Below are 72,089 nucleotides of genomic sequence, written 5' to 3' on the forward strand. Positions count from 1 at the left end.
CATGGGCATAGGTCCTGCCCAGCACCGGAGGAGTAAAAATCTCTAGATACCTGATCTAAAGGGCCCAGAGGCAGCATGATTTTAATTCTTTGGGTCAGTAGATGTGATGGTTTGGAAGTTTCGTGCAAGCATTGTTTTTACCTGGAACTGTTTAATCTAGAAGACACAAATTTTACTAAGAAGTTATCCAAGAAAGATCCAAAACTTACTAACAACAAGATAGCTGTCAAAAGGTCTTAGGTAAAAACCAGGTGAGAATTGGGAAGACATTTTGATAGCTGACTGGCTATATTTGGGATCAGTGCCATACTTATGACTATGGTAACTAGGTAGTTTGGTCATAGATCTTTTGAATGCTAATCACACCTTGTCCAGAGTTGTTAATATATATGCAGCAGATTTTGTTAATAACTACACAGACTCCACCATGTTCAGCTAGTAAATAATCCAGTGTAGTATGTTATCAAGAACTACACTTACCAGAGTCTAAAGACTCTTGAATTCCCTCTAATGCCTGACCTGTATTAGTGGCTCAGGCTTCCAGGATTTGAGTCAAGTTCCTTAGGGTTAACTCATGGTAGGCAAAGCTGCCTCAGGGTACTGCTAGTCCTATCACTGCCCAGGTTCCTGACAGAATTAATCCTATTGCTTGCTTACTTCCGGTATTTTTGTGTCTTACGGGATTATAGAGAGTGACCTCTGGAGGGAGCAAGGGTGGCCAACATATTCAGTTCTATTCCAAGTTTTTGATATACAAGGGAAAGCTACTACTGCGAGAACAGGTGATTCTCTATGGAGTTGGGAGGAGTTACGGACTGTGACTTCTTCCCATTTATTGCCACAAACAAAAATGAGCTGAATTGGAACACAAAAGCTCAATGGGTTGTGATGTTTACTCTTTACTGCCAAGTTGAGTCTATAGAGATGTTTTTCTCCCATTCTAATGGGGGTGGTCAGCCAATCTTTGTTTTCTAGAAGGTGTAGTACTCCCACCTTCCCAAACTAGGCAATTGTTTTTTCTTGTATTTTCTGGTCTGGAAGAAGGCACCATATATGATCTCCTAACTGACAAGTGGAACCTCATTTACCTTGCTGCAGCCTTGGGAACTTGGCAACTGAAGTTGGACAAGAGCACTGAAGGGAAGCTTCTACTTTTGTGTCAGTAATGCAATGGTGGGTTAAAAAGGTATAACGATTAGTGCACTGGAGACATAGATATCCAACTTTCCCTGCCCAGGTAATACTGGTAGTGTTGGTGGGGTGTTCAGGTGGAGTCCATTAAGTGGGGAAAAGTTCCATTTAACAAGTACAAGTTTGGGTATTCTGGGATTGCTATGGTTAGTTAGGAGGTCTAGGGGAATGGTCATGATATTTTCCAGATAAACCAGAAGATAAAATTATGGATCCTGGGAATGTTGATGATAAATCCAACAAACATGAAGATGATTCCCTGATGCATAAAGCAATAATTGTTGTAATATTTACTCCAGAGTTATGTCCCCACCCACACTGGATCATGGTAATTGGGAGAATGAAAAAGATGAACAGTGACTACATGGTTTTAAGATGGGCCTTAGTGTGGCCTCTACACCCAACAAGGAAAAAGTAGGTGTTTCCCTGGAGATTAAAGCTACAGAAAAGAATTACTACACTCAGGAAGAAGAGAAAAACTAAAGTTCCTATTCCCACCCACGGTATCACGTTATGACTTCTGGCTGAGTGTTGATGTTTTAAAAATAGGTAGCTGAGGTCTTCCAAAGGCTCACAGCTGTCGGTTGTGGTGCCCTCCTTTTGTGCCTGTGACTCCTAAGAAACAGGTTACATTCTGGACAAATATACCCAACTAGTTATTCCCTGAAATTTTCAATAAAACCTGAAAAGGACCCTTCCATTTTGGTTGTAATTGATCTTTAGGAGATCCTTCTTTCCACATTTTTAGCAAGACTAAGTCTCCTGATGGAACAGAGGAGCTTTTTCTTCCTTTGCAGGGAATGCAGTATTTTATTTTTTTATTGGAAAGCCTTCAGAACCTTGCCTACATTCTAAAGGGGAGGGAAAAGGTTTGTATAGCTAGTTACTACAAGCCAATACCACAGCAGCTAAACCCAGAATCCACAGAGAAGTCAGTTTTAGAACCTCATCTCCTGGCTCCTAGTTTTTGGCTCCCACGCTGCTCAAAATGGGTTCAAGAGTCAATGAGTGTCCACCCACTTCTACTCTTGTCCAGCCCAGAACATCCAACTGGCTGTAATTGCCCTGACTCCAAGTCCCCCAGCCAAAGGTTGCAGGTATTACTGAGGGTCACAATGGACCTAGGGCAGACAGCACACTACCGTAGCATAGGCACAGGACAAACTAAAAGCTTGGCCATCAACACTGCCTCTGGCACACTCTTACTAAAAGGGGGGATATAAAACAAAAAGCATAGGTCAAAAGGAATGGAGTTGGGCAGCTACCCATTAGCCCCCAGAACCCTTTTAAGCAATGTAAGAGTCAAAAACTAAAAGCCAAAATGATGGCACACACCAAGGAAAACAATGAGCACAGAATTAAGCTATGTTAGGAGAAAACGCTGCTCCCATAGACTAAGACAAAACACTTCAGCATCGGACAACAGCAGCAGTCATAATTATAGGAGAAAAGCTCACAGGAGCTGATAAAAATGCTAAAGGAGAGAGTTCCATGAATCTGAGAAGCTGTTAAATAGACAGCGTGATTGAAAAGCAAAATTTTTGGTAATTTAGCAAATTAATATCTTAAGAAAATTTTGTTCTGATATATAGACCAATCTGTAGAATGTCGACAACAATTTTCTTTAATCATAGCAAATTTAATTATGCACAAAATTCCTTTCATAAATTGCCCTTTATGAACTGTATCATAACTTACACAGACCAACTACAACATTCTTGAGCTTCCTGATGTGTCCTATACTACCTCTTTCTTAAGCAGCAATTTTATTCTAGGAGAATAATTTACTACAGAAGATCTCTCCTCGTATTAAATTATTCTTTCTTTAGATACTTCCTTGCAAAACAATACATTTCCTATCCATTACAATCTTCATATCTATTTTCTCTACTTACTGGCTAAGATTTTCAACATCCCTTTTAATAACTTACAAATTAGACAAAAAATATACTCTCATTAAAGAAAAACAGTTCTTTGGCATATTGTATATAAACGTAGGTAGGAAGTAGTTCTGAAGTGTCCATCAGACAGTGGCATTCTATAGATGAGAACCGTTCTACCATTTTAAGATTTTAAACCACACAGTAATTTCACTTTTTATGCATCTATTCCATTCACACATATTTGACTTTTCTATTTTTAACAGTTTTATCTAGACCACCTCTAAGAATCAAGGTACTATGCACAGCCAGTCAACATTTAAAGCCATTTTAAACATTTAAAGCCTATGAAAATATGTGATTTACCTAGGTAAAAATCTTAAGGTTAAATTTCAGAAGAAATAATACTCTCTTCAAACTAATAATCTTTGACTAGTCTTATTTATGAGCGCTCTTCTCTTTATAAGCCCATTTGATAGCACGCTGGATATACCATGTATCACAATACCTGTATATACATCTAAACAAGTACATTAAATAAAACGACCTATACAAGACAAATGGATTCAAATTATTTACATAATTCAGACCTATTTACCTCGTCAAATTTTGTTTGCCACAATAGATATAGAAAACATGAAGAGGCAGGGAAGGGGATCCCATAGCATCGAATAAACAAGGGAGGGGGCAAACTGCATTGCTTAACGGGAGACCCCAGAGTCGCCAAGCCACAGAGAGCTCATCCAGCAGCGGAGATATTGAAGAAAAATATTTGGGCAGCTATTTGCCTGCCACTGTAGGAAGCTGTCTGCTGGGTCAAGGGTCTAAGACTCTCAGTAAGCTTACTTGATCAAGGCAGCTTGTTGGGGCTAGTGGAGGAAGGTTAGCTCTATTATTGATGGGGAGTTATTTTTCCTCTCTCTCACCAGGGACAGTTAGGACATTCTCACTGCCAGTGGCCCTCTTGCTCACAGCAGGCACACTAATTTTGATCCAGGGGTCAGTGAGTTGGTGGCTCTTGTCTGGGCATCCCAGACATCAATTTCATGACATTTTCTTAAGATGGGTAACCTTCAGTGGGGAAGGTGCATAAACAACTGTTATCAATTATATGTTTTGGCTATTTCTTTTTTTTTTCTTTTTCATCTTGTTCCTACTGTTGTGAACTTTTTAAAAATGCAGTGTACATTTAAAAGTTGGCTCACAGGCGTATGAAGTCTCATGGTTGCTTTTTGGAGCTTTCTCCTAATGTCAGGGGCAGATTGAGTAATATATACCCAGGTAAGCCTGTCCTTCTGCAGAGTCAGGGCCTGTGTTAGTGTATTTCCTTAATGCCTCACCCAAATGACCCTGAAAGAAAGTGCGATTTTCATCTTTGTCCTGAGTTATTTCTCTAACTTCATCGTAATTGACTGGCTTAACCACACGCTTTTTCTCTTGCTTTTTTTCCCACAGCATATTAAACAGATAATATTTGTAAGTTATGACTAGTTAAATCAAAGAACATGATCAACTTAATAAACTCCTTGGAAAAGCTTTCTGGATTCTCTGAAAACTCCAAATCTTTTCTTTTGTAAAGCCAAATTAGACATGGGAAGTGGCTCATAGGCTCCAAGTGTTCCCTCTCTTCCATTAGCTACCTCCCACAATGGAAACAGGTTTGACAGGGCTGACATGGGGCTCCAGTCCTGGTGGTACTTGTTGGGCTTACTTTCTTAGACAGCGGGGGTTTGGCTAGGGATGGTTGGATAAGGGGGAGGTGTGCCTGATGACCCTGGGGTGGAATCCTGAATTAAAGAACTGTCAGGAACCCGTCAGAACTGGGGGACTAAGGAGACCCTGGGGAGGGCATGGGAATTCTGCGGGAACAACTAGGAATAGATCCACTGGGAATGGCTTTCTGGTGCCTGCAAGTATTGTGAGCCAGTAAAGGACCATAAAACCCTGCATATGAGGAACCTCTTCCCATTTCTCTTATTTTAAACAAAGTAAGTCTAACTGTAAAATATTATAACATGTAAAACTATGTTTAGGCAAAGTCCGTTGGTTTGCCAATATGTATTGAACCCAGACATTATTGCAATAGTAAATGAGTTTCTTCTTCTTTTAGCCAAATTTGAATTTGCTCCAATAGCCTAAAATTACCTCACTGGTGAGTCCTCTGAGGTTCTCGCTACTGTCCTATGTTAGTAAGGATCCCTATGGAGGGTTTCAGTTAGACTAAGTTTAGCAAATGCCTACTTATTTTCCCTTTTATTTTCCTACTTTCTATAAATAGCAAGATGTTACAAAAGCAGATTATCAGCTTCACATGGGCAGTTGAATGTTAAGCCTAAATTCCACAGACAGCAATGGGTTACGCAGAGAGCGGAGCTAAGCAGATGGTGACTGTGGAAGGGAGGATGGGAAGGGTAAATAGCATTGGCCAAGGGGAGACCTCAGAGGCCCTGACTTGCCAGAGAACTTTCCCAGTAGTGAAGACACTGAAACAAAAATATTCGGGTGACCACCTTTCTACCACTGTAGGTGACCGACTGTCAGGCCAGGGGCCTGGAAACTCCCCATTTCTTTAACCAAGAGAGTCTTGAGCAAGGCATTTGTAAGACGGCACACAGGAAGAGGCTAGCAACTTGGCTATTAGGAAAATAATATTTCTAACCTTGGGACAGAAAAGGCAAGATCAATATTCCCCTGGGGGAGGGGCTATAACCCACAATCCTGGAGGGAATGTCAATACCTAATACCACAGAGCATCTGGTGGGGAGGAGATGACCAAAATACCAGTGCTGAAAACTTGGGAGTGCCCAAGCTTCAGCCAATGAGGATTCCCTCACCAAACACCGAAAACCCTGGGGCACCCAGGGAGCAGCCAACAGTGAATCGAACACCAAGTTGGCGTCACAGAACAATGTGACTCTGGCATTCCAGAGTCAACACAAAGGGGGACCTCATGTAGCCAAGTGTCCTGCTTTAATTGCCTACACACAATTAACAGAAAGTTAAGAGAAAACATAAGACTGCACACATTTTGGGACTGAAAATAAAATGACTGATGGAACTAATATGGTTTAGCTCTGTGTTCCCACCCAAATCTCATCTCAAATTTTAATCCCCATGTATTGGAGGAGGAGGCTGGTGGGAGGTGATTGAATCATGAGGGCAGATGTCCCCTTTGCTGTTCTCATGATAGTGAGTTATCATAAGATCTGGTTGTTTCAAAGTGTGTGGCACTTCCCCCTTCACTCTCTCTCTCCTGCTTCACCATGGCAAGACATGCTTACTTCCCCTTTTCCTCCTACCGTGAGTGTAAGTTTCCTGAGGATTCCAAGTCATGCTTTTGTTTGTGCCTGCAGAACTATGATCAATGAAGCCTCTTTTCTTCATCAATTACCCAGTCTCAAGTAGTTCTTTATAGTAGCGTAAGAAGGGACTAATACCAGGACAATACAATGGAGTCAAAAGAGAAAGGACCAGGAGAAGGGGTGACAAAAACATGATTTGGGACACTCAAACAATCAGGGACGCCTAGCTAATTACCTCGCCAAAGGCTTTTTATTCCCTAGTTGTCCTGATACTATGGAGTGGGGGCAGAAGGGACACTCACGCATTCAGCAGACATAAATGGCATTGACTGATCTTCCATGTGGGAGCCAGGTGAAGATCTCTCCAGGGTACCTCAACTTGGGTGGCCTCAGCACATCTGCCATGGTGGGAAGGGCCTGCACTGGGCAGTAATACACCAGTCTTCTGGTCAGAAAGGCAGGTGTCACATGAGGCAGATGGAACTATGGCCACCCCAGATGTCAGATGGCACTATAGCTACCCTGACCAGCAGCCCACTGGGGCTCAGCTGTCTCAGTTGGAGGGACCTGCATGGATGGTAGCCCACTGGGCTGCTAGTCAGAGAGGCGAGTGTCACACAAGACAGATGGCACTATGGCCGACCTACCAGTGGGCTCAGCTGCTGTGGTGGGAGAGATCTGCACAGGTCTGTAACCCACTGGGCTTCCTGTCAGATAGGTGGGTGTCACAGGACGCAGATGGTACTATGGCTGCTTGCCTGTTTGACTGGCTCCATTGTTTGCCAGGGTAAATGATGGCTCTGAAGAGAGCCTTTGGGTAGTGTTAGAGCTCAGGTGATATAGCCCTGATTCTCTGTCACTCCACTCCTTGCCTTGCCAACTGCTGCCCTGCCAACTGTTATCCTGCTGACTGCAACCCTTGCTGATCACTGACTGCCACTTCCCAGACGGCCATCCTGCACATTGCTGTCCTTACAGGCTGCCACTCCCACATCACCAATCACTGCCTTCTATCTTCACCCTGCATTGAGAGTCAAGCTGGTGCAGGGCAGCTGGGCCCCAAAGTGGAGGGTTCTTGGCCTTACCTAGGGGAGGGTTACCTCCTTGAGGGTTCTTGGCCTTACCTAGGGGAGAATTCAAAGGCAAGCCAGAGACAGAAGAAAACAGCTTTACTAAAGATGCAGTGTTACAGCTCTCGGGGTGTTAACAGCTACGTGACTGTTCTGCAGAGCAGTACTACCCTGTAGGCAGAGTGTAGCACCTCAGGGCAGTTTTGCAGTCATACTTACACTCACTTTTAATTGCATGCAGATTAAGTGGTGGTTTATGCAGAAATTTTTAGGGAAGGGGTAGTTACTTTTGAGTCATTGGATTATTGCTATGGAACAAGGTGGTAACTCCTGGGCATTGCCATGTCAGCGGTAAACTGACATGGCACACTGGTGGGTGTGTCTGAATGAAAGCTGCTTTAGCCCTGGCCCTGTTTTAGCTGGTCCTCGATCTGAACCCCACTTCTGTAGTTGAGTCCTGCCTCCTTCCTCAAAATTGCTCACATGCTTTTTGGAAGGTATCTGCAATTTAAAAATATCATTATGAAAATTTAAAAAAACCCACAAAATCCAACAACATAAAAAAATTCTTATTTTAAATGAAAATCATAGAAATGGCCGAGTGATAAATTATCCATATGTTTTTGTATTGGAAATATACAAATAGTAATGACTTCGTGTGTATGTTAGCAATTTTCATGGTAAAGATGTTAAAATTGTTAGTAGCTATGTAACAAAACTATGCTACAAGTGAGTACACTTTAGGGGTTCCCTGCATTCCTTGTATTTATTGCAACACAAAAGATAAATTCCAAATGACATACTTAAAATTTATGACAAGTGCATTAAGTGGAGATTTAATATCCTTTAGGAACTTACCTATGCTTTCATCTTATACATTCTATTTTCTCTAAAAGAGTAGCAGTTTTTTTTTTAATCATAATTCCCCTCAATTCCTTATTATTATAATGGCATGCATCGGTTTTCTTTTTAGGTTAATTTAAGGACAATGATAACTTTCATTTCTCTAGCAAAATATCCTATAAATAAAGGAAGTAATTTACTCAATAAAAATCGGAGCTTAAACATTTTTACACTGTAACCATAACTTGAAACAGATAACCAAATTTTGACATATTTGACAAAGGCATATTCTACATTTTTTAAGACAACCACAAAGCTGATGATTAAGTAGACTCAATTATATCCACTCACTAAAATCTATATCCCATTTTCTTTTTATTTTTCTTTTCTTTGTAGTTTTACCAAGTATCAGTTTACTACAATGAGGAATGATATGATAATTGCAACATTCTGAAAGTTTATTTCTTTTTGTTTAGCTAAAATCTTGCTTCATTTCTATGCCTACCCTAACTTTGTAGTAGGTGATAATTTCCTATTGAGCAGAAGCCAAATTGTTAATTTACACTGTTTACCTGTTTACAAAGTATTTAACCCGTAAGCCTGTATAAACAGGCGGCTGAAAACTGGTTTATTGGTAAAATATACATATATAAGGCATTCACAAAACATATATATGTTAGTGCCTGCTAAATGCCTTGAAGTCATGTAGACCATGAGGTCAAATCCCAGTACTGCCTCTTACAATACAATGTTTGGAAATTTTGTTTTACCTCTATAAATCTGTTTTCCATCTCTCAAATAGAGATGATATCTACCTCATAGGGTTGCTATGAAGACTAAATAATTTATATAAGGCAAAAATAGAGTGCCTTATGTGTAACTGATAACTGTTACAAGGTCTTACCTGTTCTGGCCCCATACATCCATTGCCTCTAGTATTTAACTTCCTACCATTTTCTCCCTTACTCATACCATGCAGGCCCTGCTGGCCTCCTTCCTGTTGGATCACCACAATCTCCCACCTCTGAAGGCCCTTTCCTCCTTCTGTTTGTTGCCTTGATATCTGCACGACTGGCTTCTTTCTTTCAGTCAGATTTGTGTTTAGATATCACCTTATCAGAGAGGTCTTTTCTGACTTCTATCTAAAATATCTTTCTCTTTCTTACCTTACTTTATTTTTCTTCCTAGTACTGATCTAACACATCTTTATTGATTTTTATTGTCTACATCCTTCCACAGAGTGAAAGTCCATAAAGAACAGGCACTTTATTTTGTTCACGATTGTATCTTAGCACATGGAATATCATTTGTCATATAACAGGAATTATGCTTTTTAATGAACTGCTATTAATGTCTTTGGAAAAGACCAAAAACCTGTATTTGAAAATAGTTGCAGCCTTTATAGATTCGTGATACCTTACCAAGGAAATATCAATTAGGCAGAAAACAGACTATCTTCACCTTCCAGGTTTATATATAGTAGATTGTCTTGGGGATATTGGCAGGATTTTGTCTGTGTGTGTGTGTTTTTAAATGTGATGCTGACTGGCCATGTTATTTTCTAAACAGTAAATGTAGCTAAAATCAGAATATGGTGGTAATTTTGATAAAGCACAGTGAATTTGTGTCTACTGTTAATTTTTTCTCTCCTAGAATTTGTTTGTTTCTATTAAACATAAAAGATGATCAAAAAATTTCAGTTATCTGTATCAAGTTACCTACACTATAAAAATGTTAGAGAGTTTATATAATGTGATTTGAGAATACAGAAATGTGGAAAGCAGTCCAGGGGAAGCTTGAGAGGCAGGTGGAAACCAGTGTGCAAAGTACTTTCTTTTTTTTTTTTTTTTTGGAGATGGAGTTTCACTCCTGTTGCCCAGGCTGGAATGCAATGGCATGACCTTGGCTCACCACAACCTCTGCATCCCGGGTTCAAGTCAATTATCCTGCCTCAGCCTCCCAAGTAGCCAGGATTACAGGCATGCACCACTACGCCTGGCTAATTTTGTATTTTTAGTAGAGATGGGATTTCTCCATGTTGGTCAGGCTGGTCTCGAACTCCCGACCTCACATGATGCACTCACCTCAGCCTCCCACAGTGCTCGGATTACAGGTGTGAGCCACCGTGCCCGGCCAAAGCACTTTCTATGATACATTAAGGGTGGATTTTATTCTACAAATGTTGGGGAAGCCATAGAAGGATTTTTAGTCTGATAAGATTCTACTTGTAAAATGCCATCCTGGCAGCAGTATGGATAGTCCACATGGGAGAGCTAGTTAGGAGTATATTGCAATATTACAGTCTACAGAAGAGGAAGACTTGAAAAAATAACAACATACTAATTATTGACCTCTGCATATGTAACAGGAAGCTTACTATTCTATTAGAATTTAAGTGACAGTTCTACTACCTAAATTGCCATGTGAAGAAATTTGAAAGTTATCTGAATTTTATAATTCGGAATCATTAGTGATGGCAATTACCTTCAAAAGCATCTTATTATGTACTTTATGCAGCTCATGCTGAGAGGTGACATGACCTACTTAACATAATACAGTTGAGTCATGACAGAGGTACTTGTCTTTATGGTCATGTGTGGGGTTTTCCAGAGAAACAGAATCCATAAGATATGTGAAAGGGAATTTATTAGAGGAAATTCACATTGTTAGAGGTGAAGAAAGTATCATGTTAGGCCATCTGCAAGCTGGCAAACCAGAGAAGCAGTAGCATGGCTCAATCCAGAAGCCTCAGAACCAGATAAGCCAATAGTGCAGCCCTTAATCTGAGGCCAACAGCGGGCAGGGAGCTGCTGGTGCAAACCCCAGAGTTCAGAAGCCAAAGAACTTGGAGTCTATGTCCAAGAGCAGGAGGAGAAAAGGCTCTGGAAGAGAGAGAGGGCAAAAAGAGAATTCCCCTTCTGCCTAGCTGTCCCAGCCAGACCACCAGCCAATTATATAGTGCCTGCCCACATCAATGGTAGCTCTTTATTTTAGTAGTCTACTGGCTCATATAGCAATGTTCTCTGGGAACACTGCCACAGAAATATCCAGAAGCAGTACTTCACCAGCATCCCTTACTCCAGTCAAATTGACACATAAAATTATCAATCACGAGTCCACCTCTTGTCAACATGACACCTATAGGCATCTTCGTAAAGCATAGTTAATTCTGAATAAAACCAATGTCAAGGTCATAATTACACCTAACACAATACAACTATCCTCTGTACAACCCAAAACATGCCCATTCTTTTTCCAGAGGAGGTAAAATTCTTGAGTGAGGTTTACTTTTCTATTGACGTCCTATAACTTAAATATTAAGACATTAAGTTGACAATACTTAAGTACTGATACAAAGTCAGTAAGTCTTAAGTTCTTTGTAAATATGTAACACAAATAAATGAAATTTATTTATGTATTATGTGTGTATAGATACACAAACAACAAAACAGGGAGAAAATACTTATTACAATTAGAGTCCTTATTCTTTGTAACTGGTCATGTGATTGCAGCTTGTATTTATAACCACTTTCTACTACCCATTCTATTTCCCCCTTTTCTTCAGCAAGCATCTCATCTGGTCATGGTTCCTTACCTGATGAAGTGGCCCAAATCTTCATTCCTGAAGGGTCTGGGCCATTAGTTCTGCCTGGATTGGAGTATATTGTTGTTTCCCATTGAACTGAGTCACAGGGCATGGTTATATTAAGAAATACTGCAAGGGATCTTCTGTGTTCTAGAGTTACTCTTCCTTATCTCCATTGTAGAGCAATGGTTCGATTTCCCCTTGGTTGCCTGAATCAATCACTCCAGCCAACAACGTTACTTTCTTCTTAGGCTACTGGCTCAGAGACATTGAGCTTGAAGGGGCCAGTGGCAATCTTCCAGTTCAATGGAATAATTGTTGTTTTTCCTAGTAGGAGCTTCCCTCCCTCTGGAAGTAAGATCTCTAGGCTAGCAGAACATATCATAGGGTCAGGAAGCAAAAATTTTACTAGTGAGTCCCTAGGGTTAATGGTGAGAGGTACCATGCCCATCTTCATCCCTTGATTCCTAGATCCTTGAATCCTCGCTATGGGAGAAACAGCACCATATATTGAACTCTGATTCAGAGAATATAGAGTCATCTGGAAAACCTTGCTCCAGTCCTGCAACGTATTGTCACCTATCTGATGCTTTAACTCTGACTTCAAAAGGCCTTTCTATCATTCTGTTAGGCCACCTGCTCAGAGTGCTGGAGATCATGGTAAGATCAGTGAATTCCATGTGCATGGGCCCATTCCTGCACCTTTTTTTGCTGTCAAGTGAGTTCTTTGGCCAGAAACAGTGCTGTGTGGGCTTCTGTGATGGTGGATAAGTGCACAGATAATAGTTTTGACTGAAACATTATTTGCAGGGAAGGAAAATTCATTTATAGAGTAAATGCCTACTCCAGTGAGGGCAAAATGCTTACTCCTTTCATTATGAAATTGGTCCAGTGTATTCAACCTGCCACCAGTTAGTTGGCTGATCACCCTAAGGAATAATGACATAGTCAGGGCTCAATATTGGTCTCTGCTGCTGGCAGATTAGGCATTCAGTGATAGCCAGGTCAGCTTTGGTGACTGGAAGTTCATATTGCTGAGGCTGTGCACAGCTTTCACCCCTGCAACCTTGGTTACTTTGTTCATAAGCTCATTAGGTAATGATTAGTGTGACCAAGGGAAGAGGCGAATTGGTAGCCACAGAAGGGGTTATCCTATCTACTTGATTATTAAAATTATTCTCTACTGAGGTCACCCTTTGGAGAGCTTTCCCATGTGATATAGGTATCTTTTGCCCACTCAGACAGGTCTATCCACGTTACTCTTCCCAAATTTCTGTCACTAATTTCCCAATTATGTTATGTTCAAGTCCTTGACCATCCAAGCCAAACCATTGGCTATAGCTCAGGGATCAGTATTTAATTGTACATATGGCCATTTATTCTTCCAAGCCAAGTGTGAAACCAGGTGCACTGGCCAAAATTTTGCCAGAGTTCTCTTGACCAGTGTCCTTCAGGGATGTCTCAGAATGGGCTGCAGTGCTGGATTTACCCACCTGTAAACCAGGCCCTAGCCTAGTCTTCTCTTCCTTTCTCAACTGTTCCAATGACACCATAGGAACAGGCCGGGAAAAGAAGGCACTGTATTACAGGAAGGAACCATGGGCATTTTGGCCACCTTTCATGTAACTTGTGCCTTCAGGACCTGCTCAGAGTGCTGCTGTGCGTGTCACCTTTATGGCCTGGTGGGTCATATGGCACCCAATTTTTGATGGGCAGCTCAGGTGACATGGTATCTTGGTGGTCCATGGTCAAGTTGTCAGTTTTACAAAGATCTAGTAGCAGGCCAAGAGCTGCCTCTCAAAAGGAAAGTAGTTAACTGTAGATGATGGCAGGGACTTGCTCCAAAATCCTCCGCTGTGATTCACCTACAGTGCCATATGATCTAGCAGATACAATGGTACATGAGGTGTCAGTGACAGGCATGCTGTTTATATCTGTCTGCCACTTACACTACACTTACCATTATATCTGCTAGATCATATGGCCCAAGTGGCAGATCACCTTGTACAGCAGCTTGGACCTACTGCTGAGCCTTTTCTTATTTTGGATCTCACTCAAAACTACCAGCTTTTGGATCACTTGATAAATGGGCTGGAGTAGCACACACAAATAAGGAATTTTTTGCTTCCTAAAAATAGGCCCAGTAGGCATAGTGTCATTTTCTTGGTTGTAGGAGGGGTCAGGTCCAACAACTTTTTTTCACATTAGATGAGCTGTCTGGACATGCCTCATGCCATGAGATTCCTAGAAATTTTACTGAGGTAAAAGACCTCTGAATTGTGTTAGCTGGACTTATTTCTCTACCCTCTGATACACACTTCTTTTAATAACTCCAGAGCAGTTGCTACTTTTTGCTCACTAGGTCTAATCAGTATAATGTCATTAATGTAATGGATCAGTGTGGTCCATTACTTCTTGTGGAAAGGAAAGGCAATCAAGGTCCCTGCAAACTAAATTATGACATAGGGCATAGATATACTCTAAGATAGGACAGTGAAGGTATATTTCTGGCCTTGCTGGCTGAAAGCAAACTGCTTCTGGTGGGACTTATGGACAGCGATGGTGAGAAAGGCATTTGCCAGATCAAGAGCTGCATATCAGGTACCAGGAGATGCGTTAATTTTCCCAAACAATGAAACCACGTCTGGTACAGCAGCTGCCATTGAAGTCATCACTTCACTTGTGGTTTAGCTTACAATAGAGTTAGTGAAGATTTGGTGGGAATCATCATCCCCATGTCATTCTAGTCCTTGATGGTACTAATCTCTGTCATCCCTTCAGGAATGAAGTATTTTCAATTTACTATTTTCTTAGGTAGAGGCTGCTCTAATGACTTCCATTTGGCTTTTCTCATCATAATATCCCTCATCGCCACATGTTAGGGAACCATTGAGGGAATTCTGGCAGCTGATAAATATGTCTACTCTAATTATACATTCTGGAACTGTGGAAATGGCCACAGGATAGTTTTGGAGACCCACTGTTCCCACTGTAAGCCATACTGGAACTAAAACTCCACTGATCACCTTACCTCCAAAAGCCCCTACCCTGATTGGAGGCCACAATGATGTTTTCTGTGTTCTGGAATCAGTGTGAATTCAGAGCCAGTGTCAAGAAGTCCTCAGAATGTCTTATTGTTTCCCCTTTTTCAATGCACAGTTACCATGGTAAAATGCTGGAGGTCCCTTTCGGTGAGGATTTGGACAAAGATTAACGGTATAAATTTTCAGTCCTTCCTTAAGGACCTCCCTTTCATTTAGGGGTCTGTAAGCTGGCTCAAGTCTGGAAATTGATTGAAGGGCCATGGTATCTGTTATCCTTTGAGTTAGACTCTTCTGTTCACTTGACCTGGGAGTTTTCTGCTTGTAACGGATCAACTAAGAATGTAATAGAGTTCCCATCTGTATCACTTCTAGCAACATTCCGTTTATTAACTAATATCATTGGTCTGAATGAGTCAGACTATTTTAACTGTTCCTTTGCCTCTATTGTTTATTATGCTAACTATACCCACCTTGCCTTAGGTGGCTGAGTACTGCCACCTGGGCTCTGCTACCCAGAAATAAAATTACATCCACTAGATGTAAGCTTTCTAATTGAGTGACTGCAGTTCCCGTTGTAAAGTCTAGCATATACAAAAGAGCAGTCACAGGGTGCTTCACGGATGTTGGCAGTCCCCTCATCAATCTATTCCTCAAAGTATTGGTGGAAAGCGTATCTTTTGAACTCTCCCAGTGTGGGTGGGTAGGTTTTATGTGACAGAACTGCTCTAACATTCCAATCTCCGCAAGCCTTTGAATCCTTTTCCTTACATTAAAACGAGAGATCAGGCATCTTCATCTTACCCATGTTGGGCCATCTTTTGATACACATTTTGGCTAAGCAACTAAAGTATTAGCATCTTTTTGAACTCCCTGAGCTACAACATTAAATGCAGAATCTCTGCTTAGTGCGTCCATATCAACAAATTCAGCCTAATCCAATTGTATGTTTCTTCCACCATTACTCACACTCTTAATATCCATTCCCACATAAGCTCTATGGATGTCTGAATGTATACACTGGAAAACTTAAGTAGTTATTTTGGAGTGTAGCGTATCTTCTTAGAATTATACTGTGCACCGCACCTTTGAGTGCTTGCTGGGACTTGAGTATAGTTTATAGGTCTAGAAGCAAAAAGGGGTGGTGGAGGTGGGTCCTGAAGAAAAGAAGCATTGTCTTGCTTGGTGACTGACTTGGGAAGTCATTACCATTTCCTTAGGAAATGCAGGGTTAATTCCCTCAGAAAGAAGTAGAAAGGCCGATACCACCGGGGATGGTATTGGGGTGGGGGGGCTACTTCCTCTGGCAAAAAACACTAATAAAAATTTAGGAGCCCAATGTCTGCAACATCATAATTGTCCTCCCACACATCCTCATCCCAACAGGATCCTCTTGTTTCCCAAAATTCTTGTTTAACAGTAGATACCCTGAGTGGATGAAAGTTTGCCTTTCATGTACATCAGCCAATTAATTGCATAATGAAGGCTTATGTGTGATTTGCAGCAATTTCAACCCTATGAGTACAGGAGAGAAGATTCTTCAGGGCATATTTAGAAGCTTTTAGGCTATTTATGCACGTCTGGAGCCAAGAATTTGAATCCCTGAGCTCATCTTTTTCTTTCATCAATTTGTCCAGCAATGTTAGTAGCAACCAACCAATATAATTATATTCCCTGATTTTCCATAAGTGTTTGAAAGTATCATATACAGCCACCAAATTTCCTGCTTCTAAGTGGTGAATTAGAAGTATCAAACGCATTCATTTTGCATATTTCTATAAACAGTTAATGCTTTGGACCGTCAGTGTTCTCTGTATTATTAGAAATACAGTCTTTAGCAGTCTTAGATCTAATCATACCAGAGAGCCAATTCCAGAAACCCTAAAACCAATTAAGATTTATTCTTAAAATTTTGTTTATCTAGAACCACTCCTAGTACCAAAATTGTGTTGCTATAACAGAATGCCTGAGACTAGGTAACTCATAAAGGAAAGAGGCTTATTTGGCTCAAAATTCTGGTGGCTGGAAAGTCCAAAAGCATGGTGCCAGCATCTGCTTGGCTTCTCTTGAAGGCTGTGTGCTATATCAAGCCATTGCAGAGAAGTGGGTAGCCAAGTAAGCCTGTGCAAAGATAAAAGCAAGAGAAGGAATTTTGCTTTATGAAACCTGGTCTCTCACTAATTCAGCCATAAAAGAATAAAAACTCACTTTCATGAGACTGGATTAACTTATTCATGGGTGCTCTGCCCCTATGACTCAAACACATCCCATTAGGCTTCATTCCTGGAACACTGCCGCAGTGGCAGTCAAATTTCCACATGATGTTTGGAGAGGAAAGCCCATATTCAAGGCATTGCATTCTGCCCCTGAAACTCACCTCCTTCTTACGATACAAAATACAATCGGTCTATTCCAATAGTACTACGAGCCTTCGTTTGTTTCAACACAAACTTAAAAATTCAAAGTTCAAGTCCTATCTGAGAGCCAGTGAAATTAAAACAAACAAACAAACAAAACAAGTTATTTACTTCCAAGACACAGTGATACAGACATTGGGTAAACATTCCCATTCGAAAAGATATAAATAGGCCAAAACAAGGGAGTGACAAGCCCCAGGTAAGTTTGAAATCCAGGAAGGCAGACATTAAATCTTAAAACCTCAAAATAAATTTTCAGTGTGTTTTCTGCACACACTAGTACAAGCATTAGCTTCTCAAGTCCTCAGGTAGCCCTGTCCCAAGGATTGGCTGGGTACAGCCCATAGGGCTGTCCTCACAGGTTGTCCTCCAGAACCTGTAGCTTTCCCAGGCAGGTGTTTCATGCTGCTGGTGGTTTTATGATTCTTGAGTCTCAAGGGCAGACCTGTTCCCATGGCTCTACTAGACATCGCCCTGGAGGGATTCTCTGTGGCAGCTCTGCCCCTGTAGCAGATTTCTGCTTGGGACTTCCAGTTGTTTACTACATCCTTTAATATCTAGGTGGAAGCTCCCAGGACTCCAGAGCCAACACATTCAGTGCACCTGCTTACTGCTTCTCTCTCTAGATTTGTAAAATAGGCCATACCTTGGTCCACATGAGCTATGGCTTCATACTACCCAGGGTTACAGCTTATATTTTATGAAGCAGCAGCTCGAACCTCTCCTGAGACCACTTTTAGGCATGACTGGAGCAACCAGAATGACTGGGATATGGGATACAATGTCCTGGGGTGGCCTTCGACAGTAAGCCCATGAAGAGTGCCTTGGTTCTGTCCCCTGAAATAAATTTTGCTCTCTCAGGCCTCCAGGCCTTTCCAATGTCCTGATTACACAGCACGTGGATCCCTTTGATCTGTGCTAATCTCTTTAACACAAAATGGTCATTGGGCCCACACTTTTGGAACAATCTCCTGAACGTATACATGGTTACATTTTTACTTTGTTTCCCTTTTGGATATAAATTCTGCCTTTAGATAATTCCTTTGCTCCCCTAGCTCCATGCAAGCAGTTAGCAGTAACTATAGAGCTTCTTGAGCACTTTGTTCACTAGAATTTATCCTGCCAGAAATCCTAGTTTGTCACTCTGAAATTTAACTTTTAATAAGTACTAGGGTTTGGTCACACTGCAGCCAAGTTCTTTACAACCGTCTAACAAGGGTGTCGTTTATTTCATTACTCAATAAGATACTCCTCATATTCATCTGTAACCTCATAATGTCTTTACCATCCATATTTCTTTCAGCATTTTGGTCAAAACCACTGAAACAGTCTCTAAGAAGTTCTAATTCTTCGTCTGAGCACCCACCAGAACTGCCTCTAATGCTTCACTGACTGACTGTAATGCAGACGTTTTCTAGCATACTCTTGTAAACCCTTGCAATGTCTGCTCATTATCCAGTTCCAAGCTGCTTCAAAGGTTTTAGGTATTCTTTATAGCAATAATCCCACTCCTGGTTACAAATTTTCTTTGTTTTGCTATAACAGGACACCTGAGAATGAGTAATTCATAAAGAAAAGAGGTTTATTTGGTTTATAATTCTGGTGGCTTGAAAGCCCAAGAATATGGCACCAGCATCTGCTTGGGTTCTGTTGAGTACTATGTGCTGCATACTGCATTAAAACATGGCAGAAAAGCAAACGAGTATGTACAAAGAGAAAATAAACCTAAGGAGGAACCTCACCTTGATCTATAACATCTTGCTCTTATGTTAACTAATCCAGTCCCACAATAGTGAAAACTCACGCTCTTGAGACTAATCGATTCACACGGGATCTGCCCCCATGACCTAAATACCTCCCATTAGGCCCTACCTCCCGACAGTACCAAAATAGAAATCAATATCACATGAGTTTGAGGGCACAAACCATACTCAAACCAAGCAAATGACATGATTAGTTTTTATTTAACTATAGAGGCTAATACTGAACATTAGCAATTTCATTTATTGAAATGTAGCCTCCTTCTGAAGCTACCCAGCTGACATTTTACTAGAAATAGTAAAAAAAGTTATTTTGAAACTTTGACTTATTTCCTTCTTTTCTCTCCTAGGTAAAGCCAGAAATGATCATACAGACAGCTTCAACATGTTACACTATGTTAGAAAAATAATGGTCTAGGATTAGGTCTGGAATCTAGTCCTAGTTGTGACCCTAAGCAAGTAGAGTTTCTTGGTCTCTATTTTAAATTTAAAGAGTAGAGCCTGAATATTGATAGCCTTTCAGCTCCAGCTATATAGAAGGATATAGTTTTTGTCGTGGCTAGAAAAACTCATTGAGACATATTAACCAGAACTTCTCTATATGTTTAAAGTAATCACATATTTGTCTGTGTAGAAATTTAAGCTGATTACATTCAATAGCTAGTAAATTAGGTACTGTGGGTATATTTGTTATTCATTCCTTTTTAAAATATTATTTTCTCCCTATATAAAAAAGACTGTCTTTCTGCAGCACTTAACTTGGAATACGTTTTAGACCAGATTACGCTGGACACAAGCAGAAACTTTCCTAAGTAACCATATTGAACGGACTTAAAGAAAGAACTTCTGTTTTCTGCCACTAGTGAATGTTATAGTATTAGCAAACCACTAATTTGATGTTTGCAGTGGGGCTGCAGAATTCTTAGGTAAGATTTTACCAGATACTGGACATTTTTATTTTAGGAGAAACAGGAAAAAGTTAATTGTTCTCAACACTAACCAAAAATATTTAAGCTGGATATGGATAAAGATTGATTCTTTATATCATTGAACATGCAGTGTTCAAATTTTCTTATTATCTCAAATAATTCTGGCAAGTGTTTTGTTTTTTAAAATAAGGATACAAATAAGGTCTATAAATTGCCATTGGTAAATGCGCTTATTAGGTCTCAGTTTATAGACTTTTTCTCTTTCAAAAATTCTTTTCATTCTTGTATGATTATTAAATAAAACCAGTTGGTTTTCCTTGTGTCTGTCAGTTTTGCATGCTCTGGATTTTGCTGATTGCAAGCCTCTTTATCATATATACCTGTGTCTTGTATTTTTTTGTAAATAGGTCATTAGAGCTAAAGGTTTTAACAACTTCAAAAAAGTTAATTATTATTTTGGAATTATTCCACCCAAGATATATTTAGTAAATAGACAATCGTATAATTTACCGAATTTTATTTGTAAAACAAAGTTGTATTGTAAAATACAGTAAAAATTTACTGTAAGGAGAACATTTCAAACAAGAGACTACATTTTATTTTACTTTTAATGATAGGTGGAGGTCATGTAACTGATGCATCAATATGCTAATACGTCATTATTTGCCATTTTCTAAGATCTTATAACTGATACTGGCTACTCTTCAAATGGAATTTACATTTATAATATTGTCCTTTCTCTTAATGCATCAGGAAATAACTTATATAAAGTTATAAGATGATGAAGCCCTTCTTGGCATAATATAGGTAACAAGGGAAAGCAGCTCTCAATAGTGAGGTAAGATGCTTCATGACTTAAGTGTGAGAAAGTTTTCAGAAATAAGCTAATGAAATTGTGTCGATACAATTTGCAAGAGCACCAGTGTATATATTATTTATTTGTAATGACTGTTTTTCACACAATCAAATAGCATGATTGTTTGGCAAACAATACTGACACCTTCAAATGAGCACAGAACAAACTGCTTAGTTATATTTATGTTCCTAAAAGATGCAACATGATTGTAGGCATGTTAATTTCATGGAAATATCCTAGTAAAAACAGTTTTACTAGAAGTTGTTTATGTTTTCTTAAACATAACTAGTGTCACGTTTAACACCTCCAGTGTTAGCCTGAATGTCTTGGGCAACTCTCTTGTGTTACCCGGAACAGTCATTCACTGTGTGCCCTCATTCATCCCTGTATGACGACTTCTTGGAGAACCTTCCCCACTCATATAATAGAACGCTTGGTTATTTTGAGTTTTGTTACCAAGAGTTAGACCAGGGCTGAGCTCTTGATCCAAGGGCAGCCTACCCACAGGATAATGAGACTGAACTTAGCAAAAACAATCAGGTTAACCAATCACATTTTACGTATGGATAAATTAAATTATGAGGGAGAAGCAACTAAGAAAATAGAGAAAGCAATCTGTTTATAGAGAAAGAAGAATGGAATAGACCACGACAAGATGCGGAGATGTGATGGGAGAAATCCCACAGTAGCTGATCTCTACAGCAGCTGTCAGCTATCTCTTTCCAAGCCTTTGTAGCTGACTTTTACATTTTTAGTTTCAAGTAATTTGTTTCCAGTTCTTGAAGCCATATATCAAAATGTAACATGTGTCCATATGCTTTAATGCATTAAAAAGCAATTTAAAATATATAATATTACGAGCAAATGATTCCAAATAAAATGTCGTATTGTTCTGATGTCCTTTCCAAAAGCAAAAACTGATATTAATCCTCTAAGGGAAGGAATCTTACTTGGGAGGTAGGAAGTTTAAATCTCATGTAGCATAGTGATTCTAGCCTGGTTGCACATTACAATTACCTGCGTAGACTTTAAAAGTCATGTCTGGCTTCAATCCCAGAGCTCTAACATGGTAATTTTAGAACTTACTTCATAGAAGATTCTAAGATATAGAGAGGATTGAAAACCATTAATCTAGAGATGTTCTGGTACATTAGTGTGGACCCAAATGACAAGTGAGTCTTTTACCAGTGGATTTGAACAGTTCCAGTTAGTTCACATGTTAATGCTATTTTAAGTAAAATATTTTAATATGCCAGTTACTAAATGGTTTGAGGGTACTACTGTCTTGTACCTTGCCCTCAGTATTTTAGGAATAACTGCCTACATGTGATCTATTTAGAAGGAGCATTTGAAAGCACCGATTCTACTTAATCTTGTTTTAAAGGCCGCAGGTGGGAGACTTGATTATGACCTTTATCTAACCAAAAACCTTTTATAAATAGACAATACTTTAATGCTTTAATTACATAGATAATAACTTAATGCTATTCAGGGATTATTTCTCTGTTTGAAACACTATTCAGGGATTATTTCTGGATATGAAACATTAAATTAAGGCTTAATAACTGAACGCTTCAAACTCAGAAATAATCGCTGAATAATAGTGTTTCCTTTTAATATTTTGTTTATTCATCTGTATGTTTGTGGATGTTTCCATGGGAATTGGTTGAATGGGAAGGAGAAGGGACTGAATGATGCATAATGCTTTGTATCATATGTGTGTGCCCATCTTCACCTAGCTTTCCTTCACTGAATATTAGACGTTGAACACTAGTTTTAAAAATGTTTAATTGTCTTAGTATTTAAATAGAACATGTTTATTGATACTTTTATAAGCATTTAAGATGATTTCCATTGTTTTAACATAACCTGCTAGATATTTATTATTAATTTATATTTTGGTGCATCTTAAATTACAGCTGTCCCTTGGTGTACTCAGGGGATTGGTCCAAGACTCTCATGTGTACTCAACTGTACACATACTCCAGGTCCTAAAGTTGGCCCTACAGCATCCCCCTATAGGAAAAGTCAGCCCTCTGTATAAATGGGTTTCACACCCCTCGAATGCTGTATTTTCAATCTGTGTTTGGTTGAAAAAAATCTGCATATAATAGGACCTGTGCAGTCCAAACCCATGTTGTTCAAGGATCAACTGTATTGCCTTCTACACAGTCCTGAAACTGGCACATATGTGGTTAAGATTTTTATATGCATGTTTTAGATTGTTTATTAACTATTTTTTAATAATTCTATATGACTGTATAAAACCCTGACGATTCATATTTTAAAAATAAAACAACAGAACTTTTTTATATGCACATAGTTTTCTACTTTTAGACTAAATTAGGAAGCAATATATGTTCAAAATATTGAGATATTGAAGAATAGGTAGTAAACAATAAAGAGAGCATTACAGTATTCCCTAATAGTTGTTTTTATTCTTTTATGTTTCTACTTCAGGATATTTCCATAAATTCTGAATTTTTTCAAGTTTTACTATTTACTTTGTACTGATATTAAAACCATCATTTTTCATGATTTTTTTTCACATCGTAACATGTTTCTGTTTGTAAATTTTGCAGTCACAGATCCAGATACATTCTATTGTTTTTACTTATTTTTCACTGATTTTAGATTTTATACAGACAAAACTATAGTCTGCACATAATTTTGTCTGCAAAAAATTATAATTTTGTCTTATTTCAGCACTAATGTATTTTTACATAATTTTCTATTCTAAATGTTTTGATTTTTCCTTGCACTAAAATCATAATATCAGGTACCCTTTTGATATTTTTATTGCATTAAATCAAAAAATAATGGAAGACATTGTAACGTGATCCCTGAAGCTAAAAGTTATTTCTAGTATTTAGCCTGTTTTTTAAAAGATAAATATTTCTGGATATGTACACTCTGTTACATATTTTCAACCATTCTGCGTAAATCTATTATTTTTTACATTAAACATTAAAACAAAATTTTCTTTGAAATAATGCCAATTAGGCTATACACATAGAATGACTATATGACTTATTTAAGGTTTTCATGAAAGTATCTCATTCTTTCCTTTTAATAATAATGTGAGCTGGCTATTGGGACTTACTACTGATACGCCAAAATATGCCAATCTACCCTTTTTGTTTTGTTTACATATTTTATATATGTATATAATAATACTTACATATCGTATATATTACTTTTACTTTTTTTTACTTAAGTCATGTGGTAGGGAGAATAGATTATTCTTAAAATATCTACAGTTAAATGATGGACTAATCAAAATTTTAAAAGTGCCTGGATATTCTTATCTGCAAAAAATATGATTGCGGTAAATTATGAATTTTGTAATTTTAAATACTTCAAGTCATCAAACATTTTATGGTTATTTGGCACTTTGTAATGCAAAGATCAATAAAATTTATTTCCTCTACATTTTCTATTTTAATTTCTGACATACATTGATTTGTAAAAATCAATTTAATAATGATTATAAATCACCTCCTCCCTGTCTGGGTGTAAGCTATTGCTGAGTTTAAGATAGAACATGCGCCTTCTAAGGACTACAGAAAAAGTAATTTTTTAATTGAACCACTTGTTTATGGCAAGTATTCTATGTACCAAAAATTATTTAAATATTCAAAATATGGAAGCCTTGGCCTTATTATATATTCCACTTATGCAGCTCCACTTATGTGAGTTCTGTGGCACCTTTGTACTGTCTGCAACTTCCCAGAGAGATTCTAGTCATTTTGTGAACACATTCAATTAGCTTTGCAGTGCCTCAGGTAATGTTGTTGCTACTTACTCCCTTTTGCAGGTGAACTTGGCATTCTGCTTAAACTGACTTTCTGATATATGCTTTAAAATATAGAGTTACATATTTAGTATTCAGGTCTCTTACTCTTAACTGTTTAGGTATACTATACAATAATATTTATAGATTTGTATTATTTGTCTCTACATAGTTTCTGAGAATCATTGTATAGCAACCACTGTCTAGGGAAATCTTTTGAATCAGGTAATTTTCTTCTAGTAGCATTTATATCATGATGCCTGGATTCAGGTAGTTTACTTCTTCACTGTCTTAATACACTGGTTTCAATGATTTAGAGCACAGGTGAATTTCATTTTGTCAGTTAATTCCATTGATTGTCTTGCCTCTGAAATGCCTTTAATATGAAATATTACATATTCCTCATTTCTATTATCACTTTCTTTCCAATATTAATCCCAAGACAGCATTTATTCTTTGTACTCCACGAGAGAAAGAAAAGTAGGGAAAAATGAAAACTAGCAAAAGCGTGATTTTAACACTTAGAAAATACTGGTAAAATTATATGGCCATGAGGTCAAGTGATTGGAGACAGACATGAAAAGCCTATAAAATTTTCCTTAGCATTTAAACTTGCTTTATTCCTAGAAAAATACCATGTCTAAAATAAAATTTTATCAATAAAATTAGAGTAATAGAATGTTAAATGGTTTGCAACATCCATGATTATAATTGTCCTGGGCATATAATAAGTACTCAGGCATTAGTTTATAAATTTAAATGTTAGAATAAAAAAGTAAACTGTTTTCCAATGGGATTGTCTCATTGCAAAGGCAAAAATTTGGACTAAAATGTCAGTAAACTGAAAACTGCTATATATTCCTGGGCATGGTATGATTTACATTAGAATTCTGATTGTGTCTCATTTGTTTACTTTTTCCTTTGAGTTTCTAAATTGCTGTAATTTAGAGTGGGTGTAATTTAGGAGAATTTTGTTAAATTCTATGATGAACCTTTGCTTGAGATTTAAATAAATATACATATAAAATATTACAAAATGGTTTAAAATACCTTCGGTTTATTATTGTAACCCTTGTGTTTATTATTGTAATTACTAACACTTGTACAAATTACAAAATAAATGCACTACTATTCTAAGAAGAAAAGATCCTTTGATGTCAACCAATCAAGTTAAAGGAATTGAATGTTTCAAGATACTCAGAACCATTGTATGAAGGGATTCTTCATCTAAAGATTTTGAGTGTTTAGTTAATAGTAAGGTTTTGAGATGTTTCAGATGGTGAGTGTGCATTTTGGTGTCTTTGAAATGCTACCTGTTTGCCTGCCCCAATACCCCAGTAGCTGGAAAGACAGAGTGGGTACTGTAAATGACAGAATATTTCTAAATAAGATCTTGACTGCTTTTCTGCTTCTGGACTACATTACATACCCATATGAATACCTGCATACATGTGTCTACATCTACACAATATTAATATAAAGGCAAACAAGCAGCAATAACAATTTTGATATGATGAAGAAACTCAATCCAATTCTATTGACATTAGCCTTCATCTATTTGACCTGAATACAGGAAACACAAGAAAACCAATTATTGAGCACTTACAAGAAAGTGGTAAAATATAACACTCAAATTATACAGTGCATGGGCCCATAGCAATGACATCTACATGTTAATGCTCAGCAGGGACAAAATTTATTTTCTGCTCTTTGAAAACATTCTTCTTTCTAGTAGCTAAACATCCAATGGAGTTACTGATTCTCCTCTTCAAAGTTACATTAGGAGGATGTGATTTATGTAGAAAAGAACCAAATTCTTTCACCGTGCACTGCACCAGGAATGCCATTACTGTGGAATAAAACAAAACAAAAAAAAACACCTTGAATCTATATTTTGCAAGCTAAATTATTAGGATGTAAATAAATGCAATACTTTTAAATTTCAAAAATGTAATTCAGTAGCCTCAATTTCATCTTTGAATCCTCAAGCCTGAGGCTTTTGTTAAAACACAAGTTACAAATGAAAATATTTGGGATTTAATTGTGTTATTAATTTCAATTTCTCAAATAATGAAATATACTATAAAATGCTTATTATGTAATGATAATAAAAAGATTCTAAGACCCAGTGGCTTAAAACAATAAGCATTTATTACTGCTCATGATTATAAGACTCAAGATGTTCTGTTCTCAACTAAACCCAGTCACGTGTCTGCATTTTGCTATATGTTGTGCATGAACAGACTCTTGATCTGGCTGAATTTTCTCCCATGTTTGCAAGTTAGCTGGCTGGTGAGCTGATCTAGGATGGCACTGGCTGGGGCATTTGGGCTTTCTATCATGTGGCTTCTTAACCACTAGTGGGCTACCTCAAGCTTAAACACATAGCACTGACCAATTAAAAAAAAAAAGAGAGAGAGAGAGAGAGAGAGAGAGAGGGAGAGAGAGAGGGAGGGAGGGAGAGAGGGAGAGAGAGAGGGAGGGAGAGAGAGAGGGAGAGAGAGAGAGAGGGAGGGAGAGAGAGAGAGAGAGAGGGAAGGACAGAGAGAAGTGCTCAGGGACTCTTGAGGCCTGACTTTGAAACTGTCAAACCATCTTTCTACTGAGAGACTGAATACATAACAGACAATGGCCAGACTGTATATAAAACAAAACTCTGAACTACTTTCTGCAATAATCAGTCCAGGAGGTGAAACTACTATCTCTAGGAGCCAGCCCAGGAAAACAATAATGCCTGTAACAATTGGTCACAAATGGCCAGAATTTGATTAATAGCTGGCAGCTTCTTTTAATTTTTGTCCCTACTTTCAACTTAGGACCAACTAAAGACAGTCAATTTTGCACCCCTAATTAGTCACATAGGATGCCTTGTTTTTAGGCAGCCTGCCTAGAGTTTCCCCATGCCAATAATCTCCAATCAAGGCATACCTGAAACCTTCCATGTTTTTCCATGACAAAGCTTTCTCACTTCTCTGCCTGCATTTGAGTCTTGGCCACAATGCAAGTTAATAGTGGTTGACTTTCTTGTGGTAGCAAGCTCTGAATAAATGGCCTATGCTTGTACTCATTTGAGTGGTCTGGATTTACTTCACACCACCTAGCTCTCTTGATCAAATGCAGTCATAAAACCAGCAAGATTCAAGGAGTGGAAGAAGAAGTTTTGTCCTTGATGGGAATAGACGCAAAGTCACATTTTAGAGAAGATATACTTAGAAAGGATGTTTTGCAATTAGTCTACCATACCTACTTCTATGAGTAAAAACTTGTGTTCAAGTAATATTGAATTCTTGGTGTTCAATTTCAACAAGGTTCTACCAGTTAAAGGAAGACAGGGGAAGAAAAATCCCTGTAATTTTTAATATTTTAAGAATTTTCAAATTAATGACTCAGTAAATTTCATAGCAGTGCTCCTCTCTTTTGCCTTACAAAGTCCCTCAAATATTTTTACTAACTTTGGGAAGATAGTGATTCTCTGCAAAACTTGTTCTCATTGGGGGCAGTTAAAGCAGTCAAGGGAATGCATTAAAAAGTAATTTCAGGATATTGTTGGTTCTTACTCAGGAGACTTCACCTCAGTCAAACTTCATTTCATGGACTTCTAAACTATTCTCTAATAGGCTATGCTTTCTGTTTGTAACACAAGTTTTTTTATACCACAGAACTGACAGTATGTTATAATGAACTTTGATTCTGAGCTTTGAGGGAAAAAAAAAAAAAAACAACAACAAAACAAACAAACAAACAAAAAACAAGAACTAAAACCTTCACTGAGCAATTTTGTTACTGGGTAACATACAGCACTTACTGCCAGAAACAGGGAGACAATTTTCTCACTGATTTGAAGCTATGAGAAAGAAAAAATCTGAAGAAACAGCACATCTGCCCAAATTCTTCCTTAATTGTCTATGTACAGCTAAACTTCAATAAAATAATTGTGAATCTTTCAAAGTTCTCTGCCTCAGTGGAGACATTAGTCCATTTCTCTCTGGCAAAATGAGATGCCATTTGCCCAAACACATCAAACAACATTGTTTTGTTATACATGGGCACACTAGATTCACACAAGACTCATATGGTTTCTGGTAATTTAGCTAAAATAATAATTAAAAGACAACATTTTAAGTACTATTTTCGGGGGGGGCATCAGAACAAAAATCTGCAAGCAGAAGGTAAATTAAAAATACAAAATTGCTTAACTATAAATTCTAAGAATCAGGCAAGACATAATATGTGTGATGCATTATGCTCTCAGAAAATGTGAAGTTTAGTATGAAGAAAAAGCAATTACCTCAATTGCTTATCACTTTATAAGTTTTTCAATTGTTCTGAAAATTTAACAAGTTAATAGTTAAAAATCCTATGTGAATTTTAACATATCTTATTTCTGTCAAGTGTAATATGTTCTTTTAAGGAAAATATAGTATATGGAAAATAAGAACACATAAATTCAATTGAAAAATCATCTGAACTAAGGCTACTGAAGGAGAAACATTTCAAAATTTTGCTAGTTAATATTTCATACTTGTTAAATATGTACCTTTGTAAAAGCATGGCTCTATTTCACAAAAATTGACCATATAATTTGTAGCATGTTTTATGTTTTTACTAAAGTATATCATGCCAAACATTTTTAAGGCTAAATTTGCATGTGTATGTGTGTGTGCGCACGTGTATATATGTATACACATATATACATACACACACACACATATATATTTTTATTTTTGTGCACTGGTATTTCAATATATATTATTTTCCAAATAAACATTTGGTTTCTATCTTTTTAAAAATATTATTAATCACATTTGTGAAAAATGATGTTACATATATGTAATTCTTTTCTAATTTTTTCATGGAAAATTCTACAATTGCCATATTTTGTTTACATTATTACGTACAAATTCTAGCTGGTTTCCTTCCACCATTAATTACGGATTGTTTTATATTCTCCATACGCTTGCCAATTAAATAGAAAAACAGTTGAATTATTTTTGTATTTCATATGTATGATTGGTGAACTGGAAGATCGCTAAACATGGAGATTTTCAATTCTGTTTTTTAAATTGATTTATATGGACCACTTATATATGAATTATATTTAACTTTTGTCATAATAGTAATGTTGTTTTGATGTGCATTTGTACCCAGTTTTTAGAGAATAATTAAATCTAACAATTCCCATAGGTTTCCTCCTTTGTAGGATCTTACAGTAGCACACACAAAAATTGTGTACTGCCGTTTATCTTTCTAATTTTAAAATTTACTGTTTTAACATATTGAAATGCCTAACACTGCAGAATGTATTACTCAGACTTATTTTTCTCAAATGTCATATGCTAAATAATTTTTTAATTACCCCTGGGTAACTTGCTATTATTAATAATATATTAAATATTAAGCAGCACAAATTTTGGCTATATTCATTTGTGATTAGTTGATACAAGTTAATACACATCCAAATAATACAATGAATAATATTCACCTTTCCCCAGGCAATACTAAGATATATTCCTCTCAGCAAAGAAAGAACTGGGCTTAGAATGTGTGAAGCATAAACTATTATGTCATTAACAGTTAAAATACTGAATTACTTCTAATGAAATACATTGCAAATTTATTACACCAACTCAATGAAGCTTCTATATAAAATGAACCTAGAAACAGGTGGGGAACAGTGGCTCACGCCTGTAATTCCAGCATTTTGGGAGGTTGAGGTGGGAAGATTGCTTGAGCACAGGACTTCAAGACACGCCTGGGCAACATAGTGAAACCTCGTTTGTACAGAAAATTAAAGCAGTTAGGCGGGGATGGTGCCTCGTGCCTGTAGTCCCAGCTACTTAGGAGGATACAAAGATTGAATTTAGAAGAGTCAGAACTATGTTTATTTTCTTCAAATCTTATGAGGATTGGAATGATGGGGATGTTATGTCTATTAATCATTTCAAATATGTCCAAAGCCCTAGTCAGCTGGCATACTAGCATATTACACTTCTCTAAATGTTCACCAATACTACATAGCATTATGTCACTTAAAAAAAAAAAGCAAACAAGGAATAGTAATAAAAAACCATCTTCTGTGTGGGGTTACTTCACTATCAATGCTTAAATATTAAAAATATATCATACCATAATATTGTACTTGGCTTTTATTCCTATTATCTGGTTCATTCTTTCGGTCCTACATGGATTCTACATGACAGATAAATTTCAGCATTTTCCAAGTTTATGGCTCCCATCTACCAGCTCAGTAAGTAAAGTCAATTGACTTACTATGCATAGGAAATGTAAATTAACTACATATTAAATTTTAAAACAATTTTAAAACAATTAAATTAAATACAAATAAAAGTTTTGGAGGACTGCATGATCTGTGCCATGAAGAGTCTTGTGCTGAATTCCATCTTTTCAAAGCACCACCAACTAAATTGAACAAATACATTGAAAATCTGAGGAAACTCCAGAATCCAATCTGCTCTAACCTCTACAAAACTGAACATTAGAAATCAGTGAATGCCCCAGGTTTGGACCTTGACGATAAGTAATTGTTTCGCATTTTTAATTTCTCTTTTGTTTGCAGTTAAAACACAAACCTACCATCAAAATAAAGTTTCAAGTCTCACTGTGCTCTGGGGAATGTGCTCCTTGGTATATATAAACACAAAATATTTGAATGAGATGGGAAATCTTAAACAACTGTAACTGTTGCACTCTTTCCCTATAGATAGGATCCCCTCACATCTGAGCAACTATATTTGTGAACTACAGAAGTTTACATTAAGTGTGAATAGTCAATTATTTTCAGATTTATATGGAAAATAAAAGTAACACTGTCTGGAATTACTTCTTTCTGCCACCAACTGTGAATTAATATTATCCTGCTAAAATTCCCTTTGCATATGCCAAGATATGCATTCTCCAAGTCCTTAAAATTCTGGATGTCTGTATCCCGAGAAAGTAGAGAGATGACCACTGTGTAGTTCTTTATCATGCAGTCCTCTATGACTCTATGAGTGTCCCTCAAATTGCTCGTGATTCAAGGGACATGAATGAATTGCATCCGATGAAATTACTTCCCTATAAACACCACGATTTTCAGTATTTACTTTCCCAATTTCTATGAAACTGATCTCAATCTATTTCCCAGAATTCTTTGAGACACCTGGATATTTGAGAAAAATAAAATGTACTTCAATTTCATTGGAGACTGTGTAAAAGAGAGGAGAGGGTCCAGGATTTGGGTGGTCAATCAGCACTAAATCCAAATCTCACAGGATGATTTTCCTTTGGAGGATCATCAAATTTCTTTGGAACAGTTTTCTTATTGGTAAGTGATGACCATATAATCTATACTGTCATGTGTCTTGATAATAGCATAGATGAAAACTCCAGACACAGTGTAGGTCCTCAATAAACAGTAGTTTTTGAGAGACAGTTCTACAAGCCCAATGAATAATCTGGTAAAAAACAAAAGCAGCAGTGTAACAGTGCTGACTCCATGTTAGAGAAAAGTTTGCTCACTTGAATTATTGCTTTACTTGAGTATGCAGATTATTTACTAAAATCAGCCTTGGGAATACAGGACCTTCAGCAGAGATAAAAGAAAATACACAGACCAACAACCTTGGAATGGGCTGACCAGCCTGATAAGAATAGGCTAAGGGTATCTGCATAGAGTCACAAAATACTGACCAAGAAAGCAATCACTGCCTGCCTGCCTGAGACTATGCATGTTGCACAGGAATGATCTGATCATAATTTTTCCTAATTGCCCTTAAAATCCCCTGATCCAGAGGCACAACTTGGAATGATGGTGTTTGAGCAGTAGTTGATTGACTTACCTAGGTTGCTGACTTTTCAAATAAAGCTAACTTTCCTTTCACCAAAGCTCATCTCTGGAGTTCTTTGGCCTTCAGACCTGAGTTCAGTTACAGCAGGGTGGCTTTATGGTGGAAGAAACCCTGAAGGAACTGCCCACCTCAGAAAGGGTCACTTTCAGCAAGATTATTTTCCTTTTAGGGACATTGCACTATGGTTCCCTGTGTCTGGAAAGCTTTTCTCTGGTATTGATTGTTTCAGGTCTCTGTTCAAATGTCACTTTCAAAGAGAAGCCCTACCATCGCTCTTAGTTCTCTTATTCTGCTTTATTTTATCATTACTAGATGTCAAATGTTTGTGCGTTATTTGATAGACTATTCATCTGTAATCACAGAAATCGACTTTTCTGTTTGTAAACTGAGAATAACACAATCTCTCTTTAGCTTTATAAAACAGACCTTCTATAATCCTACTGTTAAGCTTAGCCTAAAGCTGCCTCCTTAAATATTTTAAGTTCAGCCTAAAGATTTCTCCCTACATAGAAAACTGAAAACTAACTGGATATGTAGACAGAGTAACCTACTTTTGTGCCAGTCGCCAAGTTTTCAACAATTAAAGGTGGCCAACTGTTCAAACTGTGTTCAAATAAAGCACAAGCTAAGCTGTAACCAATCTGGCTGTTTTTGTACTTCACTTCCATTTTCTGTATGTCACTTTTATTTTTCTGTCCATAAATCATCTTCCACCATGTGGCTACACTGGAGTCTCTCTGAGCCTACTCTAGCTCAGGAGGCTGCCCGATTCACGAGTTGTTCTTTGCTCAATTAAACTCTGTTAAATTTAATTTGTCTAAGGTTTTTCTTTTAACACTACATTTGCCTTGAATTTCCTTCACTTTACCAGCTACAATAATACATAGAACAAATGTTACTGGGACACACAGCTATATCCACACATTCTTTTAATAACCTTAACTAAAAAGTGTTGCTTCTCCTTGGAGTATTCTTTCAACACATGTATATCCAGATAATTCTTATTCTAGCAAATTTTTTTTTAATGTGGTGAAAATATCAATATACCAAGAGAACATTGGAGAAAAATTGAAATGATGAATATTAACAATAAAAACAAAGCCTTTTACCAAGATGACCTTGTCACCAATTCTCTTCTGATATTCCTTAAGATTAGACTTTTGCTTGTACTTATTCCCTTGAATGATCTAAAAATATGTTTCTCCAAAACGTATTTTTTGGCATATTTTGAAATGGCTGCCTTAGGGTTAACAGACTGAGGTGGGGGAAATTAGCATCAGCAGAGAATCTTCATTAATGCAGCCATGTCTCCCCTTTCTATGCCTTTCCCAGATCTAGGAGAGATTGAGAATCTGACACCTTTAAAAGTCTGAAAAGAAACATTCACCATCTATTCCCTCTGACAGAGACTTCATCTACATAGCAAGGCAAGTTTTCTTGGCGAACTCGCTTCCTTTCTCTCTCTCATAACCTGTCTTGCTGCTAAATCTGTTGCATAAGGATCCAAGCCCCCATTTATTCTGTAACTTCAACATGGTATATAAGCTTCTGTTACTCATTGAAAAATGGAGCCTCCATTCTGGAGGCTCCCATGTACACACCTTAAATAAATTTTTATGCATTTTCTCTTATTGATCAATCATGTCAGTAACCTTTAGGGGCCCAAGAGCCTATGACCCTTGTATTAGGGTTCTCTAGAGGGATAGAACAGAATAAATACATATATGAAGGGGAGCTTATTAAGGAGTACTGATTCCCACAGTCACAAGGTGACGTCCCACAATAGGCTGTCTGCAAGTTGAGGAGCAAGGAAGCCAGCCGGAGTCCCAAAACCTCAAAATTAGGGGAGTCAATAGTGCAACTTTCAGTCTGTGGCTAAAAGACTGAGAGTTGCTAGCAAATCACTGGTGTAAGTCTAAGAGTCCAAAAGCTGAAGAACTTGGAGTTTGATTTTCAAGGTCAGGAAGCATCTAGCATGAAAGAAAAATGAAGGCCATAAGACTCAGCAAGTCTGCTTTTTCCAAATTCTTCTGCCTGATTTATTCTAGCCATGCTAGCAGCTGATTAGATGGTACCCACCCAGATTGAGGTTGGGTCTGCCTCTCCCAGTCCGCTGACACAAATGTTAATCTCCTTTGGCAACACCATCACAGACACACCCAGGAACAATACTTTGCATCCTTCAGTCCAATCAAGTTGACACTCAGTATTAACCATCACACCCCCACACCTTCAAGTTACTTTTTATCTTCTCTATATTACACAAATTCAAGTGTGCATCTTATCTGCTTATGGGGCTACAAGTACCTTGAAGGCAAAATTTAAGTCAGATTATAAAAAAAAAAATTATAGTTTCAAAGACAGTGTCATTTACAGAGAGAAGCCATTCAAAATGTACTGAATGATTAATGAATGAATGAATGAACATGCAATCATATTTTAATCAGAAAAGGCTATATTATCTGATTGTTACAGGCCAACTTACCCCAATCATGTGGCTCAGCCAGGGAAGCCAAGTGAGTTCAGGAGAGAATTCAAGAGGAAGTTATCTAAGTGACAGTGAACTTATTAAGAAAGTAAAGGAATAAAAGTGTGGCTACCTCATAGGGAGAGTAGCCCTGTTGGGCTGCTAACTGGCTGTGTTTATGATTGCTTCTTGACTATATGCTAAATAAGGCATGGATTATTCCGGAGTTTTTCTGGGAAAAGGGTAGAGAGTTGCTGGAATTGAGTGTTCTTCCCCTATTTAGACCATAGAGGGTAACTTCTGGGAATTTCCATGGCATTCTTCATGGTATGAATGGGACTTTCTTTTACCACGATAATGTATTATAATTAGCCTATAATGAGGAGCAAGTGTAACAAGATATTGCTTCAGTTGCCATCTTGGTTTTGGCAGATTTTGGCCACTTTCTCCACCGCATCCTATTTTATCAGCATAGTTTTGTGACCTATGTGTTGAGAAACTAGTCCTGCCCAACTCCTATCTCATGATGACATAACAATAGCTTAAATACTGCCTCCATAACTTATCCTTGTTAATTTTAGCAAGGCACTTCAACTTTTTGTGCCTTATTAGATTACTTTTCTCTAGGTAGGGACTGAGTTTGTTTTGAAACAATTGTTTTGAGGACTAACAAAAAGGTACACTCAACAGATATGAAATAAATGTTGGTTTATTTTTCTGTCTAGTCTCAGAATATTCTCTCTTGGAGATCGTCCCTTTCCCACTATCTTTTTGACCAACACTGAAAGTATACACAAGATCTATTCATTCACTGGGGACTGCATAGCTTTCTCAGTTCTTTTCTTTCCAGATATGATAGAAAGCTCAAGAGTCATCTTAAGACTTTACCCATCATCATATCTTTTAAGCCATTTTTGTTGTTTCTTTTTGACAGCATGTTTCTGAGAACCTTGCATATTGCTTATGTATAACAGTCAGCCCTATATACCAGTAGCCACTCCCAGATGTTTTTGAAAAACATGGTTCCTAGAGTTACATACTTGCTTTCTAACCATTATCTCTCATTTCTCTAAATCAGTGGTTCTCATACTTTTTGACCTTAAGAACCACTTTTCTTTTTAAAAATCTTTGAAAAGTTCAAAGAATCTCTGTTCATCTGGGTTATATCTGTCTATATTATATAAAAATTTAAACATGAATATTACAAATTTTTTAAAAACAGTATAAAAAATCTGTTGTATATTAATAGAAATAGCATCTTTTCATAAAATATAACTATTTTTTCAAAACAACATAGTGAAAAAAGTCTTTTATTTCATAGTTAAGTGCAAATCTCTTGAATGCCTAGCTTAAGGGAACACAGCTGGTTTTTCATTTTTGCTTTGTCTTTCGTCTCTTGCAATATGTTGTCTTGGTTGAAGTATATAAAGAAAATTCAGCCTCACATTGAAAGCTGGAAAAAACTGGAGAATTTCGATGGTAGTATATTCAGATAATTGTGGATATTGTTTGTTTACACTGTGCTAATACTGAACAAGTGGTAGTTTCTCAAAGTTTTGTGTAATACAGAATTTACAACTATATTTAAAAAGCTGGATTCTGTCATTTTAAAATCCATTGATGTATCTTGCACTATGAATGGATTGTTTACCCATGCATGACTTTATAACAATATATTGGATATTTGGAAAGCATGGCTTCACTAGTTTAGTAGTTCTTTTCAATGTTGACATATTTCATTCAGCAATATTTTAAAAATTACATATGTTATTACTACTGATGTCATCAAGAAAACATTTGAATAGAATGTCAAGCACATGAAAGCAGATAAGTTTTTTAATTTTAATATTGATTGAAAGCTTTAATTGTATCATTGGCAACAAATACTATCAGTTGTTTTTCCTACAGTGACTGGTTCACTTCATTCATCTTGGAACATTCGCCAAATGCTTAAATGTGCGTAACCATTGCTTATCTGTTAGTTGGACATTGTAGTAAAAATGTTATTCCATAAAAACAAGCTTCTAGTTTCCCTTGTGACTCAAACAATTGTACAAATGCTTTTCTTTGAACCATTGTTCTTCAGTGTGGATAACAGCAAATGCAAATTAAAAATAAAGAGACAATTCTTTTGATCAATAGCGGAAAGACTTCTTCCTCCCTCCCTTTTCTTAGAGGATTTACTTTAGAAAACTTTGCAATTCCTTCTCAATCTTTTTGAAATGAATTTAAATCTCTTTAAACGATAACAAGTCTTAAGACAGCTCTACAATTCAGAAAAGTCTCAAGCACCTGAAAAACATCCCTTGGGAATGTAAATATCCAAGGAAGATAGAACTTTCATCTCTTTGTATCTGTGGATGAGTCTGTGAGAAGGTAGAAACTTAACTGGTAGATGCTTTATTCCATGACAAAACTTCTTCTCAAAAAATAAGTTTATTTTTACATTGTCTGAAACAAATTAACTAACAGAGGTGGTCACTCCAATTACTAGATGAATTTAGGATGAACATTGTGTAATAAATGGTGCTGCCAAGTCCCCTTACTTTGTCACAGGTAGTTAGAAAGGCATGAGCAGGGGTTGGAGAGGGCTCTCCCCCAACCCACTAGGAATGACTTCATTAAATTCTTGAAGTAGCCTAGGTATGCTGATGTTTTCCCAGACTCAGCTTGTAATTAAACTGAAAGTGTTTTAATCCCATCAGGTTAGGTGGGAGAGTCTCAAGATTCAAATCTTTTTTCCTGAGCCTTGTGGTCTAAAGAACCACACCTTTGATTTGATCCTTAGGTAGAGGCCATTTAGTCCTTTCCCACATTTTCACAATAAGGTGAAGGCCATACCCTTAATTTGGTCCTTACCTCAAGGACAAATTTTTAGGGGCCTTTTAATTCTAAAATATTCTTAGTTTCATAATTTACTATTTGGAACTGAGAACAATCTGCCTCCTCCAAGGCCTCAAAATTTCTAGACTTCCTCTATTTCTGTACATTTCTGTTTGCACAGCTATTTTTTTTTTTCCCTGAGGTCATCTGTTTCTTTTAATACCTTGCAAAAAGCGACCTCCAGTAGTCAACATGCACTATTCATGTTTTTACAATAATTACAGATTCCAGTTTATTAGGTATATTATCTACCTCTCAAGTGCCACAGGTGATAGAAGATTTTATCAAACATTTAGAAACTATATAACATATGTTATTGTGTTAACGTCCTATTTCAACAAGTGCCACAGGTGACAGATGATTTTATCAAACATTTAGAAACTACACAACATATAATGTTACTGTGTTAATGTCCTATTTCAACTTATTCAACATCTAAAGGCTAAACTAATCTCACATTTTTGGGGCTTGAGTTATAGTAATGAAACTCTTTTGACATTAATTTCTGTAATAGGGAGGATAGGATTGTGCTACAGAGTAATCATCAATCCACTGTGTTTCTGGCACCACCACCATTTTTTTTTCACCATCAACTTCTAGCATGACAATCTGAAGCACATCTTTGATAAATGTGGTAGACCAAGAGATACTTGAGATTTTAACACTTACATGTAAATGCTCTAGAGCAGAGGTGATCCTTACTGCTTCAGTACATGACCCACTGCCCAGAAGGAGTCAAAGAGCCCTACCCAAGTATAAGGATTATCAAAAAATTTGGCAGCTAAAAGTCTAGTTTAAAAGTTGTTAAACATCTCATTTTTAAATAATAAAAAAAAATAAGCAGTAGTTGATATAACCTTTGTGAACTGTTTTTTACTTAATACTACTTTAAAACATTTATACAAGATGCATAAATTATAAAGCACATGATGAAGTACATTATAACAATTGCAAGTTATTGTAATAATCATTACCATATTACTATTAATAATTAATAATAGTAATTATCATTCCCTAGACTCTGAGAATGTTTTCATTTAAATAAAATTAATAGAGGTTTTCCCCCGACCTTAAAGAATATATAATTAAATAATCCGAGATAAAGACAGTATGTCAAATTTAGAACACTTCTATTATTCTAAAGAGATATGTACTATACTAGTTTAGTATCAGTCTTAAATAACTTTATATACCTAAATGAGTTTTAAAAAAATCACTGTAGTAGTTTAGTCTGAAAGCCAATGTTTTAGAAGTGTATGTCATGATTTATTCAAATAGATAGTTTATGGAGACTTTCAAATTTAATTAAATATTTACTCTTGTAGTTAAATTTGTGAAACAGAGCTGTGAATGCACACATTATAGATTTATCCCTGAGTCCTAGAAAATTTCCAATTGTTTAACAGAAGTACTAGCCCGAGGACAACAATTACATAGAATAGATTACTTGATAAGAATGTGCTGGCCATTCATAAACTGACTAATTATAAAAATAAACCTCCTCATGACTTACCAGTAATCAAGACGATTTTTCAGAGTTTGAGTTGATTATTGCATTAGCAATCTCCAGATAAATATCTCATGAAGACAAAGAGAGAATTTGTTCTTCCTGCATCTTTTTGTTCTAGTCAGGCCCTGGAAAGGAGGTGTGAGGTGTGACCACATTAGTGAAGATGATCGTCTTCACTTAGTTTATTGATTCAAATGCTCACTGTTGGCCTGGCACAATGGCTCATGTCTCTAATCCCAGCACCTTGGGAGGCCAAGGCAGGCGGATCACGAGCTCAGGAGTTTGAGACAAGCCTGGCCAAGTAGTGAAACCCCATCTCTACTAAAAATACAAAAATTAACAGGGCATGGTGGCGTGCACCTGTAGCCCAGCTACTTGGGAGGCTGAGGCAGAAGAATTGCTTGAACACAGGAGGCAGAGGTTGCAGTGAGCCGAGATAGCTCCATTGCACTCCAGCCTGGTGACAGAGCGAGACTCCATCTCAAAAAAAAAAAAGTGCTCACTGTTTGTAGAAATACCTCACAGACACACTCAAGTTGTCATTCATTTGCCCAGTCAAGTTGACACATAAAATTAACTATCACAGTTGTATTTAACATTAGAAACCAATTGAGCTAATTGTGTGTGTGTGTGTGTGTGTGTGTGTGTGTGTGTGTGTGTGTATGGAGGTCAAGGCAGGTGGATCACGAGGTCAGGAGTTCGAGATCAGCCTGGCCAACGGAGTGAAACCCATTTCTGGGCATGGTGGCAGGTGCCTGTAATCCCAGCTACTCAGGAGGCTGAGGCAGGAGAATCACTTGAACCCAGGAGGCGAAGGTTGCAGTGAGCCAAGATGGCACCACTGCACTCCAGCCTGGCGACAGAGCTAGACTCTAAATATACATGTACATATAAATATATATGTACATATACATATGTACAATATATTTACAATAGTTTACCTATGTGAATATTAAAAGTAATGGCAAAAACTGCAATTACTTTTGCACCAATCTAATATTAAATACAAATTTCATGTGTTTTTATTTAAGGGGATTTAAGAGCTTGGAAGATAATGGTAGGAAAATATGCTATGGATGTTAAGAAAGTTGAATTTGTATAGTTTCCCATTATGGTATCTACCAGCTTCAAATGCTAAGAACATGAAATAAGTAATAGAAGTACTATATTTACTGAACTCTTCATTAATAGTAGGATATACTTTAAAATACCTGCTGTTTCTGAGAGATTGCCCATCAAATATGCACTTAATTATAGCTAAAATTGCATTATGAACCTCAAGATTGGCATTCTTGAAAAGAATGTAGAAACAAAATCATTGTCAAGTTGACTGAAACTAGAACTCTTTCCTCATATGCACTAACACTGTGCCATCTAGGATCTATAACTTAAAAGTTTACTACATATGGCTTGATAATTCTGAAACCACTTGGCATGTATACTGGTATTGAACAAATAATGACAAGGATAGCAGGAGGAGGAAACCAGGTTATTTTTAAAAGGGTGAAGCTACAGACATACAAGGGAAGAAGGTTAGAATAAATCCTATGTTACTGGATTAGAGTTGTAGGCATCAGTATGAACTCATGTATAATGTAATATAAATACTGATGCTAGAGAAATAACTATAAATATTGTTGTGTGTAAGCTTGGTATACTTACACATATTCCATAGTTCTGTTCACAGAACCAACAATGCACCAGTAACAACAAGCAGATCCAACACTTGGTCTCTAATACTACTCTCCAATAAAAAGAACTAGGGCTACTTGGAGAAATGGCTGATGCTAGGGCAGGGATATGAAATATAAAAGATGAACCTTGAATATCTTATAGGACCAGAAACTAAGGACATAGTAAATTTAAATGCAATGATGTAGGTGTGTCAAAGGGGAACAGTAAACAACTGAAAGAGCTCTCACTGGCTAAAGCTGGGGAAGTTTGAGCAATAAAAATAGTGTATTATAACTCAGATATAAAATGCATACCCATGAGTTCATACTGATATAAATAAATCACTGGACATATAAATGGGATAGTGGAGGCAAATTTTCTTTATAGGGTTTCATATAATTTATGTAGATACTCTCCCCACTGAAGGAGGGGAGACATAATTTTTTATCCCTTAAGAATGGGATTTGCATAGTGACTTTCTTCCAAAGATTGCAGTAAAAAAGTGAGAGTCGTTATTTTATGGTACAGAAACCTGGCAAGCCTCTTTCAGCCAAGTGATTAAGGTTAACAGTGAAGTCATGTTAATAGCACAAACCCTTGATATGATGTGGTGATAATGGCTTTTCACTTCTGTGGTCATCCGCCAAAAACCCATAACCGCCATCTTACCATGCAAAAAAACTTTAGACAAATTTTAACTGAGGTACATTTTACAAAACATCTGACCAGTTCTCCTCAAAAATGTCAAGGTCATCAAATGCAGGGAAAGCCTGAGAAACTGTTACGGCCTTGAATAGCTTAAAAAAATATGATGACAATGCAATGTGGTGTCTTGGATGTGACTCTAAAATGGGAAAAAACAAAGGAAATTAGGGGAAAACTAATAACAAAATTAAAATAAAGTATGGTCTTTAATTAAAAAAATCAAAAGCCTACCCAACACCCAACCGTTTCTTGACATTTCCATAAATGGTATGGCTCTTTAAGAGTTAAGAGAAATTCACATGTCAGAGACCCCTTTATTTGATGAAATACACCGCGCAGCTCAAATCATTGAAGGGTCTAAAAATCCTGAAAACTAAGAAAACACACACATGTTGTGCTGGGACAGCTTTACTAAGACTTGGAAATGACTTTGCAGTTACCTTCAATAGTTATTCCTCTTTCTGAAATCACAATAAATTCAGTTTAAATTTCAGAAGTATGTTCCTTCATTCCTCTTCTTAATATGCATGTTTGTGAAGGCGGGCTGTGTTTGACTTGCCTATCATCTACTGTAGTGTTTGGCACACCAGGAGTAGAAAAATACCAAAAACAGAACATAAGGTACAACTTGAAATACTGGAAAAGATTATTGCCAAATGTAAACACTGCAGTGTTGTACTTGAAGCATGTTTGTGATCGACAAATCTGGCAAAGAAAATTCTTTCTAGTATTATGACCTATTTTGGGACTCTGTCTTTTGGCTTCTAAAAATTTGGAATTCTCAGGCTCAACTGGTAGATTTTTTTCACATTGTCTATATATCATTCTTTTAAAATGGTGAACTATAGCTTCTTAAAGGATTTTAACATTATTTTCAGATTCTACATTTTATCCTTTGGCAGTATATCACTCAGGAAGAATAGATTAAATGTGCTGAAAAGAAAGGCAATGAAAACTAAAAAAGTTTCTTAATATGAAAGAATAAGATTATTATCAAGTGCCTATCATATTCAAGGCTACATTATGTAGTTTATGAACCATTCTTTGGCTCAATTTTTTTTCAGGTATATACCTGATCATAAACTCTGTACTACCAAAATGAGTAGGAAAATTATGTCCTTAAATTCAAATATGTATTTTATTTCTCTTACATTGGCTTTTGAATAACTTACCCTTCAAACCATATTACCAGCCCATTTAAGTTTTCTTTGTATTACAGTGTTAAGGATGTCACCTTATTCCTTATTTTTATCCCATCTTATACTCCACAGTAATAAAAATGCTTTTGAGTGTCATGCTTTTAAATCACTTTGCAAGCACTTATTTCAATAGCGTAGATAGAATAAATACATACAATTTAGTCAGTTATATGAATTGTAATTTTATTTATTATTTTGGGGGGGGGCAGGGTGTCACTCTGCTACCTGACAGTGGCATGATTTCGGCTCACTGCAGCCTCCACCTCCTGGGCTCAAGTGATCCTCCCACCTCAGCCTCCTGAGTAGTTGGGAGTACAGGTGCATACCAGCACACCCTGCTAATTTTTGTACTTTTTGTAGAGTCAGGGTCACCTCATGTTGCCAAGGCTGTTCTCAAACTTCTGAGCACAAGCCATCCATCTACCTCGGCCTCCCAAACTGCTGGGATTACAGGCAGGAGCCATCGTGCCCGGCCTATAAATTGTAATTTTTTAAAGAAATGCCATCCGCATGTTCTCACTCATAGGTGGGAACTGAACAATGAGATCACTTGGACTCAGGAAGGGGAACATCACACACCGGGGCCTATCATGGGGAGGGGGGAGGGGGGAGGGGGGAGGGATAGCATTGGGAGTTATACCTGATGTAAATGACGAGTTGATGGGTGCAGCACACCAACAAGGCACAAGTATACATATGTAACAAACCTGCACGTTATGCACATGTACCCTACAACTTAAAGTATAATAATAATAAATAAATAAAAAAAAAAAGAAATGCCATCCATTAATGTCGAATTTAGACATTTGCTTATTTTGTCAGATGGAGAGTTCTAATCATTTTTAAAATAATTCTATTAAGCAGTTAAAGGAAAAGTATAAATTTTGACCTCACGAAATCACTATCATATATCTCACCATAGCCTGAAACTACTGGGCACAAGTGATCCTCCTGGCCTCAGCCTCCAGAGTAGCTAGGACTATAAGTACAAGCCACTATGCCCAGCTAATTTTCATTTCTAGTTATTACAGGAACTGGCTTTCCCTATGTTGCTCAGGCTTGTTTTGAACCCCTGGCCTCTCAGAATCCTACACAGATTATTTTAAAGGGAGTTCAAAATTATGAGAATTTTATCTATTCATTAACATTAAAAACACACCCCAATATAGCTAATTTTAAGTTACAGAAACATCATATAAACATACCTTTCCATTTTATATCACTGGATAATATGTTTCAAACCCAGTATTTCATATAAAAATGTGAGAAGATTGAGCCCTAATGAGTTCAAACTTTGAGCTCAAAGAGTTCAAATGTCTTTGCAACTCTTCTTCTAAATTCCAATCAAAGGCTGAAACCTTGTTGGGGCCCAACCCTTTTAGGTGCTTGAGAGTGTCATCCACAGTTGAGGGTGTCTGAGTTGTACACACTGATTATTACATAAACTCCTAATTTTCTAAAGGAGGAATTGGAGGGAGACTTATTGTAAGCCAGCCCAAAAGAATTCTGTGAATTGGCAGAGGTGCAGTGGTATTATTATAGCTAAATCTAATTCATAGAGTGGAAAGGAGGAACCAGGCCTGCAAAGATGTTCCCTCGATCTTGGGAGCAGGACATAATCTCTGTCAAGATTTGTTACAGAGGAGACCTAGGGAGGGGCTGTCATAGAAAGACTGCTATACTTTTTAATGTACTTTTTAATATGATTGGGTTTGAGTCCAAAGTCTCTGTTTTCCACTTGTCTCATCTACTTTAAAAAAAAAAAATCTTTCCATGTTTTCTTTTGGAATAATATTATATTCTAGTGTTTCACTTTACTTTCACTATTTTTTCATTAACTATGCCTCTTTTATTTACATTTTCATTATTCTAAAGCAGTGATTTTCAACTACAGGTGACATTGTCCTCAAGATATATTTGTCAGAGTCTGGGATTTTTTTTGTTTTCATATTGGACAGGAAGTGTGTGCACTAATGACATTCAATGGGTAGACGTCAGAGATTCTGCTCAACATCCTAGAATGCACAGGAGAGCCCTCCATAGTAAAGAATTATCTAAGCCAAAGTGTCAGTAGTGTCAAGATTGAGAAATTCTTAAACTGCATAACATCAAGAAATATTAAATATTAGATTCAAACAACTAGTTTAAATAGTATTTAGTGTGAAATATTATCTAATGCTATTTAAACAACATTAAGCAGTTGTTAAAGTGTAAGAATCTTAAATAAGTGTACTGTACTTCATTTATCTCCTTATCTGTACTATTAGCCTGCACTTTACTTCTGTACTTATTTATGTATCATATGCTTATAAGGCTCATGAAACATCAGTTGTAATTTCCTTTCAATCAATTGACTTTAAAGTGATTACAATGAGAAGAAAGATTTCTATTCAGCCACATAACTTTCTGTAAGTCTTCATTCCTTTGTATAGATCCAAATTTCCTTAAAATATTTTACTTCACCCTGAAGAATTTCCTTCAGCTTTTCTTATATTCATGTCTGTTGGTAATACATTAATTCTAAAAAGGTTTTATTTTGCCTACATTTTAAAGTATACTTTCATTGTGAATAGGATTCTAAATTAGACAGATTTTTCTTTTGTTCTTCTGTGGTAGTGTTCTGGTTTTCTCAATATTGAATAGCTTCTGACACAAAGTTGGCTATGTCATGATATACCATTTTCCCTCTCTGTTATTAGTCTTTTTTTTCCTGCTGCTTTTATTTTTTTTATGACTTATATTCAACAATTTTATTATTATGTGCCTTGATATCATTTTCTGTATGTTTACTATGCTTGCAGATAATGAAACTTCTTAGATCTGTGGATTTAGTTTTGATCACATTTAGATAATTCTCTGTCAGTGTCTCTTCAAATATTATTTTCTGCCTTATCCTAGACTTTTTTTCAATATTCCAATTGCATATCTATTAGACTAGTAAATTTTATTCCTCAAATACTGATTGATATGGTTGCTTGTGTCCCCACCCCAATCTCATCTTGAATAATAGCTTTCATAATCCCCATGTGTCATGGGAGAGACCCGTTGGGATGTAACTGAATCCCAGAATGGTCACCTCCATGCTGTTCTCACCATGGTGAGTTTTCACGAGATCTGATGTTTTTATAAGGGATTTTCCCCCCTCACTTCGCTCCGCACATCTCCTTGCTGCCACCATGTGGAGAAGGATGTGTCTGCTCCCCCTTCCACCATGATAATTGGCTGGGTCCCCACCCAAATCTCATCTTGAACTATAGCTCCCATAATCCCCACATGTCATGGAAGGGATGGTTGCGAGGTAATTGAATCACGAGGGCAGGTTTTTCTCATGCTGTTCTCATGATAGCAAATAAGTCTCATGAGATCTGGTGATTTTAAAAAAGAGCAGGTCCCCTGCACACTCTCTATTTCCTGCCACCATATAAGACGTGCCTTTGCCCCTCCTTTGCCTTCTGCCATGATTGTGTAGTCTGCCCAGTCATGTGAAACTGTGAGTCCATTAAATTGCCCAGTCTTGAGTATTTCTTCACAGCAGTATGAAAATACACTGATACACTGATGCTCTGCTAATTTTTAAAAAACCTTTTATTTCAAGTTCAAAGGTATATGTGCAGTTTTGATATAGGCAAACTCCTGTCATGCAGGTGTTTTGTGCAGATTGTTTTGTATCCCAGGTACTAAGCCTAGTATTCAACAGTTACTTTTTTCCACTCCTCTACTTCCTCTCCCACCCTTCAACCTCAGGTAGGCCCCAGCAACTGTTTTTCCCCTCTTTGTGTCCTTGTGTTATCATTTAGCTCCCACTTATAAGTGAGAGCATGCAGTATTTGCTTTGCTTTTCCTGTGTTAGTTTGCTAAAGATAATGGCTCCAGCTCCCATTCTATAGGTTTTCTATTCACTCTGATGATGGTTTATTTTGCTGTGCAGAAGTGCTTTAGTTTAATTAGATCTCATTTGTCAATTTTTACCTTTGCTGCAATTGCTTTTGACATCTTTGTCATGAAATCTTTGCCCAATTCTGTCTCTAGAATGGCATTGCCTAAGTTGTCTTTCAGGGTTTTTATAGTTTGGGGTTTTAAATTTAGGTCTTCAATCCATCTTGAGTTAATTATTTTATATGGTAAAAGAAGGGGCCTAGTTCCAATGTTCTGCATATGGCTAGCCAGTTATCCCAGAACCATTTATTGAATAAGGAATCTTTTCCCCATTGCTTTTTTTTTTTTTTCCAGTTTTGTCAAAGATCAGATGCCCACAGGTTCGCAGACTTATCAATGAGCTTTTTATTCTATTTCATTGGTCCACGTGTCCGCTTTTGTCCCAATACCATGCTGTTTTTAATACTGTAGCCCTGTAGTGTAGTTTGAAGTTAACACTGATGCAAAAATTTTCAACCAACATACTAGCAAGCCTAATCCAACAGCACATTAAAAAGCTAATCCCCCATGATCAAGTAGGCTTTATACACAGAATGCAAGGTGGGTTCAACATATGCAAATTAATAATTGTAATTCATCACATAAGTAGAGCCAAAGACAAAAACCACATGATTATCTTCATGGATGCAGAAAAGGCTTTCAATACAATTCAGCATCCCTTTATGTTAAAAACTTTCCAAAAACCAGGCATTGAAGGAACATAGCTCAAAATAAATAGAGCCATCTATGACAAACACACAGGCCAACGTCATCTGAAATGGTCCCTTTGAAAACTGGCCCAAGACAAGGATTCCCTTCAATAGTATTGAAGGAATAATATTGATTCCTTTCAATAGTATTGAAAGTCCTGGCCAGAGCAATCAGACAAGAAAAGAAATAAAGGCATCCAAATAGGAAGACAGGAAGTCAAAGTATCCCTCTTTGCAGATGATAAGCTAGGGAGGGCAACCATCTCTACAGTAAGAATTACAAAACACTGCTCAACGAAATCAGAGATGATACAAACAAATGAAAAACCATTCCATGCTTATGGATTGGAAGACTCAATACTGTTAAAATGGCCATAATGCCTAAAATTTTACAGATTCAATACTATTCCTACCAAACTACCAAAAACATTCTTCAATGAACTAGAAAAAGCTATTTTAAAATTCATACGGAACCAAAAAGGAGCTGAAATAGCTAAGGAAATACTAAGCAAAAAGAACAAAGCAGGAAACATCTACCTACTAATTTAATAGTGTCTCTATCCCTTACTCTGTTTCCTTTTTGATAGTTGCTGTTAGTATGTCTTCAAGTTCACTTATCTTTTTTTCTGTAGTAAATAATCTACTGTTAATCTCATAAAATATTTTAAATATTTTTATTTTTAGTTTATCATATAGTAACCTACTATTACATATGAATAATATTAATGAAAAAATTTGTTACACTGTTAGGTAAATTACTTGGGATTCATTTGCTTCTGAGTTTTTGTAATGACAAATATGGAGCAGCCCCTACTTTTACACATTTATAGCTGTACTATTAAACACAGTTGTTCTGTAGATTCTACTTAATATCCTATGGAGTATGAGATCTCTGCTTTCTGTCTAGTAAAAATTGTTTACTTGCATGCCAGTGGTGCTTTCTTTGGTCTTGAAACTTTACCCATGCATACAGAGATTGATACTCTACCAAAAGATATGGGGAGGTTTCCCTGGGTAGTTTTTCATGATCTGTTTTTGTTTATGCAGCTTCTTTATCTCCAGTATTCTGCTATACAAATAATAGCCATCTTAACCTTTCCTTTCTATACCCTAATATCTGCATCCTCATCTCAGCAAGATCACTAGACTAGTTTCATATACCTTTGCTCAGGTTTAGAGACTGATTTCTGCAGCAATCTAGGAAAGTTGTAGGACTTATCCCATTTTTTTTCTTTCTTTCAGGTATCCCAGGCCTTCGAGGTCCATTGTCCAATATCTCAAAACATTATTTGTCCGGTTTTTCAGGTATGTATGGTAAGATTACAATTCTTGAATCAGTTAAGTTTTTCTGGGCAATTCTATAAACTTCAAACTGCAATATTTTCTGAGCTTTTAGAGAACTAGCTGAATTCTATATTTCCGGATATTTGTTAATGAACATGAATGTGGTTCTTTACATTTTGTTAATAGAAGTTATTGTTCTCTCTCTAATGTGAAAGAATGTATTTAATAAATGACTTGTCCCTTGAATCCTGATTACTTCCTGCTTCAAACACACAACTCCCCCAACACACACTCACACATACGCATGCTCACAAAATGCACACAGAAAATGAGGTACCTCCTCCTGAGTTCACAGATGACATCTCTATTGCCAAATTCTCATCTCATCAGCATTTGACATCATTAATTACTTCTTCAAAGACCTTGTTCACTTCTGCTTTCAGAACAGCACCATCTCTTGTTTTTTCTTCTTATTTAGCAGGCTGCTTAACTCAGATTTGTTATTCCTTGTGTATCCTCAAAGCTGTTCATGTTGAAGTGCTCTGGGGCTTAGCAGTTGGTGCTCTAATCTTCTGTAGCTGCACTTTCTCCTCTGATGATGTCATCCAGTTTCATGTGTGTAAGTGCCATTTCTAAGCCAGTAACTACAATATCTCCAGCCAGACCATTTGTCTGAACTCTAACTTCATATATCCAAATATTTGCAGAACAATTCTACTTGAATCTTTCTAAAAATCAAAATTATAACGTGTGAAACTCAACTTTTTTCGTTCTTCCATTCCAAAACCAACTGTACCTTCTACTTTCTTATCTAATTAAATAGCATTAATATTCTCCCTGCTGCTTTTCCTTGGATCTTCACATCTTTGGCAGCTGATATTCACTGTGCCAGGAATTAATCATGGCATTGCCTTCAAAATATGTCCAGGGTCCAGTGACCTCTCTCCCTCTGCTGCTACCACCTGATGTTGCACAACTACTATAATTTCTTTACTACAGCACATGTTTACTAAGTGTATACATATGTTATTATAAACATAGGTACTTAAATAATATTTATGGAATAATATTTTTGGAATGTTTGGTCACATACATACATAATAATCCTATACATTTAGTGTCATTACTTGATTACTCATAGTTTTGTTACAAGGGAAAATAAAGCCTTCAAAGAAGGTTAAGGCCCAAAATGATAATATACATATTAAAAAGTTTTGAATGTATCTCATGGAACATAAAGATAGGAAATGTAGAGTGAACACATATAGGACTAAATAAGAAAGTGGCTAATCAGAAATTGGCCCTCGACTCTAGATGTACATGATCGCTCCGGTCCAGACAACTTAATAACTCACTGTTAAATTTAATATTGTCATTGCTCAAGACCTGTATAAACTACTCCTTGTTGAGTATATTCATGCTTATCCAGCCAACTGGTTTAGGGTTCTTATGTAAAGTCACAGAATATATAAAGATGTGCCTTCCAGGGCTGATAAAGTCACTCTAAAAAGGTAGTAAGGGTTCATACAAATTTGAAGGAAATTTTAATACAATCATTTTTACATAATTTATTGCTAACAAAATTGAAGCTTCAAGAGTCCAAATAATTTGCCCAAGATCATTCAGCTATTAAAAATCTGACTTATGTCTCTGTAAACAATGATATCAAAATTATGTATTTGGTTGTTAGAATAAAACACATTACTCTGCACTTAAAAAAATCACTGTCTTCATCTATGTTTGGTACCGAGGACATGCTAGTCTCATAGAATGAGTTGAGTAGTTTTCTATATTTTATATATGTATTAGTGTTATGTGTAGTTATTACAAAAAAATCCTGAAGTTTTTGTCAAGTTCATGCCAGAATGATCAAGAAAATGTATGTAATGTATTTATATCTACACATCTGTGCCCCCATATCCATGTAAATATGTTTGTATTGGTTTAGATAATTTGACACGATTTTATTAAGGCTTCACTAATACAAAAATCACACCTTAATAAAGGACTTTGCTACAGCTCTTCCAGAAATTAGAACAAGAGGACAATGAGCAAGTTAACGAAATTCATAGAATTTTAACCCTGACAATATAAATTTTAAGTTGGAAGATTGTGTCAGAAAACCATAAGTTAACAAAATTGGCTTAAATATGAAGTCTTTTAGCTCAATTTTTAGAAAATAAATTGAATAGTAAATACAATTCTATACCTGAAAAAGCACAAGGGTTTGTTGCACAAACCAATAATTTTATATGTATAGACCTATGTCCAGATTACTTTTCTAATAAAAAATGTTTCAGAGAAATAAAACATTTTTAAGGTGCTTTAAAAAATATACTAATGAGGCCGGGCGCAGTGGCTCAAGCCTGTAATTCCAGCACTTTGGGATGCCGAGGCGGGCAAATCACAATGTCAGGAGATGGAGCTCATCCTGACCAACATGGTGAAACCCCATCTCTACTAAAATACAAAAAATTAGCCAGCCGTGGTGGTGAGCACCTGTATTCCCAAGTACTTGGGAGGCTGAGTCAGGAGGATTGCGTGCATCAGGGAGGTGGAGATTGCAATGAGCCGAGATCATGCCACTCACTGCACTCCAGCCTGGTGACACTGTGAGATTCTACCTCAAAAAATATATATACATATAATATATATAACATATGATATGTAACATATGTCATATATTTATGTAATGTCATGTTATATATTTGTTATATATGTTGTATATGTTGCATGTTATATATGTTATATATAATATATAATGCTATACATATATATAGTATGTTATATATATGTTACATGTAATAAACATATAGTAAATGTTATATATAATAAATATATGTATTATATATGTTATATATACACTAATGAATATATACACTAATGAATTCGGAAATGGAGAAAACTATACAGAGCAAAAATAAAGTCAGAATATTAATTCAAGATGGTAAGAGTATGCTAAAATTAACAAGTAACCTATAAGTGGTGTACACTCATATATGAGTATATAATATTTATAACGTAAGATAAATGTTAGCCAACATTATTGATGAGAGTATTTTAATTTCAACTCAAAAAGTTAAACAGTAGGTGTATACTTTCTAAAACACGACCAAAACTTAGCAAGTTTTCAATTTTACTAATGCCCATGTGCTGTCACCTCTAAAATTGTATGAAATTGAGACTTTGGTCTTATATTTGTTTCATTTTACATATCAGCAAATTATATCCTGTTATCTATTAGACCATTTCATTTCTTTCGTATTTCTCTTACTTTACTTTCTTGAACACATTCTTAAATAATTATTCCAGAGTTGATCAGTGGGTGGTATTTACCTTTTGATTCTTAGTTTCTTTCCTAGATGTCTCTATATTGTGTTTCTATTTGACAGTTTCTATTACCAGAAGTATTTTCTTTAACAAAGCAAAAATTTCAGTATAGATCTTTCCTCCAATTTTCATACTTACTCATTTAATTTGCTGCTAGGCTTTTCTTCCTGGGTCACTCACTCTCAAGATCATTACTTTTTCCATCTTCCTCCGACACTCAGTATTCCTCCCTTAAGTGTCCCTGTTTTAGTTCACAACACCACAGTCTAACTAATGTCACCAGGAACTTGGTGGTCATCCTGGATAGCTTGTTTTCCCTTAATGTCTTTATCTAAGCTCCCAGCAAGCTCTAGTACTTCCTCCAAATATGAATCTTGAATATCTATCTTAAAACCTTGTGTACAGGTCTATTATAATTTGAATCCCAGATACAACATTTTATATTCAAGGTGCTGAAATGGCCACCTGCAAGATCTTCCTGCCTTCCCTCTTGCTCTTACACAATTTGCCATAAAATATCTAAGTAACGCCTAAAAAAACGTAATTTACATCATGTGCACCCTGCAATTTCCATTTTATTTAAAATATAGTCAAACCTCCTTGCCATGTTCTCCATGTTCTTTTGTGATTTATCACTTTTGCAGTTTACCACTGCAACCTTATCTAGAACTTCTCTCCTACTCTTGGCTTCTTTTGGTTGTTTGCAAAACCCATGTATTTTCTGTCTCCAGGCCTTTTCACTTTGTTTCTTTTTTTTTTTTTTTTTTTTTTTTTTTTTTTTTTTTGAGATGGGCTCTTGCTTTCTCACCCAGGCTACAGTGCAGTGGTACAATCTTGGCTCACTGCAACCTCTTACTCCCGGATTTGAGTGATTCTCTTGCCTCAGCCTCCTGAGTAGCTGGGATTACAGGTATACACCACCACACCTGGCTACTTTTTGTATTTTTAGTACAGACAGGGTTTCACCATATTGGGCAGGTGGGTCTCGAACTCCTGATCTCATGATCCACGTGCCTCGGCCTCCCAAAGTGCTGGGATTACTGGTGTGAGCCACTGTGCCTGGCCTATGTTCCCTCTTTCAAAAAACTTTAACCTTTGGTTCAGGGCCACCTCCTTTATTTGGTTCAATTCTCAAATTTAATGTTTTTTCTTTTAATCCAGAGAAAACTTATCTAATAATCATGTCTAATATGCCTCCAAGTTGGACTTTCTTTCACTGTATACTATTGATTTTCTTATGGATCTATTTTAGTCCCTAGCTATTTTTTTATTTGCTTTTTCTGTTTATATCTATCTATTTATATCTATTTACTTCTATTTATACTTACTTTCTGTTTCTATCTACGTATGTCTGTATTTTTCTGTTACAAGATATACTATCTCTGAAGACCAGGAATATATATATCAATCTTAGTTTACTACCATATAATCAGAGTCTATCATATACTAATGAGTTAAATATTTTCAGAATATCTCTAAATGGGTATCATTTGGTGAGTAAATATTTTAAATACAATATGACCTATGAGTTTGAGCACTTTTAAGTATTTCTGCCTTAAGGAAAAGCATCATGGAGAATAGAAGTAGTTTCAATAGGTTATAGAAAACTAGGTTACAAATTCATTTAGATTTTTGTGTGTTATCAACTAAAAACTTTACAAGGCATATTCGATATTTGTCTTTTCTCCATTAAAAAGAAAAATAATGGCCGGGCGCGGTGGCTCAAGCCTGTAATCCCAGCACTTTGGGAGGCCGAGGCGGGCGGATCACGAGGTCAGGAGATCGAGACCATCCTGGCTAACACGGTGAAACCCCGTCTCTACTAAAAATACAAAAAACTAGCCGGGCGCGGTGGCGGGCGCCTGTAGTCCCAGCTACTCGGGAGGCTGAGGCAGGAGAATGGCGTAAACCCGGGAGGCGGAGCTTGCAGTGAGCTGAGATCCGGCCACTGCACTCCAGCCTGGGTGACAGAGCAAGACTCCGTCTCAAAAAAAAAAAAAAAAAAAAAAAAAAAGAAAAATAATGCTATCTGTAGCCAATGATGCATTCATAAGATCAATGTGAATCTATAATAGTTGATTTTCTCTATTTTTGTTGTCATATCTTAACATTTTGTTATTTGAAAGAGACTGGAGATTCATGGTCAAAATATTCATATTCTACTCAAATTGTTTTAGTTGCAAGTCAGAGAAATATCAGAATATAATTAAAGGCAAAACTATGAAATACAGAAAAATCACACAAATAATTGCATCTAATCTAAGTTATCAAGAATAAAATTCACTTTCCCTCTCAGTATCTTCATGGAATTCATTATTCCTGTATCTTTCTGTATCTTCTCTTCCTACTTTGTGTCTTCTTTTGTTCACAAATCCGTATTAGCTAGAAGGCACGCACTGCAAATCTTTACAAGAAACAACTTCCCCTTTGTGTCCATGTGCAACTTTCCCCGTGAAGCACCTCTCACTGCTTGGGCTGCCTTGGTTCAATCAGTTATGAGGTGCCTGATATGCATACCCACCCATTAATATGGTTTGACTCTGTGTCCCCACCCAAATCTCATCTTGTAGCTCCCATAATTCCCACCTGTTGTGGAAGGGACCCAGTGGGAGATGACTGAACCATGGGGGTGGGTCATTCCTGTGCTTTTCTCTTGCTAGTGAATGAGTCTCGTGAGATCTGATCATTTAAAAAAAAAATGGGAGTTTCTCTGCACAAGTTTTTCTTTTGCCTACTCGTGTCTACGTAAGATATGACTTTCCCCTCCTTGCCTTCCACTATGATTGTGAGGCTTCCCAAGCCATGTGGAACTGTAAGTCCAATTAAAACTCTTTCTTTTGTAAATTACCCAGGCTTGTGTATGTCTTTATCAGCAGGGTGGAAATGGACTAATACATCCACCCACCCACCTACACACACACACAATTTGTTTTCTTTATTGAGGTATAATCAATACACAAAATGTTGCACATATATGACTTTGGCTATATGTGGCTACTTGTGATGTAATCACAATCAATGTGCTATGTATTAGTAAGAATTCTTTTGCTTACACTTTGCACTAATCTAATTCTAATATAATACAAATGTAAACTAGTCTGTATTCTAAAACAACATTTAATAACTCATACAGCATGAATGCGTCATGGCTAGCTGCTTATGACTACATGCAGAGACTCATTTCTATTCAAACTTTGTCTTCGAATCTATACTATTATTTCCCTTATAGACCAATTTCTCCACAAGTGAGTTGCTGAATCTTAGGCAATTACCAGGCTTCTGTCTTTACATTTGTACCACTTAAGACAAACAAAAAGAACTTTTACAGACCAGTTTGAAAAATTTTTGTGAAGAATTCTGGTTGGCAAGGATTGGGTTGCATGATTATTCTTTGAAACCCTCCCTGTGCTGATGAGGGTAAAATGAAATAATTGCTAGTGCCCTCTAAAGGCATATATTTGGAATCAGGAAGGAGCAGTTGCCCAAAAGAAGAATGTGGATTCTAAGAGACAAAAGAGAAAAAGTCATGGTTTAATAACAAAGTATTTCCATTATAAGACGTTAAGTGCTATCTCTTCCAAGTAATAAAGTTATTTGTAGTATAGGTGCAGCAACCAATGGTGTGTCTGTATTTTGACAAAGCATTTGTCAAAATCTCTTATTATATCTTCACAGAAAGCTGAAGCAGCATTGAGCAGAAAATAATATGGTTACATGTATTCACATCTGGCAAGAACTCCTAATTAAAAATTGTTAATTAATAAAAATTACTAGTGATGTGTCATAGGGCTATGTCTTTGGCTCTTAAGCATTCTGTATTTTTAACAATGACTTGAGGAAATAATTAAATGCGCAAGTGAAGTTAAAGATTTTGTGGCATGGTTATTCATAGAAGAACACGTTGAAGTTACTCTATATTTGAAGTCCAGCGGCTTACAAGAATTTTTGGAATACAATTTTATCTCCTTGATTTATCTCAACAGATTTTCATAACCTTAGCATTTCTTAACAGGTATCCCTTAAGCCTAACCATTTAAAATTACTGGCAGTTCCGTGATCATGTTATGTTCACCCATTGTCCTATCTGGGTCTCCTTTTTCCTCTTACTAACTTCCTTTCATCTAGTTGACTTTTACTCATTTCACAAGGCTTAATTTTTATAAGAACCCAGTTGAATTTAGTTATAAGTGTTTGGCATTGCTGTAGCATCCTGTGTAAAATTTGAACATAGCACACTTTTACAATGCATTGTATTAATTGGTTTACGTTTTGGTTTTTGTTTATTTGTTTCCCTTTTCTCCGTAAGTCAGAAAGCCACTGAGAAGGGCTTGAGATAAGTCTTAAATGCCTGTGTGTTCTTCAGTACCAAGAACAGTGCCTAATAGTAAAAACAGAAAATAGTAAATGTCAGCTTAATCACGTTGAGAAAGAGACGCAACATGATCTGGAAAGGGAGAATGTAAATTGTAACGTGTATGTGTGTGTGCGCATGCACCCACTTGCATGTATTTCTAAGGATCAATTGAAGGAGAACTTGCGTTTTGGCGATAATTGGTGTGGCAGCAGTCTGTGTAAAGAGGAGGAGAATGTGTTAGTGGTAGTTCACAATCAATACGAAATAATAGCATGCTTAGTTTCCTCATAGACTCCTTTAGAATGTGTAATTAAATTGATGGAAAAGCAATAGCACATTTTCTTCCGTACTTATTCATTTATTTAGTAGATCGTGTCAGGCTTGAGAAGATATTGCTCCATACCCTTGAGATTCAAGTTGGACCTGACAAATCTCCATCCTCAAATCTTAGTCCATTATTGTTCAGTATGATAAGTGCTAAGATACAGAAAATTACAAAACGATGTGGGAGCACAGAGGAGATACCTGCTGCATCCCTTAAAGGTCTGAGTAGGAAATGTTATTTTAAGTTAAAACTATTCAAATAAACAATAGTGTTCTGCAGTAGTATAAAGGAACTAGAGTTCCAAGAATAGGAATAGCTTGTGTGGGATCTTGGAGGTGAAAATACGGCCCATTCAGGTAATGAAGTGTTCAGTCCAACTACAACAGAGATGATAATATAGGAAGGTGAAATGTGTGCTCCATTTTGCAAGGAAAATTACCTCTCTGCTGGAGTTGGAACACTGGGAAATCAGGTATCACTTTCACAATTTATTATTTTAACATAGCATTGAATTTAAAATTGAGTTTTATAATGGATATCCTCTTACATCACACTGTAAAAAGAGTCATTTTGGATTGCACTATACAGAGACCAAAGCCATTGATTGACTTCTATGTAGAGAAGAGAGTAACACACAAGCAATGCACTTCCTGAATTTATTTCAGACTTACTCTCTGTCCCTCCTTTCCTCTTTTTTTCCTTTCTGCCTTCCTTCCTTCTTTGCTTCTTTCTTTTCTTCCTGACAGCCTTCCTGCTTTCCTTCATTTTGCCAGTACAGTGATCCATTTCTTTTCATTTTAATGGAAATTATTTTTCATTGGGAGTATGATTTCTCATGAGCCATGTTCCTACCACTGCCGGACGTCTCATATATTGTCACTGTCATTGATATTGCTCTTTAAGACTAACTTTGTGCCCTATCTCTAAGTAGAAATAATACATCATGAAACTTTTTGGGCGCTTGTCCCAGCTAATTAACTGCATTGACTAGTTTCGCTTTATATGGTTCCTGTCATCATATAGAAAACTTAAAATATTAATTTAGCATGACAGTAGAGTTGCATCTTTAGGTGGGTCCTGCCCTAAGTGGAAGTCTTCACAGGCCTTCAATTAAAATGATTGAAATAACTGTTGATGATTTAAAATCTTTAATTTGTTAAACTCCAGGGACATTGAAATATCTTCAATTATTAAACAATCCAATTACATAAAACTTTTTAAAAAGTGTTACGCTTTTAATAAAAGCCAAAAGTATAATTATTACAAATAAAGTATGTACTTCAGCTGATACTTTACATGCAAATTGAGTTAACATTTTTAAGGCAAATTCTGTCTTCAGACAGATGATTGTAGGTTAAAATTCAATATGAATGAATAGCCAACATTATGATTTTTTCTGGTGAAAAGGAACCACAGATATATAAAAAATCTTTTAATGTATATATAGTAATTCATTTTGTATGTATTTAAATTCTGAACAACACATCTTAAGAAGTATGATGATAAGCTGTATTGTATTCAGGGGTAAGCAAAGATAATTGTGATATGTTCTAGAGATTCACCTATAATGAACAAAATTATTATCCTAGACAATGGAAGGTTTCAGGATATGTATCAGCTCTATGATATCAAAAATTATTTCATGTGGAAAAGGCAATTGGTTCTAACCAGAATCTTAATTGTTGAAAACAGTGCAAGTTTATGTGAGGTGGAAAAAGATATATTTCTATCCTTAAAGGCATATATATATATACACACACACACATACACACACACACACATGCACAAATTAGAACAGTAAAGAAGTGACAATTACTCTGACAAGAGGTGATTTCTGTTCCAGCAACATTTAACTGTTGATTTGGTGGAAATTGTAGATGTCCTTTATTATTACTCTACAATTCTACGAATACTCTTGCTGGAAAAATGCAAATAAAACAAAAAACATAATTGTTTAAAAATCAGTTATTTTAGCTAGCCACTATATATGTTTTTGATTAAAGCTTTCTTCTGTCACCATCCGGAACCCATTTCAAATGACCATTGAATGTTACTCACCCTAGCTTATTTCTACATGCTCTGTAAGAATGCTCATTATTGACCTCTCCTTAACACCCTTGGACTTAATAATCTCTACTATAATACTATGGATATAAGTGTTAGCTCTGGAGAATTCTGGCTCATTCCACTTATTATTTGAGTAATCTCAGATAAGGTACTTTATATCACCAAGCTCAATATCCTCTCTACAAAATAGAAACAATGATTTATAATCTCAGGATTTTTGTGATAATGAATGAGCTATACATGGTTGTAAAGAGTTTATCACAGTGCTCAACAAAGAGAAAATTCTTTACAACATGGTTATTATTCCAAATGGGGTTAATGTAGCATCTAGACAATCCAGTAAACTTGTATCTGTTAATAAGTTGCACTTACTAATGTTGCCATACTAATCTGGTTAAATACATATAATACATATTTTAAGTAAAGCATCATCTTCCTCTGAATTCTTATAAAGTGATTATTTCAAATAATTTCAGAGTGTGAACAAGTGCTGAAGAAATCAGATAGTACCATAGATTCTCAATTTTGGAGGGGAAACTTTTGATATCATTGGAAGAAAAATGACTTTACCTTTTTGAGTTTGCACCATGCTTATAATATTACTAGTAATATATAAATTTGGCTAGGTTCAGTTTATAGTCCTAAAATCAGTTTTGAAATCATTCCAGTTGATTCATGGTATAAATTACACTAAAATATTTGCTTTGGTCTGGCTGAATATTTGCTTCATAAATGTTATATAAATATATACATAATGTCTATGTATTTATTACTGGTACAGTAATACTCTTTTTGTAATATAAATCTGAAGCAAGGCAACAAATATGAAAAAAATCATTGTTATCCATTTTCTGTATAAAAACATTCAAATATATTTCCTTGGTCTTATAAGCTTTCAAAAGTAGTCTAGTTTTGTCATCTACATCTACTTAGTGATATAACCTATCTTCTAGACCACATTAATGACCATTATTACCCTGATATGTCATTCTTTTCATATGTCATCTGTTGGAATTAGTAGAGAATGAACTAATATATATTGAGCTTCTACTTGTGTAGCTTCCATGCTATTTAATTTGCTAGTTACAAAATTTCAAAATACATTTTTTTGTTCCTCAACTAATTCTGAGAAATGAATGTTATTATCATTTTACAGATGAAGAAAGTGATACTCAGAGAAAAACAGTATCCTTAAATTAACGTTAGGAAGGATCAAAGATGGGTTTTGAGGCAGTCTTTTGGATGTAATTTCTTCCCCACCACTTTCCTGTAGTGCCCTATATTGCTCACATTTCTTCTATTATCACCAGTGTATCACGTGTATAAGTCAAATACTACCCCCACACAGATATAAGTAATGCTAAATATATAAATCCTCTTTAAGTGAACACCTCATAACTTTGTAACAGAACTCCAATGGAGTATTCTCCTAAAGTACTTTAAGAGTATTACTCTTTAAGAGTATTAAGAGTATTACTCTTTAAGAGTATTACTCTTAAATCCTAATGAATACTGCTTACATCACAAACATTTGAGCTTCTTACTCTGCATGTTATGCTATAGTTATATGTGTTCATTACCAACTTTCATTGTAAAAAACAAATTAGGAACCATACCTTTACATGTATATATATCATGAGATCAACTAAAATTTCCTCAAATATAATGTTTGATTATTATTGTTTTGCTGCTGCTGCTACTATTTGTTCTGTTTTGTTTTTAGACTGAGTCTCGCTCTGTCTCCCAGGTTGGAGTGCAGTAGCTCAAACTCAGCTCACTGCAACCTCCGCCTCCCAGGTTCAAGTGATTCTCCTGTCTCAGCCTCCCCAGTACTTGGGACTACAGGTGCCCACCACCATGCCTGGCTAAATTTTGTATTTTTTTAGTAGAGATGGGCTTTCGCCATGTTGACCAGGCTGGTCTCAAACTCTTGACTTCAAATAATTCACCTGCTTTGGCCTCCCCCAGGGTGCTGGGATTACATGTGTGAAACACCACATCCAGGCCTATTATTTTTTATTCATAGAAATGAAAGCATAGACTTCAAAACTTAATTAGTAATTCATATTTCCATCCCATTTTGGGGTCAACCATTATTACCAGACTGATGAAAAGCAAAATATAAGTTCAGATATAAATGTAATAAGAAAAAATTTATTTTTATGCAAAACGTGCCTCTTATTCATGAAAACATATCGTGATAAGAAAAGTTCATAGAGTTACTTCAATCCCAAAATAACCAAATTATTTCTGAAAATATTGAGCATGCCCTATATTACCAAAGGCAAAGAGCTGACATTGCCAATTATTTGTGCGTATTTTCTTACACAGAGATTAGAATGGATGGAGGGTCACTGTCTACAAAAATAGGAAACAGATATTTGGCAGAAAGAGAATGAGTTTCCAGATGGTTTGTATGTACATCTTCCCAATTGTATGCTCTACATCATTAAAAAAAAAAAACAACAACAGATCTTCCTAAATTTAGTTGTGTACTTTAAGGAGTAGCCAATGTAGCCAAGGAAGAAAGAGATTTCTGATGGATATAATTTTTACTTTAATTGCTTTAAGCATTTTTCTCTCCAAATATTGATGAATTAATGATTTAATTTGAACTGATGCCAAAGCAAAAGTTGCACTGGATAAACTTACAGAGATTAGGAAGATGTGCTATAAACTCAACTCCACTTAAACAAAGGTTGGGAAGGCTTAGTTTTAAGAGCTTGGAGAGTGGGGAATCTTAAGCCATCTGTGAGAACTGGCCTTACCCAAAGGAAAAGGAAATTTTATTGTAACTTCATGACAGGAGGTAGTTTTACAACTTGAAGATAGTGACTACCAAAGTTAAGCTCCTACTCTCCCACAGAGAAGAGGAGGAATGGTATATTCCTTGATTACATTTCAAAAGGATGGCTCCCAGGTCTCTGAGAAAGACAGTCACGGATTTTAACTTATGAGAGGCTTATAAAACAATTTACAACTTAATGGGGCAGAGAAGGAATCTACAAATAAAAATTTTCAAAGGTAAATAAGCTAAGAAAATGTAGAGGAGAGATCTCCGTGTTTAGAAAATCTGTATTCTGTAAGGAACAGGGTAAGAGGGAGGTCAAGGATAGAGAGGCAATGGGAAGCTTGTCTATAGTTTAGTCAAGCTGAGGGCCATGTTATGCCTGCATTGGTCACTAGAATAATATTCCCTGACATTCAGTGAACGAGCCATCCTGGCACACATTTGTTTTTAGTTTCTCAGGCTGTGCCACACTTTGTGTGAATCTGTTCATTCCATGATATAATCATATGATGTTTCTGAATGGTACCAGGAAAAATAAATGTCATAATTCGGGTCAAGATGATGGACTGGGCATGTATATCTACATCCTCCCTTGGCCCCAGTCATTGACAATTCTGTGCATAAAAAAAGACATATTGGTATTTACCAATTTTTGAACCAACTTTCTCCCCTCTTGGCCCCCAACATGCTCCACAACTGTCCAATATAAGGAAGTACAAATCAAGAGTATGTAAAATTACTTAAAATCAGGAAGCAGATGTTTCTAGATTGAAGGAGAAACAAGATTAGTAGAAACAAACACAATACATGTGCAGATGAGCATTATTTTCAAAGAGGATAGAATTCCAGTTCTCCAAACTCCAAATAAATAAATACCAGAGTGATGTAAAGCTCAGGTGTAACTGACCATGAAAGGTGCAATGAGGAATTTGCATCTGAGGCAGGTTAGTTAGTTGACAGATTTTACCTTCAACATTTAACAATCTGTCAATTTGTTGAGAAATTTACCTTCAGCAATGGTGAGGACCAATGTGTGGGCTAATATTAGCATTTTTATTTGGTATTATGAAAGGAAGATAAAGAAGTGAATACCAGCAAAGACAGGGAGGAGTGACAAAAGCAAACAAGCTACCTCATCCTCATTCCACTACAATCACATGTTTAATTAACCATGTAACTCACTCAAAAAGCTGCTATAATCAGGGCTAGCATTTACCAAGAGATTAGGAGGGAATAAAAAATACAAAATAAGCAGGCAACTGAGAATTACCAAATACTGTTTCAAGGAGATAAAAGGACACTAAACAAAAAGAATAATTAATACTTCAGGAAGTAGAATTAAAATAATGCACACAAAAAAATTAAAAAGTATATTATATCAAATATTGTTAGAAAATTCATAGAGATGGATAGGAAACCATTAACCAAAGACAGACCATAAAATGAATGGGAATACTACAGATATTTGATATTTAAAAGTATGTTCTTAAAAGAACAGCTGGAATGATTAGCTTAATGTTTTCATCTCAAGAGCAAATTAATGATCTACTGGATAATTTAATTATTAATTTAATAATTAAATTAATGATTCTCCTAGATCCCATGGCAAGAGAGGCAGACAAAAAGATGTATTGAATTGAACATATGGGAATGAGATAAAGGATATTTTTTGGTAGCTCTACTGTCCTTTTCAAGAAATTCAGAAGGAAGCAGAGGGAATGAAGTAAAGAAAAAACAATAAAATACTCAATAAAGGGGAAAACTGTGCTGAAGAAGATCATAAATCTTCACCTGACAATCCCCAAGTGAATTTTGAGGAGAATAAATTTAAAAAAAGATATAAAGCTAGGCGGAATATGATGGCACTTCACAGAAAGAGAAAATTCTAAAGGTTTACAGAAAAAAAGTACCAAATTAACTACAAGAGAAAAATAAGGAACACGACACTAGATTCCTTATGCTTAATTGAAAGATAGCTGGGAAGATAAGTTCATGGGTTTTTTATGATTGTATTGTATTTAATTCCCTGGAATTTAGGGAGAAAGGGTGAACCAAGGAGAGACATGACCAAGATCTGATGAAATTTCACATCTGTTATTGAGAGAAGGACTCAGTAAAGTAGACTGAAATGAAACAGCCAATGGGATAGCAAGGAATTTGAGTGGATCGTATCACAAGTGTTTTAAGAAGGCAAATCGATTCAGTTGTGCTAAGCCATATGGATAAATCAAGAAAGATGCAGATAGAAGTAGGCAAATTACATCTCAAAATGTAGTGTTTTGGTGGCTTTGGCAAAAATTCCACTGGAATGATTGGAAATAAAAAATTCACAGAAGTTAAAAATAACTGAGGTTAAGGAAATGGAGATATTTTATATACAGTTTGGTAGATTTTAATGGCAAGAGGATCAAGTAGGATGTGAAATCACTGAAAGATATATGGAAAAAAGAGACTCTCACAGAAAGAAAACATGGTTGTATGCTTCTGGAATTGTGAGGAGGCATATGAGTGAGGTAGTCAAGTCTGCACAGGAAGTGGAGAGAATGATTTGAGAAGGGGTATGGTCTGTTTTACAATGAGTTGTAAAGCAGAAATAATACTGAAAATAGATTTGATAATAGATTTACAGATTAATTGAGGGGAAGATACATGTATTTTATTCTGATTAAATCTATTTTATCTGTGAAGTATGAGCCTATACATTATCATAAAAATGTGTTTGTAAGAAGATACAGAAGTTTTAAAAAGCACAAAGAAAAACTTGAAATGACCCTCGTAAAAATAGAAAAATGAATCTATCAGTGTTGAGTGGTTGGGTGGGATTCATCATCACACATTTAGAGCAAATTTATGTGAATGACTCTACTATTCTTCAGCTATCTGGATGTCAATATGGAAATCATGGACTACAGTTTTATGCAGACTTGGGCTTTTGCCTGGGTGAAAGGATTGGGCCATCTTTTTAGTACTTTAAGTCTAAGGAAGATCTTTGGATAACAGCTTGACCAATAGAGAAGTGAAGCCACAAGAGACTGTTTTGCACAGTGAAAATATTATACATATAATAAATGTTGGCACGATACTCAGACTCGCTTTGGCAGGAATACTTGAGTAAGCCGGCTGGTGAGTTAGAAAGTTGTGATGAGTGACATGTTTGTGAGGCAAGACAAATATTACATTGAGTTTATCTGTAAATATATTCCTCTGATTTCTAAATGTAGACAGATTGTCCAAGTTTTCAATTCAAGGACTTTTTAAAGGTAAACATTAGAAGCAGCCTAATGCTAATTTCTTTCCCTGTCTTTTCTAAAAGTATAAATAATGGGATATATGATGTAATGGGTCTATAGTTAGGAGGAGAGAGAGAAATTGCAGCAAGGCAAGACAGACAATTTTTGGAGATTATGAAGGTGAATATCTTTAGTGACCTAATGCTAAATTTTACATGAGCGCTGTACTCCTGTAAAACTGTGAAGGCTAAAAAATACCCTAATCCTTTGTGTCTCCTAAAATGGCTACTGAAGAGAACCACACTTCCCTGTATGACTTAGATAAGACTCATGAATGCCTCACTTGTTTATGACAATGCCAGACATAGATCCTCCAAATTCCCATTTGCCTCATCAGTGATTAGCTAAACTGCTTGTCCTCGCTGATCAATGTGAACAAAATGTTTGTCAAGTAAACTTTGGTTAAGATTCTTTCCTTCTTCCAGGACCTTGCATGGTGGCCGACTCTCTGCCTGAGCCAGACTGCAACCTCTTGTGAGAACAGGCTGGCTTCCATTGACATTTTCCGATTTACTGGGCCAAACTGATCTACTCTCCTCATTGGGATCTTCCTCCTAGCCTTATTTACTCCTCTCTTTAAAAAATGAAAACAAAAAGAAACAGCAAAAGCAATCGCCTGTGTGTCTGACATTTGTCAAACAGTTGTCCCTCGGTATCTGTTGGGGATTCGTTTCAGGACTCCCTGCAAATACCAAAATCCACGGATGTTCAAGCCTCTGATACAAAATGGTATAGTATTTGTAAATAACTTATGTTCATTCTCCCATAAACATTAAATAATCTTTACTTGTTGTATTGTTTCTATTTACTTATATTTTATTTTTGATCCAGGGTGGTTGAATCTGTGGATGTGGAACCTGCAGATATGGAGATTGCACGTGTAGATCTTAGGGTTACAGCTGTCTCCCAACTGTGAGGTCCCTATTCTTCCTTGCAATAATCCTTTCGCATAAACGTCTTCTTATGTAAGTCCTGCTTTATTTCATTTATTTTAAAATTTAACTGCAAAACCACACTGATAAGGTGGTCTTTTTGATTGAATGAATGAATGAACGAAATGTGTTGGTGGATTTTCAGGTGCAGGAAAGAGAGTTTATCAGACTGATTACCTCATAGTGTGTAATCAGCAGCAGCATACCCAAGGTTCTTACTTTATGGTTTTCTTTATCCCTTATTCCCACACAAATCTATCCTAAATGCAACTGCATTTGCATGTCTTGATATAGGTTTTTTGTGACTCTATATGGCTTTACATAATTTAGTTAAAATATATTTGATTTACATCTCATCCTAATTCTTAATTTTTTTCAGTACTGATTTATGACCTATGGCTTCTGTCATACCGACTTAATCCACTGTTTACAAATACTGCATTGTATTTTTATCATGAATCTGTAGCATCTTATTTAGCTATTCCCTATATATACATGTAGACTGTGAAAGCTGCCAAGTCAATATATTTGTATGGAACTTTGTACATACTTTACTAAAAAATTATCTGGCACATATAAAACCAAGGATAGTATAAATGTTTAGTTGAACAACTTTATTTTATGAAAGTTTACTAAATGAGCTTGAAAATTTTACACAATAGTTGAAATAACCTCCAGCCTCACCACAAGTGAGTAAGAGTTTCTTTCTCATGAAATCCCTTCTAATTCATTATATTATATGTATCTTTTCAATACATTGGGCTTAGAATAGTAATAAAACTGTTATATTAATTCTTATCTGTGATTTTAAGCATCTCTTTATATACACATAGCTAATGGGATTTTTTCTGCAAAATTTTTTATTTATATATTTTTTCTTGCTTTGCAGATTTCTTTTTATACTATAGAAGTAAATTTTTGGTGTATTAAGATGTGGCAAATATATTTTCTAATTTATTACCCAGTCTACATCATCTTTTGGTTAATTTAATCTTTAATCTTGACGTAATCAAATCTAACAAAAATCACTCATCCTTCGTACTTTGGAAAAGAAGTTTGTTCTGATGAAAATACATGTTTACGTTATTGTCTATTAAGTTTACATTACATTCTTTTACATGTGGATCTTTAATTAACCTATGGCTCACTTGTATGTGTGGCAAAAGCAGGATCTTGCCTTATTTTTGGACATGTTTGAGACAGTCTTCTCAATGCTAACTAATTTATATCTTATATCTCATTAATTTTTCTAATTTTCCACATATGTATTTTCTTGAGCTCTCTATTTTGTTCAGGAGTTTGTTTATATCTAAGCCAAGACTAAAATGTTTTCATAGCAATGACTCTTTGAATGTCACAGTATCTGGTGGGTTCAAATCTTTTTTCTTTGCCTTGTTTCTGAAAATTCACACAGCTATTCCTTGGTGTTTATTTTTAGGTATAGATTTTAGAAATTGTTAAGATTGTAAAATAAATAACCAAATTAAAACATCATGAGGATATTTTGTAAATGCATTAGGAATTGACAAAAGAGCAAAATAAATTCATTAGAATATAATAGAGTATTAAAATTTCCCTTTTCATTTTTGATACATTCTTTTTACTTTTCCTCCCTAAGGAAGCAATATTTAAATCCCAGGATAGAATAAAATATTATATAGTGTTTCTCTAAAATGCAAACCTTTTCACATCAATATTCTTAGATTCTTCTTCTTACTTTATTGTCACTTACTGATTTTGCTTCTCAAAAAATTTAAAATTATACATGATTCCTCCTACCAAATAATAGTGGTCATCAGAGAAACTACAGATATTAGAAACAAACTAAAAGCATAATCTATATTCTACTACCACAGGACAATCATCTTTAACTTTTAAATTTTATTTCAGTTATTATTTCGACTCCTACAGATTTCTCCAGTGATTTACAAGGTATATTTCATTTTGTTTATTTTTTCTTAAGTTTTACAACTCAAAAATTTTGGAAATATTTTTGCAATCTCTATTTTTTAAATTCCTAAGATAAATAAATATATGTATATATGTAAACACTGTCATATATCTAAATTACAGTAAGTGGTACTCAGGTAAAAAATACATGAAATTTTAGCTATGGTCTTTATTATATTTTCTGAAATTTGCAGTTCTTCTTAGGAACAAGAGTAACAACCTAAGATTAGGTTAAAGGAAATGTTTAAAATACTATAAACATTCAAAGTCACTTACCTTAGGCCCAATTTATCATACTTTCTACGAAAATAATGTGGAAAATGGAAACCATTAGAACTTATTTTTGTGTATTTCTTGCATCCATGTAAGCATTCAGTGCAAATCCTCTCATACAGATAAAAGATTATCTGATTATGTTATTTGCAGTGGATCAAACAGCATTAAAGAAAAGTAATTCATCTCCACAATCTTACTGGGCAAATTATATTTACTCAAGGATATATAACAAAACTGATAAGGGAGAATTACAAGAGATTTCTATCACAAAAAAAAATCTTTATCAGTCAGTAAACTTAAACATCACTATCTGTCCATAATAAACAGCTTTATTTACTCTGTTAATGTAATGAAAATCCTATTATAGAGCGCTGTACTTTGTCATGTTTCTTTATTTTGTAATATGGTTGCATGTTAGTTTTTATGCATATAATTACACATTGAAAGTAAAATCTGAAGACATACTGCCAATAACCTGAAAAAAACTTGTAATTTAATTTAAAATGAACCTCTTAGGCTTGGCACACTTTGTGAAACTAACCTGTGGTTTCCAAGAAATCAATAATGTTCAATCAGAATCTTTAAGCATACAAACTACTATAATTTGTTGTTTGTTATTTCAGTCAAAGAGAATTAATACAAGCATAGCCTTAAAACATTTTGCTTCTTTCCAGCTCTCATTATGCAATATTTATGTCAAAACAAAAGAAATAGTCTCCAGGAGAAAATATCATGGAAACACAGAAAATAGGAATCACAACTGTTTAGTGAGTATTTATATAATGATATGCTTTTTACCAGGTAATTTTTACTTATCTAAAACATAGCATGTTATCAGTTGAATTTTGCCACCCTCCCCAATTCATATACTGAAGTCCTAATCTCCAGTACTCGAGAATGTGATCTTATTTGGAAATAGGATTATTGTGGACATACAGTTGCTCTTTAAACAATATGGGTGCTAGGGGTACTGGCCCTCCTCACAGTTGAAAATCTATGTATAATTTTGACTCCCTCAAAACTTAATAACCTACTGTTGACCAGAAGACTTACCAATAACATACCTAACACATATTTTGTATATGTATTATTTACTGTATTCTTACAATAATGGAAGCAAGAGAAAAATGTGGAAGAGAAAATATATTTACTATTCATTAAGGTCTTCATCCTCATTGACTTCACATTGAGTAGGCTGAGAAGGAGGAAGGATAGGAGGGCTTGGTCTTCTTCTCTTCTGCAGAGGCAGAAGAATATATACATACAAGTGGACCTGTGCAGTTCAGTCCTGCATGGTTCAAGGGTCAACTGTAATTAGTAAAGATAAGGTCATACTGTGGAGTTGGTCCCTAATCCTAGATAACTGTTGCTCTTATAGAAAGAGGAAATTCGGAACAGACACGTACACAGGGAGAATACCAAATGAAGATTAGACTTATGCTGTCACAAACCAAGGAACCATCAGAAGCTAGAAGAAATAACTAGAAGTCATCATTCTCCGGTGTTTTAGAGGGAGCATGGTCTTTCTGACACCTTGATTTTAGACTTCTAGCCTCCAGAACAGTGAGAAAATACATTTTGGTTGTTTAAGCTTCCTGGTTTGTGGCACTTTGTTACCTCAGGCCTAGCAAGTTAATACAGATTTTAGTATCAAGAAGTGTGGTGCTTCTGTTACAAATGCCTAAGAATGTGAAAGTGGTTTTGGGATGGGGTAATATTGGAGGCTGGAAAAGCTTTGTGGTGCATAATAGGAAAAACCCAGATTGCTTTGAAGAGACTTTTGTTAGAAATATGAGTGTTAAAGAGGTATCTGCTGAGGTCTCAGACAGGAACGAAGAACATGTATTGGATAATCTTGTTTTAAAGTGGTGAGAACTTGGCTATCTTAAGAAAAGTAGAACTTCTAAATTGATGAGCTGGGTTCTCTTTGCTGCTTATAGTAAAATGAGAGAGGAAAGAAATAAAATCTGTTTTTCTTTTTTAAGCAAAAAAGAATCAGAACTTGATAAATACTTAGACTATCCATATGGGGGAGAAAAAAAAAAGAGAGAGAGAGAGAGAGAGAAATGTGCTCTGGTGATCTGTGTTTCCACAGCCAGGAATGCGCTGATTGACCCACCCCTCTATGAACACGTATCCTTCGAGAGAGAGAAGAATGATCCTCAAAGTGGGTCAGGATCTGGTCCTTCTGGGTTCCCACGGGCAGAGGTACCTCTCTGGTTCCCGAGAGCAGGGCCACCAACAAGGGACTACAGAACTTAAAAATAAATCAGTAAATTGTAACAATCTATAAAGTCTAGAGGTTTTATGATAGTCCTTTTTCAGAAATAACATTATGCAAGTACTGTTTATTCAGCATACTGGGTGCTTCTTTTATAGTTATAGGTTAAAAGAAGAACATTTTTGTCTCTTTATCACCTTTTATCATCCAGATGCTTCATCTATTAGCAGATAGAAAATGCCTTTTCTTTTTCTAAAAGCTCATCACTATAATTGTATTACATAAGACTTGGAGAAAAAGAGTTAACAACAAGTTAACCTTGAGGTGACTCAAATTTAAAATACAGAAAAGAAAATGGTGGGAGATTGTATTAAGAAATATAGTATAGTGATAGAAGTGTTTTCCATCAACAATATTTTTCAAGGTCAGGATGAAAAAATAAAACTTTTGAGCATCCAATGCAACGAGCCTACACAGAAACAGTAGTTTTGCTGAAACATGAGAGAAGTGTTTCCCTAAGTAAGCCCGTGCTTGTCATACTGCTGTGTGTCTGAGGTATGTGGAAGGAATATGCAGTATAAATCAAAATGTCAAGGAACTTTCAAACCTAGTGCTAAATATGATTCCTTTCAGCAAGACATTTAAAGCTAAAACAGTATAAAGTTGAAAAAAAAGGTCTAAAACATATGGCACAGTATACTAATAAAAAAAAGAAAATTAATGTTTAAAATATCTGGCATAATTAAATGTCAACTTATTTATTTTATTATGTTGATATAAAGAAAAAAATTCCAAAGTAATGGTGTGGTTTTCTTGATAAGTTAAAATATCATCCTTGACATTTTCTCTTAAATATGAATTACTATAGTAATAACCACATGCTTGTTCAAATTAAACATACAGATAAGACTATACTGAAAATATGTAATTTATTGTCCAATACAGTGTTATATGAAGGACTAACCTTTGGGTAGAGGGTCCATGAGTGGTAGTAAAAAATCCTTCGAAGACACAAATTATGTAATAGATTTTGCAATATACTGAGGAATTTTTCATGACTCAGGAATAAATTTCCATGAAACATAATTTCTCTAGCTAATAGGGTGTGTCTGAATGGTTTGGTAACTTACTTGGTGTGTCAATTTTAAGGATTGTGGACCAATATAATTTATACCTAGAGTGAAGATTCTCATGTTTTCCTTTGAACAACTTTTATGAAATTTAAAGATGTCATCATTCTGTCTCTACAAATGTAGCTTTAAAATACTCACTTTATTTGTGTATATTATCCACACTGTCACAGAAAGTTAACTCTTCAATGTTGACAGACATTGCCATTTATGTCAAATATTTTGCAAAGATTTTGTCAAATGCTAATACAATGAAGTTTTAATTTGGCAAAGGCCTTTAATGCTTTTATTCACTCTGCCTCTATTGTGAGGATTCTAATTACATGTGTCTTATCTCACTAGGTTTAACTGTGATAAATTCCTGCTTCAAAATTAATCTTTTGTCTTGGTTTCATTCTTCTTTTCTGTTTAAATTGTACTTTTACTTTCCAGTTAGAGGAACATCATTCTAATTAAAGTGCCAGCCTAAATAAAATAGATATTCTTTGTTCACTAAATGCAAGAAATACACATGCATAAAAAATAATCAAACAGGGAAATGATTGTCCTATATATTTGGAT

The sequence above is a fragment of the Macaca fascicularis genome, chromosome 17 (assembly GCF_037993035.2).
Source record: "Macaca fascicularis isolate 582-1 chromosome 17, T2T-MFA8v1.1".
Classification (NCBI taxonomy): domain Eukaryota; kingdom Metazoa; phylum Chordata; class Mammalia; order Primates; family Cercopithecidae; genus Macaca; species Macaca fascicularis.